The sequence below is a fragment of the Cupressus sempervirens genome, chromosome 1, assembly GCF_028749045.1.
Source record: "Cupressus sempervirens isolate cs-2001-9-10 chromosome 1, ASM2874904v1, whole genome shotgun sequence".
Classification (NCBI taxonomy): domain Eukaryota; kingdom Viridiplantae; phylum Streptophyta; class Pinopsida; order Cupressales; family Cupressaceae; genus Cupressus; species Cupressus sempervirens.
The window spans coordinates 852,058,737-852,130,825 of NC_143118.1; the positions used below are offsets into that span (position 1 = coordinate 852,058,737).

General features: G+C 36.7%; 1 protein-coding gene across 1 annotated transcript; it reads right to left on the bottom strand.

The window, feature by feature from the left end:
- Positions 1 to 9,074: 9,074 nt before the first annotated feature.
- LOC149580519 (period circadian protein) lies at positions 9,075 to 48,149 on the bottom strand. The gene is made up of 4 exons (XM_089791656.1): positions 48,028 to 48,149; positions 47,807 to 47,906; positions 9,859 to 10,272; positions 9,075 to 9,497 (listed from the first exon to the last, which is right to left on the bottom strand). The coding sequence occupies exons 1-4, from the start codon at positions 48,129 to 48,131 to the stop codon at positions 9,369 to 9,371; spliced, it is 747 nt and encodes a 248-aa protein (XP_089647782.1). The 5' UTR covers positions 48,132 to 48,149; the 3' UTR covers positions 9,075 to 9,368.
- Positions 48,150 to 72,089: the final 23,940 nt, after the last annotated feature.

Below are 72,089 nucleotides of genomic sequence, written 5' to 3' on the forward strand. Positions count from 1 at the left end.
CATGATTTGATTAAGAAAGAATGCTCCCTAGTCCCAAAGCTAGCCCACTGCCAAGTTCATATCCTTAGATGATGAAAAAGAAGTAATCAAAAAACCTTTACCCCTCAAGAAGATCTCTATCATGCTAGTCACAATGCACTTCCAAGAAGCCAAAACCCAACTGCAAAAGTTAGGAAGAGAGGGTCAAAAGTGAGAGAAACAACACACTAAGCCTCTATATTAGTAGAAATCCTTATATTCAACAACGTTCGAACCACAAACTACCACACGAGATGGTTTAGAAGAGGGGGTATCACTATCAATGAAATTCACGAAAGGCTCATTCGTTTGGTAAAATTGGGATGGAATTGTCATTATCAAATCCTAGAATTGAAATATTCTATGTTTGTTTTCAAAACACAAAAATGGAGTAGGATTTGTTAATTCTCATTTACCCCTAAAACTAGCATATTAATCTTCGATCTAAAAATGTGGAATTGGAAAATGAATTTCAACTCCACTTAAATGAGAATTGGGGGTATATCAAATTTGATAAAATTTGAAGTCCGTGTTGTGTTGAATTAAAAAGGAAAGTTATATGATTTGGGTTTTTAGGGCTTCAACTACTTAGCAAATTTTTAAGCTAATATCTTTGGCTTGGGTGTCATTTTATCTATTGGTAACACCTCTGAGCTCTTGTTTCTAGATAGGCACAAAGACATTCTGGACTTCATCAAGGATTACAATTTCAACCCTACTTTTGAACATACACTAAAATAACAATCATCACTTAGAATATGGTATATTGCATCAAGTTGGGCACAAGAATCTTGAAAACAAGAAGCTCTCCTATATATGGTACATGGTACATCCTTAACACCAAAACTACCGTTACAAGAAACTCCCAAAAAAATAGGAAAAAGGATATTAATAATTTCTCCACTTACTGCCACTACTTTCTAGAATTATTATTTATGTTATTGCCTATAAAAAATTCAAACTTCAATGGTCAAAGTAATTTGAGTAACTTCAGTTTGAAATATATAAATATTTCATATCATTTTTCCTGCTATGTGTAATTTTTTATAGAAGAATAACGAGTTGTGACACAAGCTCATTGACTTGGTGGCTACGAGTATTGACATGTCATATTCAAGTATCTTATATAGTGAAATATATATCAACCATCAATGGACTCATGCTCTACTAATGAAGTTGAAAGCTTGTAATTAATAAGCCTATCAAGGATTAAGTCGTGTTGAGTGCAAAGATCTAACATGTAAAAGTTATAAGACAAAGATAATGCCCTAGGCAGATTGGGTACCCCTTAGTCCTTAACTCTTAGCTAAAGAGGTTCAATCTAAATGCATATACCATAAAGTTAGTATTTAATCAAAGACTATACAACAAAAAAACACTTGATGGGTTAAAAAAGAGGCCAAAATTATTATTAATATTAGCTCAGCCTATGAAGTAACTGAGATCAAAACTTATTATCTCTTTTAAAGAGGGAAGTCACCATAAAATTATCTAAGATCGAATATTAGCTAAGTCTATGAAGTAACTAAAATCAAAATTTATCAAACAATAATCTAGCTACAATTAGGAATTTAACAAAACTAAAATTTATAAGCCGCCACTTGTAGATGAGTTGGTATGTTCCTTAAGGTCACAGGTTTGACTCCCCTTCGTAGTGGTGAAGGGTTGTAGGCCAGTTTCCCTTATGGGATTTTTGTGCCAAGTACCTGCTCCGCTGGCTTAGGGTATAGGAGTGGACTTTTCCCCCAAATTTTTAAAGAAATAATTAACTATTGAATGGCTCCTACTTCTACTCCCGTGAAGGTTCCCGCCCACCATGTTGTTCAAACTTCTACCTCTCCTGCCCATCGTCTACTCGAAGCTTTAGCGGAGGATCTTTGTTCCCTGGGTCCAGTTGTGGATGCTCCACCTGCTGCGGCTTGGTTTGATGATGCAAATCCTTCTCCTGTTGCCCCTGCATTTCTTGTTGCTCACTGTTTTTCTGTTGATCTTGCCCGGGTTGTCCAAGCTAGTTTTCAATCTTTGTCTTCTCTCACCCACTGTCCTCTGGTCGGTGCTAGGGGTGTTGTTCGTTCTCTAGTTGCAGTAATGGTAGCTCTTCACCCCCTACGGCGGCTCGGATTGCTATGGACGTTGTTCTTGTTGCTCTTGTTGTAGTGGCTATCCGTTCTCCTAACGCTAAGTCTCGAGCTACTGTGGAGCGATTTGCAATCTCTTATGTTGCTGTGGTTGCTTATGAGGCAGGGATTGGGGGTCAAGCTGTGAAATTGAGGCTCCATTCGACTGTGTTTGTCTCTTCAAGTAACCCACTAGTGCTTCACTTAGATTTAGAAATTGTTGATGAGATCTATACATATGAAGCGGATTTCTCTTCTACTGCTACTATTTTCCGTTTTAGGGGTTTCTGGCCCTCTCTTTCGAATCTGCATGCTTGAATTTCCAAATATTAGGAACCTATCATCTCGGATCTAGTTCAGATTTACCTTGTGGCAAGGTGCTTTTTTATTGTGAAATTTGCTAATGCTAAAGATAAAAATCTCATCATGTGTCATGATTTCTCTTGGGAGGAGAGGTTCCCCTTGATGGCCAAACCTTGGTATAAGGATTTTGACCCGACTACTAAATCCTTTAATAAGATTCCTCTTTAGGTAAGGCTGTTGAATCTTCCCCTTCACTTTTGGTTGGATTCAATCCTGGAGGCTGTGGGGAAGGCGCTTGGGGATTTCTTGTTGGTTGATTCGGGGTCTTCCAATGTGCTTAGGACGATGTATGCTCGCATTCTTGTGAAGATTGATGTCTCCAAGGGGCTTCCTGAAATGATTATGCTAGCCTCTCCAAATGGGTCTTGGCTTCGACTTCTTGATTATGAGGGAATTCCCTTCAGATCTAGGAAATGTCATAAGACTAGCCATCTCGTTGCGTGAAGCTCCTCTAAAAAGGTTAAATCGAAGAAATCACCTTCTTGGTGGTTGGGGGCTTCGGATAGTCACTACACAATTTAGAAAGTATCCCCAATTGTGGATGGGCTGGATAGTTCTCAGATTGATCCTTCTTTGGTGGAGGATTTTGTTGCTGGCCCTGTTGATTCAAACACTGTCCCTACAATGGTGACTCGGACTGGTATTGTTGTCCCTACCTCTGTTGTTGAAACTGTTGTTTCAAATGTTGTCCCTTTGGCAGCTCGGATTCAAATTGATGTTGTCCCTTTTTCTGCTATTGTTCAGAACATTTTTGCTAGTGTTGCTTTAGCAATTCTTTCTCCTAATGCAAGGGTGTTGGGGGGTGGTTGTGGGGATGTTTGTCCTAATTGGTAGAAGGCTGTTGGGAAGGTGGAGGATGGATGGACATTAGTAAAAAGAAAAAAGGTCAAATCTTCCATGCCTTCATTTGATATGTCTTTGCGTTCTCAAAAAATAGGACCAAAATGTAAATTTTGATGGTTTGTTTTTGAACGAGGTCTCAGGTCCTTTCTTAACCCGTTGCTCGCCTACTCTTTTAAAGGTTGTTTCATTTTGTCAGGCTCTCCTGGCCTTCTTTGGCTTATTATTTCTTGAATGGTAGTTTTGGTTCAAGGTTTAATGGTTGTATCTTTTGTAAACTGCTGAGTTTCAGGCACCCGTTAAAACTTGTTTTACTTAATAAAAAACAAAACTGAAATTTATTAAAAAGTGGAAACAATTTCAAAGTGATCCAAAAATTTTATTGTGATTGAGGCAAAGAGTGTTGTAGAAATGGTTCAATGTTTGAGAAAGCTTATCAAATCATATTCCTAAATAGCAATGCCTTTATTTCATAATGTCAATTTGTAAGTCTTTCATATGCTGTAGAATTCAACAAACAATATATGTGTTGTTAAAAGTAAAAGATTAGCAAGCAATTGGTTTTGACAACTACTACTTTAGGTGGTGATCAATGTTAATGATAAACTAAATATATCAATAATAATTTAAAAATCTCAATAAGTTACCTCGATGGGAGATCAAATATTAACTAAGTCTATGAAGTACTTGAGATCAAAATGAATTGTAGAAAATAGGCTTTTTCAGTTATATTCATGTCATTGATTACATTGACAAATTTTCGCTCAACTTTTAAAGAAATAAAACTCCAAATAGGTGTCAAATTTGAGATCATATATTAGCTAAGCTTGTCAAGTAGCTGAGATCAAAATTTATCATGCCTTTTAGAAAGGGTAGTCACCAAATAGTTGTTTATGTCTACTATGAAATATTAGCAAAGTCTATAAAGTAACGAGGATCAAAATTAATATTATAGACTAATTTTAAAATCATAACTATTATTCACTATTATAGATGGTCATTTAAGATGGGAAACAGTGATCCCTTATAGTTTACATTTAATAGCTTTCTAAATATTGAACTACCCCTAGAAAACTCCTTGGCCCAATCTCAATGAAAGTCTTGTGTCACTTCAAAATGGTTTCATATTGTTATTTTCTATCTTTCCCTTTCATCCTTGGCTCCATGTCTTTACTATCCTTTTCTCATTCTGATGATGGATTGCAGAATGCGATCCAAAACATTAATATTGAAAAGCATATACAATTGAATCCAAAAACAAAATTTGTTATTAAAAACGGATTTATCAAAATCTAATATTATTGGTTCAAAATGCTTTTCACTTTTAAAAACTGAACAACAGCTAGATTGCTATCTAATTAGTTTAGACTAATATTTGATTGCAATGTTGTATCAAATATCATATCATAGGACTAATATTTGATTGCAATGTTGTATCAAATATCATGGGACAAGGCATGCAAAAAGCATGGATCATATTACTATGATTTAAAGCAAATCAAATGCCCCCCGCAATTTAAGATGAGTGAGGCCCTTTCAAATTCAGTTGACTATCATTACTCCTCTCACTCCTCTAATTAGAATTTTCCAGAGATACGTAAGAAAACAAAAGAACAAAATAACAAATTGTTTCTATGCTTATTCTGCATTGACTTCGCTTGTCTTAAAATCAACTTTATTTTTGAGTGTTTGTTAATTTTGTCAATTTTTTGTTGGGTTGTATACGTTTCTTTTACATTCTTCTGTTGTTTTTTCAGTATTTTAATATAATTTTAATGCACTCAAAATGCAAAAGGTCATTGGATTTCAGGTCAACGATTGGCCGACGATTTTTTCATGAATCAAGAGTATTTTTAGGAGGGAAAATCAGCTCGCTCTAGGATTCGGAATTTTAATCAGATAATCGGAATATTAGTCAGATTATTACTTCTATGATTCAAACTACCAATAGCAAGTAAACTACAATTAAAAAAGAAAGCGTACAAATGAGCGCTTGCAAACAATAGTTTTGCATTAGCACTCTCCAAACCCTTTCGACCTAATTTACTTAGCAAGATATTACATTTTTTATATGCGTTTGATGGAAGTTTAGATCTTTGATAAAGAAGCAAACTCGAACCCATCATAGAAATGTTGTTTTTTTGTTAAAATTTGGATATATCGCCAACAACTGACATGTTTAATCTAATATTCATACATTGAACTTGACGTGCATATGGTGACTCAAACACCAAACGCGCATATCACTGAACACCGGTAGGCATTCTAAAACCATCCTATAAAAGAAGCATTCATACAGGGTATAGTGCAGAATATCACTGATCTTACCTACCTACCTACAGCCAATAAAAAGTAGAAAACCTTTAGTATATTTGTTGTAGTTTATTTATAATATTAGTTTTAAATTGTTTTCATTTACATTTGTTCGTTTTTTCTCGGTCTTGTTGTCGTTGTGCCTGTAAAAAGCTTTCTCAAACATTCACTAGTCAAAAGATTGGAATTTGGGTTTTTATTATATTTGCACTACGTTCCTTGTCTTCAAATGGAAGAGAACAAGCAAGAGTGACCAGAATTCTCAGATGGAACAAATTGCTCTATAACTGAAGCAAAAATGATGCTTAATGAGGCCAAGAAAATATATATGTGTGTGTGTATATATATATAATTGTATTTTGAAAGGTGTGTATAGCATCAAGCCTTGTGGTGGTTTGCAAAGTGTCGTGTTATTGCTTTCTTTGAGAAAGTGATCGATTTTCCCAATTAAAAATAATAGCATGAATAACCAAAGAAACATAAGCACAATAAAGATACACATGGCCACACAATTACCTCAAATGCATTGTCGATTTCATGTTACATAAACAAATAACATTTTTAGAATTAAAATTGTAATACAAGAGCTTGCCCACCTAACACTTGAATAGGTGGGATCACTATTTTAACCTGTTCGAACCTTATCATGAAATCTGTTTGTTTTAACAGGAGTAGCAATGTATTAGTTTGTGGAAAGAATTGTCCTGATTATCATTAAGATAGAGGCATTATGTTCAATACTTGTGTTTCTCAACTGTTCCAAACAGTACCTAGCAATGGAAACGGTGCTAGAAAAGTTGATCTGAATTTCATGGATGGAAATAATGTGATATAGTGAGGTAAATGCATTCTTTTGAAATAGGAAATCAATATTAGAAAAATTGATCTGAAGTTCAGCAATATTGGAACAATGTGAACTAATTATAGAGAGGTAAATGCATGCTCTTGAAATATTAACTTCATTTGTTTTTAGTTCAATAAGTATATGTCATGAGAGCATTTATGAAACAAGAAATTCGACAAATTTTGATATCTTTTTGAATGTGAGCTTAAAACCAAACATGCGATCCAAACGTTTTACATTCAAATGATGCTGGTGAATCTTACCCAACATATGACAAAACCATTGAACACAAAAAATACAATCTACGCTACTTTGCATAGGGATTATGCAATTGCCTATTATAATTCTTTTGTAGTTTTGTTTCTGACAAGTAAAATCTAGGCTTGTCCTGAAACTGCCCCTGAATCCAATTTATATATGTAACAAATCACTGCACAACTTATACCTCCATTCCAACATCCAAATACGTTTTGAAAGCCCTCATAACTATTTTATTTCTTCAAAGCTAAAGTAAAGAATGAATGAAATGACAAGACATGGAACAGAGAAGGAAAGCATAGCTTACAATAGATGATCCGTGACACATTGCAAGGCTTTGTGTTTCTGTTCCAACACCTGTCCTTGCCCATGTCATGTATATATATATATATATATATATATATATATATATATATATCCCATGTCATGTAATACAAGAGCTTGCCCACCTAACACTTGAATAGGTGGGATCACTATTTTTACCTGTTCGAACCTTATCATGAAATCTGCTTGTTTTAACAGGAGTAGCAATGTATTAGTTTGTGGAAAGAATTGTCCTGATTATCATTAAGATAGAAGCATTATGTTCAATACTTGTGTTTCCCAACTGTTCCAAACAGTACCTAGAAATGGAAACGGTGCTTGAAAAGTTGATCTGAATTTCATGTATGGAAATAATGTGATATAGTGAGGTAAATGCATACTTTTGAAATAGGAAATCAATATTAGAAAAATTGATCTGAATTTCAGCAATATTGGAACAATGTGAACTAATTATAGAGGTAAATGCATGCTATTGAAATATTAACTTCATTTGTTTTTAGTTCAATAAGTATATGTCATGAGAGCATTTATGAAACAAGAAATTCGACAAATTTTGATATCTTTTTGAATGTGAGTTTAAAAACAAACATGCAATCCAAACGTTTTACACTCAAATGATGCTGGTGAATCTTACCCAACATATGACAAAACCATTGAACACAAAAAAATACAATCTACGCCACTTTGCATAGGGATTATGAAATTACTTATAATAATTCTTTTGTAGTTTTGTTTCTGACAAGTAAAATCTAGGCTTGTCCTGAAACTGCCCCTGAATCCAATTTATATATGTAACAAATCACTGCACAACTTATACCTCCATTCCAACATCCAAATACGTTTTGAGAACCCTCATAACTATTTTATTTCTTCAAAGCTAAAGGAAAGAATGAATGAAATGACAAGACATGGAACAGAGAAGGAATGCATAGCTTACAATAGATGAACTGTGACACATTACAAGGCTTTGTGTTTCTCTTCCAACACCTGTCCTTGCCCATGTCATATATATATATATACATATCTATATATCTATTTGCGAAATACTGATATTCCCAAAAAGCAAGGAAAACTTACATTTATTGTAATCGTGTATTTTATCTTAGGCCGTAGTAAAAATAAAATGTTGAATGAAAGAACTTTTGCTTTGTTTTGCAATTCATCTCCTTTTCACTTTCCTTTGTTCTAGTATATGATTCACAATTTGCAATGATAACTGAGTTTATTAAAGAGATATTTATATTAGGTTGTAGCAAACACATAATAAGAACAGAAAAGGATAGATAAAATTGAAGTGCAAACTATGGAGATAATCGCCGCACCTTTTGAACATTGCAAGTGCAAGTTAATATAATTCTCAGCATTTGCACAAAATGTAACAATGAACTTGGTTATTTTGAGTTTTGCATTGCAGAAAACTATTCCATGATCATATGCATGGTTGAAGCTTCAAGGGAAAATAATAAAACACAAGAAGAGCAATCAGGTGAGAAAATTTACATTTTTTCAATTTAATTTTTTGAAAACTCAAATAATTGAAGCCCAAATCTTATTTAACAATAAAAGGATGTAAATAAAAGGATGTATGTCATTGAATGCACCCATTGGAGTGTCAGAATGCAAGAACACATAGTACAGATATTGAACCCATAGCTCTTTTGAGTTTCCAACCAATCAAACAATCTTACAGTAACCCTTCAAGGATCACTCAAATAGTAAGGTATACTCAGAATTTCCTTGCTAAGGTATAACATTTGTAGAAATTGTATAACTTTACAGCAGGCCAAAGCTAAAATATGTCTCTGTTCAGCTAGTGCAAAAGCAATTTGAATCTCTGGGTGTCTATAAAGTCAATTGGCGAATAATAGTTGTTGACGAAATATCAATAATTATCACAAATAGAAGCAATTCCCAACAAATTATTAAAATACTGGTAGGATGAACAAAAATGTTTAACTAAAGTTGCCACTAGAACCCCAAATCTGAGGACTAACCCCTAAAAGCAATGGTCAGCGGATTTAGTATTAAATCATGAGTCTTTTGTGTATATCTTCTTGTGAAAAAATTAATCTACACCAATAGCATGTCCTATTTTTTATAAACAGCTTTTCCCATCAATAGAGAGGTTGTTTAATACAACTAATTCTGCTTTGGTTCAAAATTTCAAGGAAAAACTATGTAACTTGCAATTAATTGTAAACCTGAATTTAAACATCAGTTAGCCTGAGCTTAACGAGGTAAAAACATTGATTATACTGTATTAAATTGAGAATGGGAACAAAGGTTATCTATCAACCATACAATCTACGCCAGTCATCTTCTGCATCCATCTCAATCTCAATAGCATTATTCTCCAACAAATCCTTTGAGAATGTAAGACCTGTCTGATTTGCCAACAGATCCCCAAGCTTGCAAAGCATCTAAACCAGAAGTGAATTTTCAGAATTAGTTATGCAATTATTTGATTATAGTTGATAAATAATTGGATATGTTTCAGTCAAGGATATCTTATGTAAACGTTTACTGTTACAATAAAAATTTACCTCTTGTCTAGAAAATATTCATACAATTAGATCAATTCATTTATAATGCAATAACTAAAATTGGATGATCAACTATGGTGGAATACACGAAAGGCTCCATTGCAACAGAAAACAAAATCTGCTATATCTAGAAGCAGACTCACAGACTAATGGGTTTAAATTTAAGTCAACAAATTTAAATCATAGCTTTTAATTTTTTTCATATATCTGTAAGCTGCCAAAAGCAGCTGAAGCTTACCTGTGTTTCATGTGCCTGTTGAATGTGAGCTCCCTTATCTGAACGGCTGATTCTGGTTGTTGGCACTAGCAGCAAAATTGCTGGCAGCAATAAAACACGTGCAAAATGCAACATGCAAGCCAAAAACTCATCACATATCCGTGCTGTTGGTGGCAGTGTTTTAAGACCCTTCACCATAGCCTTTGTGAAATCAGATGCTTCATTGATTTCAGCTGCATATAGAGATTGCTCCAAATCTTGTATGCTTAAACTTCCTAAATTTTGAGAGGAGTTTCGAACAATTGTAAGACAAGGAAATATGACTGTGGGAGATGATGAAAGCTTGGAAGTTTTTGATCTGATGAAACTGAGAACTTCATGGGCTACACAAGCACTGGTAGGAGATTTGTAGTTTTGGAGAATTATCAAAGACACCTGCATGTGAAGAACATATATTGCTTAGATACATGTCCTGAATATATTTGAATGAAACAAATGTCAATTTCAGATACATGGAACCATCCAACCTGCAGATAATTATCAACATCTACCTCTTACAGTGATGTGCTACAAAAGAAATTTCTTTCATTTTGAAATCAAACTCCAAAGGACGGCTTCAAAATGCAACAGAGTATAAATACACAAAGGCTGAAATATGAACTAATGAAATGATATGAGAAGCAAATTTCAATCTCCCCTATAGTCAGAAATTAAATTAATATTGTGCATCTTTAACTTTAACAGTCACCTAAGAACTTGTATTATTATGGAAAAGTTTACATCTCTCAATTATCAAATTATGAATATTTGCAACCTACCAGAAGAATTCTGCATTCTGATCCGCAACATAAAATTCTTAACCAGGCTACACAAGATAATATCTCAATATACAAAGGAACAAACTAAAGCCAAATTGGTACACGATAAAAAAGTACGTACTATTTAATACCAAAAATAGTTAAACAACTTCAAATTGGGAAACACACTACCATAATTCAGAAAAACTGAACAGCTTATAGATTAAATAGGATAGTTAGGTGATCAACATGTATATATCCCTAGTTAAATAAAATGTTTAACAAAATAATTCTCACTCTTGTTGTCTTGGCAAATGAGAATACTTGGCATTGAAAAGACTCTGTGACACCAGAGATAATTGGGATGTATTATAAGATTCCTATTGTCAAATGAAGCCATATATATTTGGCAGGTAATTATGTAAATATCATTAGGATAATAGGAGTAAATTGGATTCTGGCACCAGGACCATGCTGTTTTTTTAATGCTGACACTTACAGGAGCAATCTTACCAGACTCATACTTGAAATAGATTTGGTAGGATGATTTCTGGCTTGGACTCGAACAAAAATAAAACCTTGACAACAACTTGAGGCAAACTAAACAATTTGAAAAAGAAGCATAATCTATAAAGGTTTCAAATTATAAATAAACACATTTTTTATGCTGTATTCTGAAAATAAACTTGAACGGCATAGAGAACTAATCAATTACATACTACTTTTCTTGTATAAATGAACATACATAAACAAATGAGTATAATGAGGATTCGAGCAAGAAACAAGATGTAAATATAATAATATCTTTACATGTTTTTGGTCTACAAAATCATGGACTAGTGTATCCACGGCATCAAAAATAAAAGTTATAACATGGGCTGAGGTAGAGAGGAGCTTCTTTAATTGGTCCAGTATTACTAAACCTATGGCATCTCCAGTACTCACATCTCAAATAGGTCCTCAATGGAACAGAATCCGTGAGATCTGCTCATGCTCTCCTCGACCCTTGCTACTGCCTCTTCAACAAACTCAGCCTTTTCAACCCATGCATGGTCCCCCAGTTTAAACTGACATCCTCAACCTCCATGATCCAATCGAATAATGGATCAGCCTCCTCCAATAAAATGGGATATAATTCTGAACTCACAATGTCCTTGTGACAGAGAACAAGTTTGAACTTTGAAGTGAACATGGACAAGATTGGTTAACCTTTGCTCCATTAGTATATTGCACTTCTTGGAGTGTTCTCAAATACTTCAATTGCACTCACATCCTCAAGTCCTGGTGTCATTGAAAACACCTCATACATCAGTCCTCTCAACCTTTATGGGTAATAGTAAAGAGTCATCTTTAAATTACCAGAGTTTGCAAAAACAAACATGTTGATTTGCAGTCCTACAAACAGCAGTCAGATTAAGTTTGCACCTAAGAAGCAGCTCATGATGCTGTCATTCCATCTGTTGATAGAAGCAAGTAGGGGACTATTTCTATTTATTGTAAGAGTGGCGGTTGTCGTTGCACAAAAAGTTGAACCTATTAATGCCCAATATAACCACTAGATTTATAGAAGACACGGGAGGCTGTTAAACCATGTCACAAATCCCAAAGGGAAACATTGGCAATCAGTCCAATAATCCCCCCCACCAATGTCACCCGACAGCATTCGAACTTGTGACCAATCTCTCATACCACTTGTTAGAGTGGTAGTAGTTGTTGCACCAAAAGACCGATCTGTTAATAACCAATACAATCACTATACTTATAGAAGACACAGGAAGCTGCTAAACCATGTCACAAATCCCGAAGGAAATGTTGGCAATTAGTCCAACATTTATATCAAAAATAAATGAGCCATCTCACTCAACAGAGTTGGATAGAGAGCATCCATAATATTTCTGAGAATCATACGTATGAGCTGCTATTAATTTACAAGTTTTTGTCACTTTCGACAATTTTCACATGTTCATTGTGATATGAAAATTGTGTATTGTACTTGTCACTTCTTGTCAAGAGAAGATTGGCAAAGACATCATTGCTGTAGTGTGCATATAACAATTTCAACGATTGCAGTATGAAAACAACATGCCTGTGTAAACTCACATTGCGTTATCCACATAAAAGGATGAAAATTTTTGTAATGCGGTACTCACATTGTGGTATCCACATAATGAGAATGGAAATTTTTGTAATGTGCATTTTTTATTGATTTTTCCAAACTGGTATTTGCAGGAAACGGACATATCAAGTATATTAAGCAGCAGCTACAAGCCTGCTCAAAACTCAAACAGTTTCTACTATGTGGTTAAAAAAGTAGCATGGCAATCAATTGTCGGTAGAAAAGTAAGCAAAGTACTCATAATTCGTACAACACTACATATGGATTACAAAGTTAATGGATATATAGTTAGCACACTCATCACCTCTATTGAATGCATTTCAGTGCATGTAGAACAACATTTGTTATTAATGCAAGTTTCAAATTAGAAACCCAAAGATAGTACAGCTGTGGAGAAGAGGTTGTGATTTCAAATATTCACAATCAAAATATGATTTTATCACTTGTTGTCAGCATGTAAACAGTGAGAATTGTAATGTACAAAGCATCTCCAAACAGAGAATATGACACACATTTGCATTGTAGCAAAAGGACTAAGAGGACTAACCAAGAAGACACAACAACATCAAAGCATGCAAGAGAAAAATCAAGAAGCCAAAGAGTGCAGAAGGGACAGTTACCAAACATGCTAAAAGCCTGTAGACTCCAAGACCTATCTATTTCTTTCAGAAACACAGGTTAGAACATTTAATTTAAACCAAGCAGACTTTCTACACCACAAGAAACGTATCTCATTTGAGAAGGTAGATGAAAATTCTTATCTTTTCATTAAATAGTTTTTGCAGGCCAAATATCTCTGGATTGGGAGATGTGATCCAAATTGGATAATGGAAATCATCATTTTCGATTGATTGAGTTGACCAGCTGCACATATTAATGAGACTTTAAAAAAGCTCAATAAATACTTTCAAGTTTCCAACCTGTCAAGGGGAAAAAGTAATCAAGGCAGCACACTGCAGCACAAGAAACGTGAATAGATTATAAACAAGTTAATAACTAGGTTGCTAATCATAGACTACATTGTTGCCAGAGATACCCTACAAGTTACTTCCAAGTACCTACTAAGGGTCCATTTGGATCACGGATTTCAGTGAGAATTAGAATTCGGGAATTCTCAAAAATTCCTAATCCACTGTTTGGGTCTGCAAAATAGGAATTGGAATTTGAGGAAATGTGTATTCGGTATCCCCATTTGACCCCCAAAACAAGAATTTTGTCTCCCCTCAAAATATTTGTCATTTGGAAATTCTCGTTTTAATTCCCATTTTAAATCTCATTTTTTGAAAATGAGAATTAATTTAATTGGGGTTGACACCCAAATGCCCATTTGGGAGCACCTATTTTTGCACATATTTTTAAAATTTAATTGAGTTGTAACCAAGCGAGTGAGGTGTTTCAGTAAACGATACACTTTGTATCTACTTCGGGCACTTTTGAACGCCATTTTTTAATAAGAAGCAGGTGCGGCTTGAAGAAATTAGAAAGGTTATTGTAGAAATTTGTATGAATAAAAATTTTATAAATTGGAGGAAAATTTTCAGCTATTGTTGCACTTGCTAATATATTTGGATTAAATAAAATAACCAGTACCGCACATACCTAGTTTCTTTCGTCTTTCTTTTAATTTTTTCTTGAAATTTTATTTTGCAATGAACATCAACATTTTTGGCATGTGTGGAGTTCAAAGCACCATGAACAAGTCCTTGAAAAAATCGGAGATATGAATCTCCTTTCTCACTGTAACTTTTATATTCGTATTTTGAACCAAACAGGCTTGGAATAACAAATTCCGAATATCAAATATTTTTGGTTTTGAACCAAAACTGTCCCTAAATAAATTCCAAAAAATCCTAATATGGATTTCATGTTCCAGGATCTCAAATCAAGGATTTTAGATTTCAATTCCTAAATCATATTCCAGCAACCAAACGGACCCTAATGGAACATAGTCAATGGACTACACACACAATAACTCGCTGGGAAGTTCAGAGCAAATACTCACGCTAATACTCATGAGACACACATGGAAATTTATATACCCATGCTCAAACACAGTCTGCTGTAAAAAAATTTAAAACGACTTTTTCCTCACCTTTTTAAGATTCACCTTAGTTCTTTTGACTTCTTGACTCTACTGCAATGCTTTTTAGTCCATCTGGACTAGGTCCAAATCACTTTTGACTGATTTGGCAGATTTAAGTACCAGATTTAGAAAGAAATGTAGCTTTTTTAGTTTAGATTTAGACTTTTGTTATTTGTTCTTTCATTTTTATTGTGTCTAGCACCTCTTGAGTTTCAATCTTCCACATTGCTTCTTTTTACCCTTTTCATTTTCCTTCCGAAGCCAAATTAAAAAAATTAAGTTGAAGCTTTGATTTTTTTCATTTTGCCAAGGTTTTTAACTTTTCAAATAAAGTTGGTATTCCCAAGTAACTATAGTGGTGGCCTAGTCATTATTCCACTTTGAAGCTGTTAACTTCTTAGATCTCTGCAAATGTACTAACAGTTGCCATTGTAATTGACCATTTTCCAAATGCATATTGAATGACTTATAAATATGCGAGGAAGTGACATGTCTCATGAAGAGACATGTTTCTTGTGGTTAATCATCAATAGATATAAATAACATATATATATATATATATATATATGATACATATATATATAATATAATAAGTATATATATAATATATAACTAAATGATGATTTACCAATAACAATGAATCTCATGATCGAATCAATCTGACTGTAACTACAAACTTAACACTCCCTCTTTGTTAGGGAGGATTGATATATAACCATTATGCTCTTGAGTATATGAAGAGAAATCTCTAGAATGACATATTACGGCTATCAACATGAATGCATCAACACACACATATATATTAACATATTTAACATATGGAGTTTACTTCAATTCACTATGAGGCAAAATTCCTCAAGAGGTAATTGAAGCAAATATAATACACGATTAAACGCCACCTTAAGTGTGGTCTATGATAGATTTAAGTTATGGTGTTTGGCAAGATCTAGCCTAAAGAACCATAACAAATGATTTTCATGGTGTCCAACAAAATCCGGCCTAATAACAATGACACCAATAATTTTCATGGTGTCCAGCAAGATCCAACCTAATAACCATGATAACACTTGCTCCAACACATTTTGGTGTTAGGAGATAGGTCTACTATTGATAAGATCGTCACCTTACAATAGTTACCTTTTGTTCATTATCATAACTTCTGGCACACCAAACAAATACTTAATGTAGTTTGTTATGATAACAGGTCCAATTATTGATAAGATCATCACCTTTCAATAACTCCCCTCTATATATATATATATATATATATATATATATATATATATATATATATCAATGAAAGATCGTCAACTTTCATGACATAATTATAACAACATCATGTAGTATCTCACATGATATCCACCATAAACCAAGTCAGAGGGTGGACCCACCATAGCTGCTACTAGAGGGTGGAACAAAGGGCTTTCACCTCATACTTCTCTCTCATAGAAGAGAGTGCATTATGAAGAATTTCTCTTAGAACTTCTCCTCATAGAGAAGATATTATCCACAAAGTATTGTATCTCAAAATTTCTCCCTCTAAACATCAATCCTGGGAAGTCAGGTCCTCTAGTTACTTCCTCAGAAACTCTCTTTAACCAAAGATGATTGTCGAACTCACTTTGAATTTGATATCAATTTTCTGATTTCCTGGTGATAAGTCATCACTTCCTCATGATATACGTAGTAGGCCCATCAACATCATCCAATCACCCACATGTATTTCTAGACTCCCTCTGAGTATCAATCTTCTAAGCTCCTGCATTTCTTTAGAAGAAGTGTCATACTCCCTTGTTTACCATATGGGGTAAATAGTTTAATGCATACAGACAATAGACAAGGACAGTAGTACTCCTTTTATTATTCGCATATATGCCGAAGAGATTACATAGTGCTTCCGATGATGATTACAATGATGATACAAAGTCCATTTCGGACGATGTACATATATCTTCCCAAAGGGGCCCGTCGGCTGTTTTATAATTTTACCGACAACATCATCCCCCCTAAAAAGAAAAGTCATCTCCGGACGACAATTACAAAATATCCGAGACAGATTAACAAAATAGGATACATTAACTGACTAACCATAACAAGATAGATATGTTTCTGTCACACCATTTTCACATTTGTTCCGTGCTTGCATCGAACTAGTCTCCAAAATACGTTGCATTTGCAGCCTTTACTAACACAATATTGTTTGCTTAGCTGACCTTGATAGCCACCTGTACCGCTTTCTCTGCTTCCAACTCCTGGGTACACTGAGGCAAGTGTCGCAGTACTGCCTTCAACTAGATGATCAGCTCCTCTCGAGCTCTCTATGCATCCACCAAGACAGCCTCACGTCCAACACCTACTCTGAGTGCCTCAAAACGTATCACCCCTCTCGAAAGGCTTGCTCTGGTACTCTCTCTACCTCTGGTACACAGCAGCTCCAGGTCTCATCAACTGGTCACACTTCCCACAACTGATAACTGCACCAACTGGGGATGCCCCCCGCGGGGTCGAGGGCCAAGACCAAATTAGCACTCTCAAACCCACACAAAACTCCATGGAACACACCTTTTTTGTGATTTTTTTCCGATCCCATACTCTTTCAGCAGCCACTTGCGTTTTCTACCTGTTTATGTCTTTCCCTTCCCTTGGGCATCATGTGTTATTCATTCTGAACATTTTCGATCTGTCATCGATTTTTTTTTTGTTTTTTTTTTGGTCCCTCTTCTGACTACTTCCTTCTGCCTTCTCTTCTGACTGCTTCCTTCTGCTAATTTGTGAGCTTCTATTGTATGGTTAAACAATTCCTCAATTGTACAGCTGAATGATATAGACTTCTGTTGTAATTTGTGTAGGTTATTTCATCTCCCTGGCCATACGTCCTTTACTTTTGTACTCTTTCTCCCCGAACGGCCATACTAGCTTTTGTTTGACCGCAATGGGGTTTCCTCTTCCTTTGGTTCTCTTCAAATCACGCCATACGGCCTGTGCTTTATCTTTCACTCGCCGTGCTTTTCCCTAGTTTCCTTCTGTTTCTTCTTCACCGTATGGACTTTGTTATTTACTTGCCCTCTTTTTTCCTACCATACGGTGTCTACCAATGCCTCGGATGTACAGTCTTCTTCATTCACTTCAGGCTAATCTTCCTGATGCAAAGACAAGCCGTACGGTACCATTACTGTGCAGGGGCCATACGGTGTTCATAACACATTCACCTGAGCAATTGCCATAATTGGAAATCCGTACAGTGGAATTCTTTGTTGACTCCTCCTGCTATCCATACCGTACAAGTTTCACTATGCTCCTCCTCACCGTACGGTAGCCTTCAGCCTGACGCCGTATGGTGCTAGCAACTTCACCGTATGGTAATGGCAGTCCAAGTACCATATGGTGACTTTCACCTTCCCGAAGGGCCGTACGATGATTATAACTTTTATTTTCCAATTTTTTCTTTTTTTCTTTTTTTTTTTGCTTTTTTTTTTTTTTTTTTTAAAATTTAACTTGCTCCTCATAGTTTGTCGACAGGGGAATATTTCTGGCATGATATATTTTTAACTTGGAACCGTTCACCGTTTCTAGAATTTTCTGCCCATCCAATGTCCATAGCTTTATTGCTCCACTATCGCCCACTTCCTGTATTTGGTACGGTCCAACCCATTTGACTCTGAACTTTCCAGGTTTGATTTCATTCCGCTCGTTATACTTCAACACTAACTGGCCCAATTGAAACTTATTTAATTTTAGGTGTTTATCATGCCATGCTTTGCACCTATTCTGTGTCACCTCCGTGGCTCATTGTGCCTGCAGTCATCGCTCATCTAGTTTATTTAAATTATAACATCCCTCACTTAGACTTTCCATATCTCCAAGCTTGTTCTCGAAACTCGGTACCATGAATTCCGTCGGCTGCCACTCCTTGCCGTCAATAGCTGTATCCTTGATTTTAGAACGTTCACTTCGTACTACTGAAGTTTTTATTAAGCCCTTCCTATTTGTTTCCTGTGCAGACCATATGATGTGTTTTCCTTGCTGCCAACACCTTTCTACTATAACTGTGGTTTGACGTAACATTTTCTTTCTGCGCAGTCCGTTTATTGTGTACCATACGATGGAATCTTTCTTTTTTCTGAGTTCGTACTATATGTTCTTCCCTTTAGCTTTTTTCGTAACCACCTTTCCTTCTTCCACTTCTCTGTATTCCTTGGGACATTCATTCCCCTCTTCTTTTTCACCTTCATTGACCCTTAACATATTACAACTCGAAAAGAGCTCGTAATCCTCCATCTGCCAGTGGAAAAAGCCGTTCATCGAATCCAAATCATCGTCTGTCGATCCACCTTCCAACCGTAGGACTCCTTCCTCATTGGGTTCCAATCGCTACTTTCCTTCATCCTCTTCTTCGGAATCAGATGATACGGCTTCTTCGCCCACCATTTGTGCATGTAAATCAATAATGAATTTTCGTCCTTTGCTTTCCATTGATAGTGTATTCTTCTTCCAGTCATGCTTAACCTTTGCTTGTACTAGCCATCCTTGGCCCAAAATGGCGTCATATCCTCTTCTCTTCAACGGGATGATGACAAAGTCGAGTAGGAACGGTTGTGTTCCAATAGTCACTGGCTGTGCCATCAAGATTCCCAACGGTTTGATCCCGTGCTAGTCTACCGTGAGCAACTGGAATGTAGGTGGACACAACATCGGCTGTCCCAACTTCTTCCAGGTATACTGGCTGTGCCATCAGGATTCCCAACGGTTTGATCTCGTGTTGGTCTACCGTGAGCAACTAGAATGTAGGTGGCCACAACATCGGCTGTCCCAACTTCTTCCAAGTATCTTCTAGTAGGACGTTTACTCCTGAACCTCTGTCCACAATTGTGTCTGAAAGGACCGTTCCTAATATACCCACTCCCTCCTGACGTGGAAGCCTCCTGTGTCAGGAGCACTTGTTGATGTCCTCTTTGTTTTCATATTGAAGGGGCATTCTTTTGTGGAATGTCCCATAATTTGGCAGATCTCACAAAACTGGTTCTTCGGACAAGATCCCTTCGTGTGACCTTCTGTCTTGCATTTTGTGCACCATAGCTCGTTTCCATTCGTCTCTTTCTGCATATTCTTAAATTCTTTCATCATTCTGATCATATCCTTCTAAAGAGCTCAGACCTTCTTGCTGCCCTTTTCGTCACAACTGCTATCTTCTTCCAAAGACGCATCATCTGAGTCAAATGAGCTACTTTTCTTCTTCTTTTTCATTTTCTATTCACTTTCTGAGTCCAGTGCCCGATTGTATGTTTCGGTGTATGATGATGGCGGCACAATCTTCATTTTCTTCCTTAACTCCAGGCGTAGTCCTTCAATGCACCATCTCTTTTTCAGCCCATCTGTCGGCTTACTTTCCATTTTATTTATTAATTCTTTAGTTTCCTAGCATATACACGGACTATTTCATTTTTCCCCTACTTTGTGGTGTAGATTTCTACTACAATCTCATTGTCATCTCGCAACAATTAAAACTCGATGACAAACTCTTTTTTAACTTCCGCCCATGTAGTTAATTTTTGGGGATCAGCGTCGGCAAACCAGTCAACTGCTGCAACCCTCAGGGTTGCTGGAAATTGTCAGACCCATTCATTTGTGTCAATTACGCCATTCGCCGTCCAAATTGTTTCGCATGTCTTACAATGTTAGATCGGATCGGTCGTTCCATCACCATCAAACTTTGGCAATTTTTCCTTTGGTCCAGCCATTACTATCCGAGTTGGAGGTACTTGTTGTGTACCCACGCTGTTTTGCACACCTGCGATGTTCTGAACACTCACGTTGTTCTACACACCCGTGCTATTCAGGACAATCATCTTATTTCCAACAGCTGTGTTACTTGGTGAAAAAGGGTTTTCCTCAAATGAAGTTGTTCCTTCCGAAAGTGTATCGCGCACGAAGAGTTCACTCCACGCTCGTGCTCCCTCGGCACTCCGAGCTATGCAAGTTGATTCCCTTTCGTTTGGATTCTCTTCCCTCGGCATATACAGGTTCAGAAATCCCTCCCTTGTTTTTTCAACCAAATTCAACCGCTGTCGAGTCTCTTCCAACAATTCCTCGGTGCTGCACTGTCCATCAGCAATCTGCTGAAACCTTCGTCTGCGCTGGGCTTATTGTGCCGAAATTAAAATTTCTTGTGCGGTGCGTATTCCATCTTTTCCCTTTATCTTATTTCTATCCTTGTTAAGCTGATTCGGCATTAGTCTTCACTCCTCTGCCTTCATTCCAGGTCCATTGGGCAACAGCACCAAATGTTTATCGTATGGGGTAAATAGTTTAATGCATACAGATAATAGACAAGGACAGCAGTACTTTTATTATTCGCATATATGCCGAAGAGATTACATAGTGCTTCCGATGATGATTACAATGATGATCCAAAGTCCATTCTGGACGGTGTACATATACCTTCCCAAAGGGGCCCTTCGGCTACATAACAATTACCGACTACATGCTAATCTACCCACTGGCTGTTTTTTAGTTTTACTGACATCTCTCTTAACGTAGAAGAATCTCATAATCTCAATCATCAAAGATGTTTGCTTCAAGAGCCTTTTTTATCCATCTTGATCATCAGGGTCTTTGGAGCTACTATCATTAGATTGAGTTTGCACAATATTAGGTAGTAAAGTACCAACTTTCTTTTCTTGTAAGAATATACTCAAACATAAAGGAAAAAAAATCAAGGCAAATAACCTTTATATTATGTATAGAAATTACAAATAAGAAAGATAAATGTCAAAAATAAGAATACTTATTTACTATCAACTTCCTTTTCTTGCAAGAACATCCTCAAACATAAAGGAAAAAAAATCCAAGGCAAATAACCTTTATAGTATGTATAGAAATTACAAATATGAGAGAGATAAATGTCAAAAATAAGAATACTCATCTATACATGAAGATTCAGAAATAGTCTTTTTAGATTGTTTGAAAATGGAACATCTCTCCACTAAATAAGGTTCAAGTAGGAATGACATTGACTTGTATTCCCCACAATGTAAAATTTCCACTCATTCTTAATTGTTGAACAATTTTGTATGAAATATGACAACTCCTTCCTACGTTCCGACTTGCTCTTTTCATCCATTTTAGCTTAATAGTATAAGCGGACACAAACTTGTCCACAATACGCCAATATCTTGATTGAGTACGATTGAGCCACTTGAATGACTCTACAACTCATACGTCAAGTTTTCATTTATCATTTATCATAGATGGTTCGATTGAAGTCACCACTTTCTTATTATGTACGCAAGGGGTAGGCCCATTAAGATCACATAGTTGCATGAATTGCAGTCCTCTTGACTGTTACAATTTATCGATCACTAAAGATTCCACCACAACATGGTTCACTCCCTCTGAATCAATATGATCGAGATCACTAAAGGCTGACGAAACCATATTCTCTATTTTCTCCTTTTGTTTCAAGGTTGCCTTTGATGAAAAGTAAGTCTCCCTTTGAATTTCAATCTTCCTCTTTTTCTTACAAGAACATTCTCGAAAAAAATCAAGGCAAATAGCTCTTATATTACATATAGAAATACAAAAGAATGTTAATTTGGATGTTAGTAATCTAACTCATTACTAACAACAACATTATTACAGAAGTAATTGGTAAATACTTGCTTGTTATTAACAGAGACCAAGAGGCCTATATATACAAAAGAATGAGACGATGTTTCCTTAGAAAACGATCGTAAAGAATAGAAACATTCTATTCTAGAGAAAGCAAAAAACGAAAGCAAACTAAAGCTTATTAGATATTTACAATAGATAACCATTAACTAATAATAGACTACTTATCTATTATTGTAATACCCTCCCTTAATGGTTAATCTATCTAGAACACCAAGTTGTCCTCTGAATTTGACAAACTTATCAGGACCAAGAGGCTTGGTGAGAATGTCTGTAGTCTGATCTATGGTAGGAACATATTGCAAATCTATAGTCTCGTCTTCAACCAGATGTCGTATGTAATGACAATGAACATTCACATGCTTGGCTCATTCATGGAAGACTGGATTTTGTGCTAACTTGATAATGCCTTCATTATCAACAAACAGAGTAGTCGGTCCTACCGGTGACATCTGCATATCCCCAAGCATCCAACAAAGCCAAATAGCTTCACATCCTACCTTAATAGTCCCTCTGTATTCAGCCTCTATAGATGAGAGAGTAATTGCCTACTGCTTCCTACCGGTCCATGTGACTGCACCGGATCCCAAACTGAACATATCCAGATGTTGACTTTTTATCATCAACCAAGCCTGCCAAATCTGAATTTGTGAACCCACTGAGTTTAGGATTAGAACTTCAAGAGTACAGAAGTCCATAATATGAAGTGCCCTTCACATAATGAAGCACACACTTTGCTACCATCCAATGATTAGCCTTAGGAGCTGTCATAAAGCATGAAATATAACTGACTGCGAAGCTGATATCAGGCCTAGTAGCAGTGAGGTAGATGAGGCTACCTACTAGTTGCTTGTATGTAGTATCATCAATGGAAGGAGAATCAGACTTTGTTGATAAATTGAGACCTTTCTCCATAGGTGTCGATGCAAGTTTGCAATCCTGCATACAGAATTTGTCTAACAAGGCCCTAGCATATTTGGACTGAGAGATGAATATACCAGAAGACTATTGCCAAACTTCAACACCTAGGCAATAATGCATGAGCCCAAAGTCAGTCATATCAAAACACTAGCATAAATTCTATTTGATTCCCTGAATCAAAGATGTCGAACTGCCAATGATGATCAAATCATCCACATAAATAACCAGAAGGATGATGTCACTTCAGTAGTCTTAATGTACAGATTTGAGTCTGAAGAACTCTTTTTGAAGCCTTGATCACTGAGGTTTTTATCAATCTTTATGTACCATGCTCAAGGGTCCTGCTTCAAGCCATAGAGAGCTTTTATCAATTTGAGAACCTGATGGTCTTTACCAGGAACCTTGAAACCAGGAGGTTGCGTCATGTAGACCTCTTCGTGGAGATCACCATTCAGGAAAGCAATTTGATGGACCTTCCAGCCAAACTATGTTGCCATGGCTAGGACTAATCTGATGGTGCTCATCTTTGCAGTAGGAGCAAAGGTCTCCTCATAATCAATGCCCTGACACTGAGAAAAGCCTTTCGCCACTAAACGAGCTTTGTATTTATCCAAAGTACCATCCAATTTGTATTTGATTTTGTAGACCCATTTGCAGCCAATGGGTTTCTTCCTTGGGGGAAGATCGGAAAGGACCCAAGTGTTGTTCTTCAACAAGCTCTGGTGTTCAGATGTCATGGCCTGTTCCCACTCTGGAATTCCTTTAGCCTCGGAATATGTTTGAGGTTCAAACACATTGTGAATGTTCGCCATGAGAGAAAAGTTAACAGAATCTATAGTTTTGTTCTTTTTCTGAGCAGTTCACCCATCAATGAGCTCATCATCATGAAGATCAACAAGTGTCTTAGCCCACCACTTAGGCCCGATAGGAGAATGACCAACATTAGTACTAGGAGATGCTTGATCAATTGAATCCTCATCAAAAGAATCTGGATCAAACTCAGGTGAAGCATCTACAAATCGAGGTGATCCTGCAGAAGAAGCCGGAGGTGTCTGTACAGGTAATACTAGTATAACTGGAGCTGCAGGAGCTACTGGAGCCCTCCCATCAGGTGGACCTAACGGAAGCCGAACTCCCAAATCATGAGCCTGCATAGGCTGGTCTGCTAGATCAGGAACAGGAGAAACAGGCATGAAGGGTCATCGCTGCTCATCAAAGACTACATCTCAACTGTAGATGAGACGAGATGTCTCAACATCGATCAGGCAGTAGGCTTTGTGAAGACTGCTATATCCAGCAAGCATGAGAATCTGACTCTTGGCATCCAACTTGGTGCGCGATGCATCAGGGATCCAAAAAAAAGCAAGGGAGTCAAAAACCTTCAAGTGACTGATTCTGGGATTGCGACCTGACCAAGTCTCTTCCGGAGTTTTACCTTTGACCGCCACTGTGGGTGACCGATTCAACAGATAAACTGCAGTGTTAACTTCTTCTACCCAAAACTACTTCGAAACATGTCTGTGTTCGAGCATGGAACAAGCCATCTCGGTGATTGTCCTGTTCCGACGTTCAACTACACTGTTTTGTTGTGGCATGTGGGGTGTGGTTAAGTGGTATTTGATGCCATGTGTATCCAAGAAGCTGGAGAAAACATTAGAACAAAATTCCTCCCCATTGTTTGATCTAAGAGTAATAATAGATTTCCCAGACTCTTTTTCAACTAAAGTTTAAACTTCTAAAATACAGGAAATGCATCTAATTTCTTTTTAAGGAAATACAGCCACAATTTTCTACTGAAATCATCAACAAACAATAGAAAATACCTGGACCCAAGAACAAAAGAAGTGGCCATAGGGCCACAGATATCGACATGAACAAGCTGAAGTACCTGAGAAGCTCACCATGAATCGCCACTGGTGAAAGGTGTGTGATGTTGCTTCTCAGCCTGGCATGTGCCACAAACTCCAAGCTATTGAGTCTAAATCTCTGACAATCCAAGAACAAACTCATCCTGAGCAAGCTGTGAGAGATAATGCACATTTAAGTGCCCATATCGCTGATGCCAAAGTGTGCTGACAGAAGATCGCCGAGCAGCCATAGCTAAGTCCTAAGAATCACCAAAATCGATAAGTCTGAAAAGACCATGATCCTCAAGACCCACTGCAACAGCAAACTTAGTCGCCCGATCACTGATGGTGCACTAATGTGAACTGAAGGTGACTGCCAAGTGTGGAGAATGTCGCAGCAACTGACTAACTGAGAGTAGATTGAATTCTATCCCTAGAATGTAGTACACATCAAAGAATATGAGATTCCTCCCAATAGACTAAAGCTAAATGTTGTCTTTACCGACAACTGTGTACTCTTCTCCGCCACCAAAAATAACAAAATCTGAATAAGGCTGGTAGTCAGTAAACTAGTCTCTGCGGTGAGTGGAATGATGAGAGGCACCTGAATCAATGTACCAAGCAAACAACTTCACATGATCTGCAGGTCTTTTAGCCATGAAAACGTAAAATGCAAATTCCGCCCGCTCAGTGTGCTCTGCACTGTTCGCTTTGCGCTGCGAACCTGATTGCTTAGACTATGCAGCTAAGCGTTTTCGACATTCAACCTTCATGTGTCCAAACTTGTGGCAGTAGTTGCATTGAATGTTCTTCTTTTTGGAACCATCAAATGCTGGAGTAGAAGACTTCTGCTGAGATGGCTGCTGAAACTTGCCTTTATCCTTCTGAAAGGATTTCGCAGCAAAGGCTTGCTCTGTGGAGGTGAAACTGGAGCTGCTACCAAACTGTTGTTTCCACCAATCTTGCTGAAGCAGCAATGTGCAGATATTAGTGAACTTCAAATCAACACCAGAAGATGTGATGTTGAGAGTCTCGATAAAATGCTCATAGGATTTTGGTAAACTTTGAAGAGTGATAACCACAATATCCTCTTCCTCTATCTTGCAACCGATAGCAAATAACTGATCATAGATTTCCTCAATCCGATTCAGGTGTGCCTGGGGCGAGGTGCGCTCATCCATGACAATAGAAAACAGAGTGTTTTTCAAAAAGAAGGCTTTGCTTTTGTCCAAAGTCTCATGAAGACCTTTAAGATGTGTCCAGATCTCAAGAGCTATCTTGTCGGATGAAATCGGAGAAAGTTGATCATCAGCCACGGATAATTTGAGAAGCATCACTGCCTCTCAATTATTTAGATCCCATGTATCTTGATCAGGACCCGAAGAAGTCGGACGCTGCATAACACCCAAAACAAGTTGATTAGTATTCCGATATTCAAAAATTGTAATGATCCGCTGCTTCCAGGTGCCATAATTTCGACCATTGAATTTGGAATTTTGCTCAAGCATAATGTTTGTCAGAGATGCCATGGCACATTTTTCAATGAAAAACTGTGAAAATTTGTGTGAAGGCACATTCTTCGAGACAAAAATTTGGAAGACCTAGAAGAATTGGAGTGACCCAAAAGAGAGCTAAAACAACCCAGAAGGAATACGCTGTCGATTTTTGGATCTGTTGGCTTGAAAATTGAGGCACGAAAAACCCACCAAGAATTGAACTCAAAATATTTTTGCAACCCCAAAAATTAGGGTTTCGAGCAAAAATTCAATCAGCAGTCATGGAGTTCAAATCTGCAAAAAAAAAATGGCGATTTCATGGATAAAATGGTCAATTTGGCAGTGGCAAGTGTTTGTTTGGAAAACAACATAGAGCCATCAAACAAGAATAACTGTTTTGGACCTCCAAAAAAGAGCGGATTTGGCAGTTGCAAGGGTTTGTAAAAAAATGCAAAGCCGCGAGTCGAAAAGCCGTGAATTTTGGTCTAGTCGCAAGTGGAAACAACAACCAGAGCCAAGAGCCAAGAAAAACAACGGACACCACCAAAGCCAAGAAAAATGACTAGTTCACCAGTAGTTATCAGTCGCACGACTAGGAGAAAAAACGCGATTTGCAAAAAACGTGAAACGAGTTTGAAACACGTAAAACTTGTGCTGCTAGAAACCCAATCTCAAAAACCCTAGCCCGAGATTGTGATATGATTCGAAGTTTGCAAGGCAAAAAACCCTAGACGGGTTTTAGAGAATTTAACTGAAAAAATTTTGAAAAATTTTAAACAAATAATTCAAGAAGAAATTATAATTTTTTCAAAAAAATTTAAGTATTAGCTCTAATACCATATTACGAAAGTAATTGGTAAATACTTGTTTCTTATTAACAAAGACCAAAAGGTCTATATCTACAAAAGAATGAGACGATGTTTCCTTAGGAAACGATCGTAAAGAATAGAAACATTCTATTCTAGAGAAAGCAAACTAAAGCTTATTAAATATTTACAATAGATAACCATTAACTAATAATAGACGACTTATCTATTATTGTAATAAACATAACATAATTCTTCAATTATATTTTCAATAATAAAATTAAGATAACATAATACTTAATTTTATATATAAATGATGTATTACCATTTATATTCCTATAATCATTTTTCAATCAATATTCACTTAAATGCATATTCAAGATGAAAAAAATAGATACTTACCTTATATAATAAAACATTGATTTGAATATCACATACCTCTTGTAGTTGAATGGTTATGATTGGATTTACTTCTCCCTTTTATCTTAAAAATTATTATTTTTATACATTTGTTATAATCTCCTTTTCTTGGATTTCTTTGTTTATCTTAAAATGGTTGTTGGATTAGTATCATGTGAACATTTCTCTCTCATCTACTTTCTTACTTGGATGATGGGTCCCCCTTCCCACGTGCTCACCAAGTGATGGAAGTTTTTTATTTCCTTAATGAATTTTATTCAAAAATATTATATATTATTTGCTAAGGTTATAAGACTCACTCTTCAATGTAAGTCCCACGTGTGTATGTCAACCTTTTGCTTATCTCCTATTTATCCTTAGCAATTAATAATAATGGGTTAAAGCACTAACGTGTCAACTTCCCCTGTTATATGTTTGTAACTATCCATGTGGGTAGTGTCTTGCCTAGATGGCAGTATTTACGTGCCATAGTGGTCGAGTAGGATCTTATCTTCTTTCTTATATCCTTCAGAGTTTCCAATATAATGTGCAGTAGCGTGCACCATCTATGACTTCCTTGATTAATTTCATTGACTTCTTAGGAATAATTATGTTATCCTCTGCAAATTGATGCCATTTCTTATTGTTTGTACTTGCTCTTTTAATCCTCCACGTCAGATTTGTGGGTTACCTTAGTTTAAATGTTTTGTTCCATATATGGTTGCATAACTTTCTAGTTCCCCTCAATATTCCAACTGCCACAATTTGATTTCCTAAGTCAGTTACAATCATCACTTTGGAAGGTCCAAGCAAGGACCAAAAGGATTTGGTATCCCATGTCTCCGCTAACAATCTAACATATCAAAGGAATGACAAGATTTATAGCAGCGTGAAAGTTATTATTTTGAGAACTTCCACAGATTTTCACAAGGCATTTCGAGGATAAATGAATGCATCTGGCAGTAGATGAGAGATTTTGGAGTAGTATTACTATTTTCAATGACAATGTCAAGGCATTAAACCTCCCTCATCATTCTCGCAGTTGTATTCACTGATTGTGCAAGATCGGGCAAAATATTTTGATCCGCTATAATCTGTTTGTATCAACCTTCCTACCTTTACTTGGTTGCCAACAATTCCTTGACACCAATGGTGAGACAAATAAACCTGCACCCATGAATGTTCGTAGGACTGTTGAATCCAACATATTGAAAGCTCGGTTGGTACACATGCAACAACCATTTCGTGCAGATACATCTTTATACATCTTCTCTACGGTCTCTCTAGGACTCTTTACACAATATTGTCCATCTCATCATCATCTAAAATTATTTATTAAGTAGTACAGGCCTGATTAGAGAGAACTCAATTCAACACCATGTTTGTACTATAGAATCCATCGTTTCTTTAATTTTCTTAGTTACATTTGCAGTTGGCTCTGATACCATGTTAACTTTTTAGATCTCTGCAAATGTACTAATGATTGCCATTGTAATTGATCATTTTCTAAATGCATATTGAATGAGTTATAAATATGAGAGGAAGTGACATGTCTCATGAAGAGACATGTTTCTTGTGGTTAATCATCATTAGATTTAAATAACATATTAACAATAATATATATATATAATATGATATTTAACCATATATATAAAAGTATTAGTATATAACTAAATGATGATTTACCAATAACTATGAATCTCACGATCGAATCAATCTGACTGTAACTACAAACTTAACAGATGCATGGCATGTCAAAGAAGCGCCATAGTAGTTTGTTGAAACCCTTGTACCACATCGCATTGATATTTTATTTGAGTATATACAAAATCTTGGATATGTGAAAACCATGGTTGAAGAGACGAGAAACATCACCAAATACATCTGCAACTACCCTTAAGTGTTTAACATGATAACAGAGAAAACCAAGAGAAATGAACTAATGCAACCAGGAGTTGCACAATTCACCATCAACTTCATCACATTGAGAGAACTGTAGCAGTACTAATGTCTCTTAACCAGGTGTATACAACCACTAGATGGTAGAATCGGCATTTTAAATGAACAAAAAAGAGAACAGGATCAGAAAGACTTCTTTTGATGATGTGATTTGCCAAGAGCACAGGTTAGATTGCCCAGGTAAATTTTAGCTTAAATTTCATAAACTTACAAAGTAACCAATCCTACTGATTTGTAAAACTTATAAATTATTTGTTGTCTTTCAATTTTTTTAAATCTTATTAAAATTCATACTATTTTAGTTTAGGTGATAGAGTTTTGTGCTTTCTGTGTGGAAGAAAAAAAGGATTATCATACAATCTTCAACACGGTAAAGGTCATCCAATATTACTATAGAAGATACCAATCCATTTGGTGTATAATTCATCAGAAATGTAATTAGCAACCCAATCTTCAAGTACATGCAGCTGCCTATTCCTTGAAAAGTTGAATATCAAGTTTTTCTTCTTTAATTCCTTAAGGTCAGTGAGGATGTTATGGATGCTATCTACACATGCATAAAGTGGATAAGATCTCAAAAAAGTAAAAACACATAGAAACAATTTTTGATGAGCTGTCGAGCTCTTGCAAATTAAAAGCATCTACCAAGGGGGCTGACCCTTACATAAACAAGGCCCGAAGGTTGAAGGCCACTCACAGCACATAGACAACATTAGGTGCTGACCAGAAAGACAAAACACATAGCACAAAGGCTAGAAGCCTTTCAAAGAAAATGCCACACTCACACTGCAAGAGAAGATGAGCGAGAATTTGACAAAAAATTATTCTTATGCTGTCGGACAACTGTTTAGGCAATGCTATCCTTGTTGAAGATGGTAGCTGTGTAATAGATCTTCCGGCCTCTGTTGTTTGTCATGTGTTTCTCTATTGGTGATGTCTTCATTCAGCTGAGAATTATTTTGGCAATTGGTTCAATATGATGTTTGACTTCTTCATTTCTATTGTCTGCTGGAAGAGTTATGTTTTTGGCTCCACTTTCATATGACTTAGCATTGTTACCTTGTGTTGCTGATTCACTTCCAACTTGGCATCCAGCTGGGCATCATGTGTATAATTATATTACTGACAGTGATTATCAGCAAGCTGTGTCTTTAAGCATGATGGCAGTTAATATTCTGCAGTTGACAGTTTCCATGTACACATCAACAGTACTCTTAATGGCCTCGGTTCTTTTTTATGTTGCGGTAAACATTACTGGTAGTGCTAGCTGATTCACTTTTGTATCTGTTGGCATCTACCATTAGTGGGAAGAAAACAAAAGTGCAGGACTTCAATCATTCTTCGTATGGTCAGATTTTTGGTTTCTATTGCTAAATGAACTACCTATCTGTGTGCATATTGGGAGCTGAGTGCTTATGTACTTGTCAGGAGCTACCTGATTGTTTGTCTCTCATAAGCAGACTGAATGTATTCTCATATTGTTAGTATTGCAAAGATATCCTTGGATCAATATATATTCAATCTGTATATAGATTGTGATGTGTTTTGAGCATTATTTTTGTAACTTTGTTATTCTTCAAGACAGATATTTGACGAAAACTCAAATAATGCTTATTGATTGACTGAGATATTATTCAATCATAAGCAAGGGGTGTTGTTTCTGTGTTTGAAGACTCGAATAAAGGAATCATCTTTTGCGGGATAGGTTGCTTCCCTCAAGAGGAGGGTTTTTCCCAGTATAAAGTTATTTTGTGCTCCTATGTTTTTGTGTTATAGTTTCAGTTCATTAATGCATTCTTATACTCTGGCTAATAAATTTAACATGGTATCAGAGTGGGTCTAAGGAAACGATCCAGAGTCAGGAGTATGTTATACTGTTTTTCCATTTTCTCTACTTTCAATTGATTATTTGTAGCTATCAACATCCTGAACGGTTTGAAAGTTGAAGATAGATTAGATGGTTCTTCAAACTTCTCTTCATGGAAGTTTAGAATTCTGACATCACTTAAAGAGAATGAACTTCTTGACTATGTGAATTCTCATCCAGATGAACCGCCAGAAGATGCTGACAATGTTCAACGAAAAAAGAACAAGATCGTGGCTAAGAAAATTCTTATTGATTTGGTTAAGGATCATCTAGTTTAAAGTTGAGTTCAGCAAGAGAGATGTTTCAAACTCTGAAGGACCTGTATGAATTCAATAACACCAGCAGATCTCTAGCCCTGAGACGTCAACTTCATGTTAAAATGGCTAGACGGGAATCAATAGTTTCATACTTTATGAAGCTTTCTGAATTAAAAGATCAGCTAACTGCAATTGAAGAATCATTTGCAGATAAAGATTTGGTCATGCTTGCCCTGAATAAACTTCCTCACCCTTGGGAATCATTCAAGTTGTCAATGGAAGAGATGATCTTCCAAAATTTGATAGACTGAGAGCTGACTGCAATCAGGAAGAATGCATACTCGAAGTTATGGCAAATGGATGTAGAAATCATCATGAAAATGATCAAGTACTTGAAGCCTGTTCTTCAAAAGGAAAAGGGAAGAAAGGAAATTTCAAAGATTCAAAGATAAGAACTTTGAGCCAGCTGCTGACTCCAAGAAAAAAAAAGGGATCTTTCTAGGATCCAATGCTTGAGATGTGACAAATATGGATACTTTGCTAGAGATTGCACCAGTAGACCAAAGCCTCAAATAGCTACTGCAAATGTAGAAAATTCTTCTCCTCAAAGAGAGTCGAGTAAAAAACTTTGAAGGATTCTTATTTATTTCTGCACTCTCTGGTAAAGTTCCTACGAACAGTGATATATGGTTCACTGATAGAGGAGCATCCCATCATATTACTGGTTATAGAAAGTGTCGCTTTAATTTGAGAATAAAGGATTATCATCTTCAAGTCATTATTGGAGATGATGTATAAGTCATATTACGATAATAGATAATCGTCTATTATTAATTAATGGTAATCTATTTGTAACTGTTGGCAATATGAACAATCAATCAAATAAGGTGAGATATGTGGTTGTCATTTATGGCAACATTTGTTTTGCAGTATAGTCATGATTATTTGTGAAGGAAAATTGTCTAGGTATTGGACAATGTTATAGTAGCATGACAAGATTTGTTGATAGCAAAATATTCCTTTGGAATATTCTCTTGCGCAATTAACCCTAGATGCATGACGTCATCCTGATGATGCATACCAATGCGCATGTCCGTACGATCAACCTAGTTCAAGTTATGGAGGAAATACTGATGCAGATACCTCACAGTGCAGAACAGAGCATGTCAGCAAATTGACTTGTACGACTTGCAGAATTGTTTTGTTTACTAAATCTTGATGAGCCAACTCTAAGGATGATATGTGAGCCGGCTAAGGAAGAATTTATTGATATGTTTGATATAAGTAAAGAACTTCAATTGTGAAGTTAATATGGAATGCGATATGATGATATGTGATGCAAAGCAATGTTATGCTAAATATGATGCAAATTGATATGTGTGCAGTCACTCTTTGTATGAAGAACTGACAATCAGAAGAATTGCAAAGTACAGCAAGTGATCCAACATTGTATATATATCTATTCTCTTGAAGAATTTATTGTATAGTTGCATGTTAGGGCAGTGGGCTCTTCTTGCACACATTTGTATGTGATCCACCAGCTCCTAACAGGGTTGAAGCAACTCCTAACAGGGTCGAGGCTTCTAACAAGGCCTAGTCTCCTAACAGGGACTCGAGACACTATACATTCTTCATAGACTCCAAACAGGGTCAATATCCTTAACCGGATTCTTTTATATAGTGAATCATCTAGTGAGTTTCATCCCCACCGGAGTTTTCCCTTGGCCAAGGTTTCCCTAGTTAACAACATATGGTGTTATGAACTCTCTTTGTGCATGGTTGTTTATATTGTTTAGCATTGTTGGTTTACTTCTTTATGCATGTATTAAAGTAGTTAATAATATCTAGTTGTGGGCAAAAAGATTGAAAATACTGATTCACCCCCCACTCTCAGTATTATCTATTTCTAACAATTGGTATCAAAGCCTAATTATGCAAAAAAGGCTTACCAGCTTGAATAAGATCCCTATGGATATGGAACAATTGAAGAAGAATCTCCACGAAGCTCTTGAACAAATTGATCTCCTTACTGATGAAAGAGATGACCTAAAAGACAGATATAAAGATGCAAAAGCTTACATTGGTGAACTAAAGGACAAGATAGATAACTTGAAGCAAAAAGGACCTAGAGAGCAAACCAGTGATGATGATATTGAAGATCTAAAGAAAGAAAATGAGATCTTGAAACATGAGTTAAAAATAGTTGAACTCAAGCTAAGTCTTAAGAAAAATGGAGGAAAAAATGACTGAAATAAAAGCTGAAAATGCAAATCTAAGATCACAGTTAAGCAAGGTAACATCTGAATTGGAATCTATCAAGTTAAGAGCATGCAGAATTAGAGAAATACAACACTATTGTGAAAGGTGAGTTGGTGCAAACCAAACGACAACTTGAGAAATTATATACCAGCAGTGAAAAGATTGAAAAACAAATATCTGTATAGAGGCCTAGTTATGACAAGACTGGACTTGGATTCTTCCTTGGACAATCCACTAAGAAATCTATTGAGAGAAAAGAACTTGATACTCCTGAAGTCAAAAAGGATCTAAGCATAAGCAAAACAGATGATACATCTAAAGACAAGGAGAATGTTACTCACTCTGAGAAATCTAAAGAATTTGATCAAGATGAGGATAATAGAAGAAAGGAATCTCATGCCTGGTGTAATGAACTTGAACATATTGGAGATGACTACAAAGGTAAGTCTTTTAAACCTATTTCAAATTTTTATTGTCATAATTGTCATGGATATGGACATCATGCAATAGATTGTAAAAAACCTAAATTTGATAGTGATAATGCAAATAGTAGAATGTTTAGGAACACTAACCATATAGGCAACAAAAGAAGATCTCACAACAATGAAAGTGGAGAAAGAAGACAAATTGTTTGTTACAGATGCAACAATCTTGGATACACAGCAAGGAATTGTAGAACACTTGACAACCAAAATAATGAACAAAGAAGGAATGTACCTCTATGCCAATTATGTAATAACTTTGGACACAGAGCAAAGTTTTGCAAAATGGATAGAAGAAACCTTAATAGGAATCAGAATTACAAAAGGAACAACAAAAGAAATGATGACGGTATGAAGGAAGAAATGAAGGAGCTGATAGAAGATTTTAAGGAAATATTTGTAAAGGCAAGAGAAGCTGGAAGTTCTCATACAGTTCAAGAAGAAGCTCATCCTAATATACCTAACAAGATAGTAAAGTCACTTATTGTCTATGACCCATCGTACCTGCATTAAGCATTCTCAGTAAAATAGTGCGTCAGTTAATCATAACTAATGTTAGAAAGAGTATCACAAGTTGCGCAGTTAACAGTATATACTAGACATTGAGAGGAGTCTACAGTTAAGTGTGCATTGCTTAATATGATCAGTATAAGGATATATAAGAAGAATAACCTCTTTGTTATATAGAGACAGTATTCTGGACTAGTGGCAGATACACATTTAATGCGAAGTACAGATTGCAAAAGATTTGAAGGACACAAATTGATTTACCAACATCATTTGCTTGTGCAAAATCTTAAGTGCAAGATTGAGAAGAGATTTGAAGTGTTGAAGAAGTTTGGAGATACGTGAGATCGCTAAAAACCCTTAAACGCGAAATTAAGGTATTTTTCGAACTCGTTGAACATATTTTCAGAAATGGCAAGACAAGAAGTGTTTAATGTCAGTAATAGACCGAGATATAACTTCAAGAAACACCCATTTGTTTCTCTACTTGATGACCCTATTGGAGCATTTTCGCAAGTATTGGAAAATGTTCTTCACGTCAAGGACATAAGAGGTTATATTCACTGTAAAATAGAAAGCATAGGAGATATTGAGATTCATAAGGAATTGGAGAAAATGTGCAACAATGAGTTGTCATTGAAATCAAAATATGCATCCCTAGAATAATTTAACCTAGTTAAGCATATGTTCTACACGGACTTTGGTAACCACAAATGGACAAAAGTCATTTTGAGCAGAATTCATGATGACCTTCTATAGTTGGGAGATTCTATCATATGCATTGATAATGACCTAATCCACAAGGTCACAGGTTTGAGTAACAAAGGATGCAATCCAGTGAACATAAAGAATGTGCACAAGTTAGTTGAAACAAATCTCAACACAAGTTTTGATGGCAAAAATATGAAGATCAACTCTATTCAAGATGATAGAGTAAGACTTGTCAGTAAAATTTTGGGATATAAGTTCAACCATGGATCTAGGATAGATTCAGTCCCTGCTGGATTTCTTCATGCAGCTTATGTGATGGCAGTAAAGGGAGAAAAGGTTAATCTATGTGATATTATCCGAACTCAGTTGTTGGATAACATATCAAAAATCAAGAAATCTAGGAGCGCACTCTTTAGGTTTGAATCTCTATTGACTAATATATTCTTCTACGCAACAAAGAAGTTTCCTGGTATCTCAAATTGGGATGGAACTGAGTGCGCAATGCAGACTATCACTCGTGCATACAGAACTAAATCAGAAACAATCAGAGATAATGATATTGACAGAATGATGAAATCATTCCAAGCTGAAATGAAGCTAAGGTATAGGATACCTCCTATGCTAGTGGAAAAATATAAGGATGAACTATGTTTTATGGTAGAAACAAATTACACATGCATGGAAGCAATTGTCCCTCAAGTAAAGTTCATTGAACCTATGGGTTATGAAATGAGTAATGAACCGAGGAATCCAAAGAAAATAGAGGAAGATTCAACACATAGGAAGTCCACAAGGCTTGAGAAAACCAAACCTGAGAAGAGAGTCAAGCAAACTACAAGTGGACCTAGTAAGAGGAGAAGAACCTTGCAAATCAGTTCCTCTGAACTTGAAGAAGAAACTGGTGACAGACCAATAGAACCAGCAAATCAGGAAGCAAAGACTTCAGCAAGAAGAAAAGCATGGAAACCAAAGGTAGAAAATCTTAACATGCAAATTATTAATGACAATAATTTTGTGCAATTGAATAAGTATTATGACTTGTATAATAATATGGATAGAAGACAACTAGAGAATGTTGTAGTTAGAAATATGATCCTAAAAGATAAAAGGTTTGATAGCATAAGAGGTCAAATACCTAAAGATTTGTACAATAGACTAAAAAACAAGAAAAGCAAAGCAATTGAGGAAGATAAGAAAATAAGGATGAATATGGTGAAAAAGTTATGTATAGTAAATAATGAGGGAGAGATAAAGGAAATTCTGAAAGGAATAGCACCATTGTTGAGAAATAAGAAGAGATCTGTTCTTCTTATGGGAGAAAATTATGAAGAAGTGAATGAGGAAACTAAAAGGGCTATAGTCACATACATGTCGACTATGCCTAAGAAGACTGAGGAGAGTGCGCAGCCAGAGAAGGCAAGCCCTATGCCTAAGGAGACTGAGAAGAGTGCGCAGACAAAGGAGACAAGTCCTACTGTGGTAACAGTCAGTCCACCCCATATTTAGCAACCAAGTGATTCACCACACATTACCATTGACAGTAAATCTATGCAAGTAGATAACACCAATGTGACAGTGGATAGAACTAAAGACCCATTTAAAGATTTTGGCCCTAGCATTGTTGGCAATATTGTTGATTACGGCAGCTCATCTGATGAGGAAAAAGAACAGGAGCAAAAGGAAGATGTACCTTCTGCAAGGAAATTTGAATCTAGCACTGAAGCAACTACTTCAAGTGCGCCTTTAGCAACAACAGCAGTAAAACCTTCTATACCACCTTCACAAGCAACAGTAGTCACTACAGCAGCAGTACAGTCAGATGAAGAAGATGAGGCACAAAACCTTATATCTTCTTTAAGTAAACTCCTTGAAAAGAAAAAATTAGTCAAGTCTATTGAGAAGACTTTAACCTCAATTTTGGACAGATTGGACAAGACAATAAGTTTTGTTGATACACCTGCAAACGTCTAACAAAGAACAGCAATTTTGTGCAAAACCTTTGATAATGAGTTTACAACACTTACCGATGTGGCTACAATTCAAGCACAGACTGAGCATGATGGTAAACTTCTTAATATCATGTGTACAAATATAAGAAATGATATAGAAACACTAAATGAATGCATTAAGGCATTAAGGCAAAGTATGGAGGAAGGGAAGCAAATATATGCTAAGTGCAACATGGCATACCTTCCCCTTCACAGTTTTGATGAGCAAGTCAAAGATAAGGTAACTGAGCTTCAGATGCTCACTGATAACTTTCTAAAACAAAATCAGAAATTAGAAACCTTTGAGCATACAATGCAAGCAATTCATGATAGCATTCAGGATACACAAGCAGAAAAGGAGAAAGTTATAAAAAGATTTACTCTTTTTAGGGACCATTTATCCCCACAAATTACATTATTACAAAATCAGTTGGAGGAATGTTTCACCACCAAGACATCATATGACAAATTTATGGCTACAGATTTGAATGCAGCAGAGTTAGCCGTATATGCTCTATGTGCGCTTATCAATGTGTCTAATGCACTAAAAGATAGTTGGAAGAGACACCTTGCGCAGTTGAAAACCAACTTCAGTGATTGTTTTTCCAAGTTTTGATGCAGCTTTAAGTTTTTGACAGGATTTTCTTTTTGTTAACACCTTTGTCATTGATGTCAAAGGGGGAGAAATAAGGAAAATTGTAATTGTAAGTTATACAGTTGTATTTTGAAGTATAGTAGTAAGCTTTGCTTTAAGCAAGCTTTGAAATCGGAGTTATAAGGGATGTAATCTTTTCAAAACATGAATACAATGTTTTCACTGTGTTATGGTTATTTACTTTGATTGGTATGGCAGCATGTTTGGGACTTAGGCCAATTTTCCCAAAATGTTGCCATCAATGCCAAAGGGGGAGATTGTTGGCAATATGACCAATTAATCAAATAAGGTGAGATATGTGGTTGTCATTTATGGCAACATTTGTTTTGCAGTTTAGTCATGATTATTTGTGAAGGAAAATTGTCCAAGTATTGGACAATGTTATAGCAGCATGACAAGATTTGTTAATAGCAGAATATTCCCTTGGAATATTCTCTTGTGCAGTTAACCCTAGATGCATGACGTCATTGTGATGATGCATACCAGTGCGCATGTCCGTGCGATCAAACTAGTGCAAATTATGGAGGAAATACTGATGCAGATACCTTACAATGCAGAACAGAGCATATCAGCAAATTGACTTGTACGACTTGCAGAATTGTTTTGTAGTGCCTCTCCCATTTGACTTTTGTAAGTCATCCTGATGGATGCACCCTTGTTGATCTTTTGTTGTGATGGATCATGATTGGGACCCTGAGTCGTCTACACTGTTGAGGTGTTTAGATTTATGTTTCTGTATCAGTTGCCTTGATTATGCTTTTGACTAATCTTTGAGATTATGATGTGATTTTTGGTTCACTGAGGTTTGTGCCAGTGGTTACTAGGATCGATGTGGTATCATGAGGTTGTTCCGTGATTACCCTAAGATGTGTGCAGAGATTGCACTGTGTACTATTACCATGCTACACAAGACTAGGTTCCTGTAGCAGTGGTTAGTCATGTTTATGACTATGGTTGTTTATATGTTTTAAATGCCTTTTTAATGCAAAGTAATCAATCATTATTAAATACTTAAGTAATTAGAATGGATTGTTCTTGTTGCATTATTTGGTTATGTGTTGCGGACATTTACCTTGTTTTATTTTGATTAGAGAGATATTTGTTACTCATGTTATGTTTATATTTGAGAGGACCTGAGGGTCAGATGTTACTCTTTGATTTCAGTATCATAGATATTAGACTACTATGCTGTTCAGTTAATCATATTGCATGATGATGCCATTTTGAGATGACAGTGCGTTTTATGTTGATATCTGGTTATCTGGTATTTGGACATACCTCTGATTTTGTTATGTGATGGATTTAATGCTATGGTTATTTATTTCATTCCTGTGTTGCTATGCCTTTTGCGAACGTGAGTGATGTAAATAGATTATTTTAATATAATTAAATAAATAGTTAAATTAGGTGATTTAACGCATTATTGCTTCGGCTATGTTATTATATGCAATTGCACTTGATCGTGTTGTTTAGTGTGCAGGATTTATATCCTTGGCAGTGGCACATGGAGTTAGTGATTCAACCGTTCATATTTTACCAATGTCGCCCTTGTATGGTCGACGTATCCTTAATTAAATGTTTAATTTAAACCTTTCGGTGATTATTAAATCCGAACTCATTGCATTATGTGATTAGACCAGAAAGCGTGTCTGTGCATTTAGAGTTTCGCTTTGTCGCGAAAGTTGTTTAGGAGATTTATGTGTTTTTGGGTTTTCGAGCTTTTTAATTGATTTATTTTAATTTCTGGCAGCTTTGCCATAGATGAATTCCTATTTATAGGAATAGCCTATTTTCGTTTGGGTCGATTCGGGGTTTAACTAGATTGGCCGGTTAAATGCCCTAATCGATTATTCACCCGAAAAGTGAATAAATATCCAAAGAGGAATTTAATTCCTCACATCTCACTTTTGAATTGGAAAGTTGAAGAGTAAAACCCAAAATCCTCTTCATGAGGATTTACTGTTTTGTTCGTTGTGGGAGCTACGGACGTGGGATCGTCGCGAGGTTGGGCTCGTTGGATCCAGCTCGGGGAAACCTTGGATTGCCGTGATTTTCAGCTACTTCTGCAGGATATTTATTTTATGGTTCAGATTCCTGTTTTGCCCTTTTGGCTGTGAAGTAGAGCTTTCCTGTTTTATTGTTTCTGCTCCATTTCTGCTTATGTTTTTGGTAGCCGTTTGTTTGGAGGCTGAGAACTAGTGTTCCCCTCCGTTTCTGTATGTTAGTTCTACCCGGTTGGGCGGGTATGAACATTTCCCTATTTTTCGGGATGAGGGTTTGGAGTTTTGCACCGTTATGCTGGCCGTTTTTGCATACGGTGTCCGATTCCATTTATTTTTGGATTTTTGGGGTTTTTGAACCCAAAGGCCAAATGGGTTTTAATTTTGTAGTTTTCCAAAATTTGGGATTTTTACCTCGTTTTGCATGCCGCCTTGTTTTCTCGGATTTTCTTGGCACATTGTGGGTCGTGGACTTGGATGATCTGTTTGGGTATCAGTCAGACCACTTATGCACTTTTATGTTGCATTGGGATGCGTGTCGCACCCGTACTCCCGACGTTGTGTTCGATTGAGTGATTTTATACTTGTTATGGTTTTTGTTGGACCTTTGCTTTTGTTTCGTGAACGCTAGGATTCGTGTAGAATCCATACTCTCAGATTGAGGCCGGTTGAGTGAGTTCACGATGTTTGGTCTTGTTACATCATTGGGATTCGTGTAGAATCCATACTCTCGGATTGAGGCCGGTTGAGTGATTTCATGATGTATGATTTTATTGGCTTTGGGATTCGTGTAGAATCCGTCCTTCTCGTGTTGCTTTCAGTTGAGTGTTTTCTTTGCATTGTGTTCTCATTCCTGTCCTTATGTTATGATCTTCGTGATGGTTGTGCGCCACACACGAGTACGTGCGCGTACATTTGTTGGGTGACTTGTGAGGCCCAATCTTCCGTGGATTTGCTGGAAGTTATGATCATTGGGGTGGGGATGGGAGTATGCATGTCCACGGGCACTTGTTGTAGGATGAGCATGGGTAGGGTAGGGTAGCATATGGAGGGGGCTTCTATCTCGCAGCCTGACGATCATGGCGTCATGGGTTGGCAGAGGAAGCTTTAAATAAGTGATAATTAAATAAAATGTGTGACTGGTAATAAAACTTAAGATAATAAAATGGTACTTTTGTGTATTGGCCTTCCGTTGAGGGAGTTGAGCTACACGATGTATTGGCCTTCCGTTGAGGGAGTTGAGCTACACAGATCCGAGCTTGGGCTTTTCGATGCCAAGCGACTCTCCATGATGTTAGTCCCTACTTAGTAGCCTTTTGAGTGTCTGACCAGGACCTGTACTCCTTGCATTGTCTTAGGTTCTTGGTTGCAGCCATCATACTGTCTGGCGTGAGTGTTAGCCATGGATGTTGTTTTGTGTGTTTGTGGTTGGATCATTATCTCCATCAGCACGGCGGGTGTGGACCTACGGGTGCCACGTGGTTGGGAGGCGTAGCTACCTTGCGACCATTGTTGGATGTCTTCATTTGGTACTTCAGGTTTCGGAGTATGCTTTCTTGTGATTTATGCTTTCATTGGGATGCTTGTATATCATGTTTAGATGATGTTATTTTATTTGGCGCATTCCCTTATTATGATGTTTAGCATATGATTAGATGATGTGATTTTCTTTAGTAGTATATCTGTTGCTTACTGCTGTTTAGCATGTGATAGGTGATGTTACCTAATGTAGGATTATCTTATGCGTTATCACTAGCATGTTAGATTTTTTTATGCTGTTATTGTTGCATGTTTTTGGTAGTGACGTCCCTATTACGACAGTACTGACGATCTGGTCGGTGGCTTGGGATGTTACGCGCAGGGGATGGCTAGGACCCACAATGGTCTTATGATGCTATTGACGGTTGGGAGGAACCGCGTACTTAGTTTGATTGTTCAGCTCTCTGCAATGTTTATTTCAGTGTGTTCTTTGTTGCTGTAGTTTAGATGGATAGATGTTTTCCTTTCTGTGTTGTTCTTGCACTCGAGTGTTCATTCTTCGAGCCTTTGTGGATCCGGTACTCCCTGGTGTGGAGGCTCTTTGCTCCATTTTGGTCCTTTTTGCTTCTGGGAGTGTTTTCGTGTTTCTATGAGCGACATTTGTTCAGCATGGTGCGACACTTTAAAAAGTATCGCATGCCCATGCAAACTATGTCGTACGACACTGTAAAGTATCGCACGCCTTCTTGAGAAATGTCGTACGACACTGGAAGAGTGTCGCACGCCTTTTTGAGAAATGTCGTACGATGCTGAAAAGTGTCGCATGCCTTCTTGAGATATGTCGTACGACACTGGAAGAGTGTCGCACGCCTTAAGGAGAAGTATCGCCCTCCCTTAGTAAAAAGTGTCGCACAGTTTTTGTGGAAAACCTGCGCGTGCCATCAGCGAGCACTTTTTTTCGTGATCCGATCTTTTTGAGAGTGGTTTTGGATACCCTTTTGGGCGTTCTTCGACCCTATGCTGTTGCATTTTGAATTCTGTCGGTTTCTGTTGAAATCAAGTTTTCGTGTTTCTGTTTTAGTCTCGTGGGTTTAAAATATATCGTTTAAGTATAAGTTGAATACTTAAGATATATTTTAATATATGCGACAAATCGTTTGAGATAGGTTTCAGACCTCTCAGAGATAAGTTATGGATTCTAGGAAATTTCAGGGCTTCAGAAATCCAGACTTAGCCAATTTTCAGGGCTTCAGGATTTCAGGCTTCGCTAAATTTCGGGATTCTGCATTTTACCCCAGCTTGGTGTTTTGTTGATGAGTGGTCATTTCTTGTGCCCTCATCTTGTTGTGGTGGTTGTTGGCTTTTGTTTGGGTGTGTCAGTTGAGTAGTGGCGTTCGGAGATTCGTTGGTTGCCGGGATTGTATTGAAGTCTTTCATTGCAATCTTTGTCATTCCTATATGATGTTGTCTTGTGCATTCATACTTGTAAAAAAAAAAAATATCTTGGCTTGATTTGAATCCTTGTTTCCAAGGATCTCTGGGCGGGGCATTACATGTTTTGTTTACTAAATCTTGATGAGCTGACTCTAAGGATGATATGTGAGCCAACTAAGGAAGAATTTATTGATATGTTTGACATAAGTAAAGAACTTCAATTGTGAAGTTAATATGGAATGTGATATGATGATATGTGATGCAAAGCAATGTGCGCAGTTACTCTTTGTATAAGAACTAACAATCAGAAGAATTGCGAAATACAGCAAGTGATCCAGCATTGTATGTATATCTATTCTCTTGAAGAATTGATTGTATAGTTGCATGTTAGGGCAATGGTCTCTTCTTGCACTCATTTGTATGTGATCCACCAACTCCTAACAGAGTTGAGGTTTCTAACAAGGCCTAGTCTCCTAACAGGGACTCAAGACACTATACATTCTTCATAAACTCCTAATAGGGTCAATATCCTTAACCGGATTCCTTTATATAGTAAATCATCTAGTGGGTTTCATCCCCACCGGGGTTTTCCCTTGGCCAGGGTTTCCCTAGTTAACAAAATATGGTGTTATGAACTCTCTTTGTGCATAGTTGTTTATACTGTTCAGCATTATTGGTTTACTTCTTTATGCATGTATTAAAGTAGTTAATAATATCCAATTGTGGGCAAAGAGATTGAAAATACTGATTCACCCCCCCCTCAGTATTATCTATTTCTAACAGTAATCTAGTGTAAATATTAGAATGTTTCTAATATTTAGTTAGTTTTAGTTAGCTGGAGCTTTTTTAGCTTTCTTTCAGCTAGAATAGAATGTTTCTATTCTTTAGGATCGTTTCCTAAGGAAACATCATTCCATTCTTTTGTATATATAGACCTCTTGGTCTCTGTTAATAACAAGCAAATATTTTACCAATTACTTCGTAATATGGTATCAGAGCATGGTTAAAAAAATTCGAAAATAATAATTTCTTAATTGAAATTCAAAGATCATTATTTTCGAAATAATTTTTTTCCTCATAGACTTGCTTCACAATTCCATTTATTTTTTGGCTGAGTTTTTTTGGAAGAACAAAATCTAAAAATCGTGAGCTAGGGTTTGAAGAGAAATTCCTCTATGAAAATTGCATCTGGTCTAGTCGTGCGGCTGTCTGAATACCACCATCTCTAGTCGCATTTTTTTTCTTGCCGACTGGTGACGTTTTTAGACCATCTGTATAACCATTGGTCTTGCAAACAAATCACACCTGCCCGCGTCAATCTCTGGTCATCACAGCATGATCACTGAGCTCACGTCCAAGTAGAGCTCTCTGTCCTGGTTTTTGGCCGTTGTTTGATCCATTAAGCACACTTCAAACACCATCTTTGGTGTAGTATTTGCTCTCCAAAGCCAAAAACGACTAGAGATCATCTACTTTCTACTAAAAATTGACATTTGTTTTGCTTCCAAACTCCATTTTTCTACATCTTCGACCATTCATGGCTGTCGACTAGGGTTTTCTTCGAAACTCTAATTTTTGAGCTTGGAATTTTTTCTTGATACCAATTTCTTGGTAGGTTTTTCAAGAGCTCAACTGAGTTTTTTGATATCTTACATTATAGACTTTTTTCATAATTACAATTTTTGTTCATTTAATTTATACTTTTTCTCTTTGTACATTTGTGGTAGGAAAAGTATGGTTCAAAAACATAGATCTTCAAATCCAATCCATCCAAATTTTGTGCCAACCTAGGTTTCAGGTAATTTGCATGAAGAAGCACAAGTTGACCCATTGCACCTCAATGACCTTGTTTTTGTATAGTAGAACCTTCATCTGTGCGGCAAATAATTTGGAGATGAGATTCATGATGCAATTGACTTGCATGATACAGATCTATATTCAGATTAGATTACCAAGGATGTTCATTGTTTACTCTGAAGATCATTCAGGCCCCTACCGTTCTACCTATATAGTTGTGCCCTACCGGCCCCTACCTCAAACTATAGAAAGGGTGGGGAGGGACGGGCTGCGCTCCTCAATCTACCCTACCTTCGTATTACATACGGATTCAAGGCCCTGTCGGAGTGAAGCATCCTTCCAAACTGCATCAACTAAACTAGACCCCTGGCAAATAGTAGGGTGGAGAATACAGCACTTGCCCACCCATTAAAACAGTAGGGTCTGCAGGGTTGTAGATTACTCTAAGAAGGGAAGGGAGCATGTTGACTAGTTCACTGCCATTAACACGCACGGTGCAGAAGGAAGGGACTAACTCAGGCCCTAAACCTATAGGCCCTAAGATTTGAGAAGGAAACAAAGAAAGCAAACGCCCAATTGCACATACAAGCATCAAGAGAGATATCATTGGATGATGATAGTATATACTTGGGGATGATATTAATAAAAAGAAATAATTTCCAACTAGCTAGAGGGCACCACCACTAAAGAACCTTTTTTGAAGCAAAAATTTGTAAAAAATTTAATGGATTTGTATTTTTTTTATTATGATGAAGGATGATTGATCATCATATCATATATGCCACTCTAATGTTTTTTGGTAAAAAAAAATATTAAAACAACCTTTGATTCTCCAAATAGTACAGTCAATGGTTTTCATTTTATCAAACTTTATAATGTTGGTTTTTTTCTATTTTTGGAGTCCAAATCAAAATTTTGGCCTGTGGCATTTTCTTGAGTTTCAGTTTTTAAACACTATTATGGTGGTTGTACATAAGTTGTGAAAGTTGAGCATGTGTCACGGTAGATGTATATAGATTGTGGCAATTTTCAAATTTGTCATGGTTTTTATGGCAGTTTCACTTTCACCCATAGTTACAACTACAAGGTTAAAGAATTTCAATTCATTTAGGCAGTCAAAAAACTTCCAAATTTGGTCAAACAAAAAAATCAGTACGATTTCTAGAACAATCTAAAAATATAAAATCAAAGAAATCTGGCTGGTCCAAAAATCCTGGAACAAAATGGATTTAGCAAGCATGGTTTCATCCAAGTCAACAAAAAAAGAAGGGTAGCAAAAGAAAGAATGTGTCCTCAAGTTCCTTGACATTAAAACTCCTCACTCCTCAGCATAAATCATTTGCTCATCCATTAGAATAAATATTACACTCATGAACATGTGCAGGGCCGCTGGTTAATTCAAAGGGTTGACTACTGAAGTTGAGACTTGAAAGGGCCCTAGAGGACCTCCAGAAGTTTGGTGACAATTTATCGAGGTTGAAGATATCTGCAGCAGCAGAGAGCAAAATTGAAAAATGTTGGATAAGCAAGTAATCCATGGCAAAGCAAAGCTACAGATCTCTTTAGAGGTACTAATAAAGGCTATAATGCATTTTTAGGCTCAAATTTGAACAATTCGCTTCTCAAATTTGCAAGATTGTAGCAGAGATGAGGAGGCAGTAGCTTCACTCTTATAAAGTACTCTCAAATTAAATTTCTTCGATGGGTTTCATGTGATATCAGTCTTTCCACATGGTTTTATTTTCTTACTTGGTTAAACTCAACAATGCATCATTAAACAATTAGCGTATTATTTGTTCGGCTAATGATCTTGTAAAATGGAGAAAAGAAACATGTTAGTAGTAACACAAAACAGGTACGAAAATTGATAAATAGCCAATATAGGCACATACGTGAATATGTGCAGAATAACACAGTGGACATGTGTTATGGATAAAAGCAATTGAGCTGTATTAGACACAAATTCGCAGACTAGAATCAGTATTTCAATGACATAATGCTTTTGCTAAGTGCTTCTGGATCTGATCATGTATTATGTTTATCCGAGTTTGGGACTCTCTGCTAGACACATCCTCAAAGCACTGTGTGGCCAACAAGCAACATAAAACCATGTAACGGGCATTACAAAAGGACTGAGCCTGTGTCTATGAATCATGCATTATAATATACAGCCTGCAAAAGAACTAGTTTGTCGATCAGATAGAATTCGCCCCAAGAAGGCTTCTCTACCCTCAGCATAACTGATAAGATTAAGTTTTTTTCGTTAAATTAAAGGAAGAGTTTCAAGATAGAAGCATCTGTAACACAAAATCTAGCATGGAAATGACGATTTGTTTTCCTGTAGCGGGAATTGATTAAGGTTAGGGTTTAAGACGTATGTATGCATCACATGTCAGACTAGTTCGTAAGCACAAAATTTATAAGACGGTATTCAAAAATACCTGCGGATAATCATGAGAATCAACAAAATTTAGTATTTGACCGGATACAACAATATCTGTGATACCATAGGTTTCCAACGGTATTTCCAGGGGCATTTCTCTGCACAAATAGTTCATATGAGTTTTAAAACAGGGGAAATTTTGAAAAAAACGATTGCCCCTAAACGACAGGAAATTATGTGATCTAATGAATTTAAATCATTGAAGGAATCTTAACATACATTTTTTTCAACGATGAAGGGCCGTAACGAAGGGCATTTGCAAGCCCGGTGCCTGCTGCATGACCATCTTGGTGTAAAACTATCACCTTGTCTGATAATTCCATTGTAATCCCACCTCAAATGAATCTGCAAAGATATGCAGAAGCTGTTGATATAATAAAAAGTTTGATGACACCGAAGTGTATACGAATTGGATTGGAGAGTAGTTCAGAGTAGGGGAGAGGACTTGGTACTTGACACCCTAACTCATTAAAATCTTACATGGAGAGTAGTGGAGAGTGGGGGAGAGGACTTGGCACTTAACACCTCGACTTTATGCTTATTAAAATCTTACATGGAAATTTCAAATCACTTCCAAATATTTGCAGCAGATTATTTGGGAGTCGTCTACTTATAATGAAGGTTTCAACTCTACATCACCCATTATGATGCCACATCAACATGCTTTTTGTCAAGTTGTCCAAAACGGCCCAAATAAAAAGTGAGACCAATGGTCGTGCATAAAGGGTACCCATACTTGCACGGTTGATGTAGCATCACATCATTGGTTAAAATTTTTATAGCTAAGGGTACATTTTATTCAGTTTTGGGTAGTCATCATTGTACTAACAACTTTATAGTCACAAGTATTGGTACAATGTTGTCAAAAAAATTGAGCATTAAGTCAATTAGTGTAGGTATTAAGTCAACAACTCCTATCACAACTATTGGAACACATTCAAGTACCAGGTCCCCTCCCTTATTTACGAAACGGTGGGCTTCAACTTTTAATTTTAAATGATGTTGAGCATACCACAACGTCTCAACATACTATGATGTCATTCAATAAAGAATGCAAGTTGGCTAAGAGAAAGTTGAGAAAGAGCATGAAGAAAGAGAACAAAAAGGAATGCGTGGATCTATTAAAATGTCAAAAAGAGGCTTATGTGAGAATGAGAAGATTGGAGCTGACCACCTTAGGCCAGCAAAACCCCGAGAAATTTTGGAAGCAACTACAACAAAAGAGAAAACAAATAGTTAACAATATCACAAGACTAGTGGCTTGAATATGCAAGGATGTTATATAAGCGCAAAAAAGGCAAGCATAAGCCTCTGATAATAAAGGCTACAAAGGAGTTTTTTTACTATTTAGGACATCTTCCAACACATAAAGAAGCTGGGGGGGGGAGGGGAGGGGTCGGTGTCCAAGACATTGACAAGTTGCAAGTTGAACATCTAAAATGGGGCAACGATATCTTGGTTCCTCATATTTACCACATCTTTAATGATGTCATTAAGAAGGGATTTCCTAAAAATTGGACTACTAGAATGGTTATCCCTCTCCATAAAAGTGAGGACATAACTAATCTGACAAACTATAGAACTTATGATTAACCCCCTCTTAGGCAAGCTATTTGGTAGCATGGTAGAATGCAAGATCAGTGAGTGGGTTGAATCAGAAGGTAAAAGAGCTAAGGGGCGGGCAAGTTTCAGACCAAAACACTCCACTATTGATCATGGGGTAATGCTAAGATTCTTGGTTGAAAAGATTTCAAACACACCAGGCAAAGAGGCATTTTGCTACTTTGTTGACTTTAAAAAGGCTTTTGACATGGTGTCACATGACAAACTTTGGCTTAGAATGGAAGAGCTGAAAATTCCAACTAAACTTAGGGTTGCAACACATAAATTATATGAGTAGGTCATTGCTAAAATTAGAACTATGGAAGGGATGTCAGATAGCTTTGGCAGTGATATATGGGTCAAACAAGGGTACTCCCTTTCACCTACCTTGTTTGGGTTATATATTGACAAGTTAGAAGAATGTCTTGACGAGAACAATGGTGATGGGGTCCAGTTGGCTAAGTAAGTGATTAAGTTGCTTCTTTATGCAAATGACATCATTTTGATTGCTAAAACTATGGATGGTCTAAGAGAACACTTGAGGTCTTTTGTCAGGTGGTCGAGATGCAGGTGAACACTAGCGAAACCAAGGTGATGGTTTTCTCTTTGAAAAGAAACAAGAGGCAACAAAATACATTGCATTTTTAAATGGCAACCCATCAAAGATGGTGGATGAGTACAAGTACCTTGGGGTCGATTTCAACAAGAAGTTTAGATGGGAAACTTGTAGAGCAAAAATAATACGAGGATGGAGAGCACTATACTCCTTATAGAATAGATGCAGGAATGTGGAAGTATGGGATTGGAAAACCAAAAAAATGCTCTTTGGTTTATTAGTTACCCCGGTGATCCTCTATGGATGTGAGATTTGGGGCAGTGGCATGTCGGATTAGAAATGGAGACAGGTAGAAAGAATCCAAAAGCATTTAATCATCAAAAGTCTTAAAATTAAAACCATGGTTCCCTATGAGATCCTATTGGCTGAAACAAACATTTTCCCACGAGAGGCATCAATAGTGACTCGATTATTATGCTATTTACAGAAAGCTCAAAATATGGAAAGCCATCGTCGGCCTAAGTTGATCATGGAAGAGAGGTTGGATAGAAGAAAGAACACGTTGATGAAACAAAATGTTAAATGGATGGGAAAATGGAATATCAGTATACATGAATGTCTAAATAACAACGCTAAGATAAATAAATTTGTGAAGTAAAAATTCAAGAGCTACATATGGTCAAAACAAAATGGGCACAAAAAAGACTATTGTATTAAAGAATTTAACCCAACAAGAGCCCATGAGGTGAAAACATACATAAGAGCAAATATCAACTGGAGAGCTAAGATGCTCATTGCACAAGTTAGGATGGGTTCCCATCATTTGAGATGTGAAACAGGCAAATGGACGATACCCAAGGAAGAATGGGAGGAGAGAATATGCCGATTTTGTAACACGAGGGAGGATGAGACCAAACATCACTATCTCATGGAATGTCCAACATACAATGACATTCGCTATAGCTATCGGGATATTCTAGCAAATGACAAGTTAGATTCTCTTTTTGAGGAAGAGCAGTTGGCCAAGACAACAAATTTACTAGTAAATATTCATTGTCAAAGGGCAGAATTAGAGAAACAACTCCAAAAGGCCTAATGTTTCTTTTTTTTAATAAAAAATTGGCATGCTTGTGAGTCCCATAGGTTACTTTGGCCTTGCGAACATTATTAAAATTGTTCATTCATTCAACAATCAAACTGTTGGATTTTTCATTAAGATACATAGTAGAAGATTGAAAATAGAAATTCCTTAGTATTTTGTTTCTTTTGTCCCTTAGACTCCTTGGTCTGGAGGATGTCATTAACAACATTTATTCATTCATTACACTAAAAAATCTAGACAATTGAATAAAATAAAAAAATTACTAAACTAACATTTACACCTAAAAGAGGTGCAATGGTTACATCAATAGTAAGCTATATCTTGTTTAATATATTGTGAAGTTGAAGAGAGGGTACACAGAGTGTATTCCCCTTTTCCTTTTACTTCAATTTTTTTTGTCTTCTTCTTTGTCTCCTTCGTCTACTTCAACTCGTCATTATTCTCCTTCTCCTTGTCCTTGCTCTTTTTTTCTTGCCTTTTTTTTTGAGTCATCTTCATCCTCTCCTTAAATCTCTCTCTTTCTCCTCCTCTTATTTTGTTCTTTTCATTATGCTTATTCTTCTCATTCTTCTCCTTTGTTACTTTTTCCTTCCCTATCTTCTCTTTCTTTGTTGTGTTCTCCTCCCCTTCATTTTCTCCTCCCCCTCCTCCTTGCATCCTCCTCCTCCTTCTCCTTGTTCCTTTTTTAGCTTCTTGTTTTGTGTCTTCTAGTCCTCATCCCCATCCTCCTTTTTCTTCTCCTGCTGCTTCATGTTATTCTTCTTCTTCTTCAACTTCATCTTCCCTTTCTCCTCCTTAAATAGCCATTCCAAATATTTTATTGGAGAGTAAAGTTGGAGGAATTCTACTCTTGTAAGAAAATGTAATATTTTTTGTGTGTAAATGAGGATCAATAAGATCTTCTTTAGTTGTGTAATTCACCTTCAATATCAGAGTTTTTCCTAGGTATTTTTCTATTCCTTTGTGTGATTCCAATAAGTGGGTGGAGTTTTGTTTGTTTGAGTTGTTACCATACAAACCTTTTCTTAATGTTGAGAGGGATATTGGTCATGATGATGATAATATAGTAGCAAATTGGGATTTTCTCAACTATAATCCTTGACATGTCCAAAGACAAGCACATGCAGAAAATGATGAACCTTCAAGTGATTCAGAGACAAAGGATAATGGAGGCATCTAGGAGAATACAATAGAACATGAGTGGGAAAAAATAAAATCCAAGTTACATAGTGGTCAACATATGCCATTTTGTGAAATTGACAAATTGGGAAGAAGATATTATTTTGATAGAAATATAAATTGGTGTAGTAAATGCCAGAGTGAAGAGCAGACAAACGAAGCAATAAATTTCATACCTGAAATGAAAAAAAAAAAGGATGTCTTATGTATGATGAGATTCCACAGTGTATCAACTTTATAACTCTTACTCAAAAGCAACAAAAGGTAATTGACATTATTATGACACACTATCATAACAATCAAGTGGGAAATCCTTTTTTTATGATAATGCAAGGAACAACAAGGAGGAGAAAAGCTTATTTGATTGGTGTCATCAGTCAATTTCTTCAAATGGAAGCAATGACAAATCCTTCTCCACTTTTAATGCATGGACCAATTAGAGTGGTTACTTTCAATATAGGAGCTTCTACCACTCATTCATAGTTGTGAATTCCAATTACTGATTTTGTGTAACTAGAAGGCACAAGACTTACAAGTTCTCAACAAGAGATGGTGAATATGAAATATATTTTGATTGATGAAATAAGCTTCATCGGCCAGAACATGTTGGAAAATATAGATTGCTGACTTAGACAAGCCCTCCCATAAAGTGTGGACATAAGCTTTGGAGGTATATCGTTCCTTACATCATATGGTGATATTAATGTGTTCTAATGCTTATTAACATAGGTGATATAGAATGCATATGTTATGATTTTACTATACGGTCCTAACTTAAAATTTTCTATCTTTTAGGTGTATCTTTTATTTGAGTTTGTGATTTGGGAAATTACCTCTTGTTAATGATAGATTTTTTAGCATGAATGTTGATGGTATTCCTTTGGGGGAGTATTCTAAGCATTGGAGAGTATTGACATGTTGCATCCATGATTGTGTTTGTCATTGATGTCAACACAATAGTAAGTATGTGGATACTGGAAGAGTAGTAGACAGAGATTGTACTTGTACAGATAGAGTTTTGATGTAAAGATGAAGCACGTTTAAGGTCATGTTTTACCTTGTATCCTGATGACAACATTAAATGTGCAAAGTCTAAGTCAAAAATGTACAAAAGCTATAAGTGATTTGTAGAGAGTAGTGCTGAGACATAGCGCATGTAAAGCAGTTTCTAATGATCCTATTATTTCTTCTGGTAGAGATATAATTTGGTCATGTGCGGTTAGATAGTGATCAAGGACAACCTAATGGTGATGTCAGCGAGTGTGCAAGTCTGAAAGTCGTACATGTGAATTTTTGTATAGACTGTGAGCTGACAATGCTATTATAATTGCGAATTAATTAATTATCTTATTATAATTAATTAGGAAATCCTTAAGGCTGACTCAAGGATTTATTTTTAAGATAGGGTATAAAGGAAAGATGTTTTCCTTGTTTGTTAGAGATGATGAAGTGTGAGTATCAAGTGTGAATGCAAAGTGCAAAAATGAGTAGAGTGTTTGGTGAATACGAGTAAGTGTAATGTCCCCATCTTTTTAGCAACTCAGTGGAGTTCTTAGCCTTTACATTCTCTGAAGGCTAAGTGAAGAAATAAGGAGAAATTGATTAAATTAATTTTTTATAAAGTCATTAAAAAAGAAATTTAAAAAGTGACTTTACATTTAATTAATTTAATTTTCTAGAAGCACAATTAATTATTGTATTGCAAGGGAGAAGCTTCTAGAGAGTGCATTTTCTAGAAATACAATTAGTTATTGTATTGGAAAGGGGGAAGCTTCTACAGAATGCAATTAAATAGTATTTTATTTCCTTCTAAAAGGGTGAAGAAAAATAATAAATAGAGGTGAGAGCTTCATTGTTAATCATCAGATTATTGTGAATTGCATTTGATATAAAATTGGGAGAAGAAACTAAGGTTTTCGATTTCAGTTAGCCATTGGAGAATGTCAACTCTTCAGTGTTGCAACCATTTGAGGTGGTGAAATATCCACTGAATTCAGTATTTAGGAGAGCTTCAATTCTGGAGTTCTATTTGTGCTTGAATTGGAGCTTACATTTATTATTGGTTGCTATAGTATGCAAGAATGATGCCATGCTATAGTACTTATACTTGATTCATCTCCATCCTTGGACATCACTATTATTAGGTTCCTCTTGCAACTATTAGTAGTTAGCACTATAATTTTCAGGCATATGATTTTGCTGTGATAATTCAGAATCAAATTTTGGTATTATTGTAGTCATTATTATAAGCCCATTTGTCTTGGCAAACTCATAGCAACATTGTACATGAGAATGAATTCAATCAAGGAGATACATGTTACATACCATTTGTCTAGTTTGAAATGTCCATCTAATAGCATCTATGATCAGCAAAATAGTTGTATGTTAATTATTTGTCAAAATGTCAGTTGGTTATAGGTATGCATTCCATATCTAGTTTCCATGTATAAGCATTGAAAGTACCAAAAGAACTGCACTTGCATATTAGTTCATTGTAAGAGGCATTGTAATATCATTTGCGAACATTCTAAATTTCTTAGCATTAAAAGTCATCATACAAGTGTTTGAAAATATTCCTTGAACTAAAATTAGTTAGTTTAGGCAAGGGATATTACATTGGTATTAGAGCTAAATCTTGCCATCCTGAGGGTTTAGCAATCACAAGCCACCTGGGGTTGGCTCTCACAGATTTTTCATTATCAGGCAAGCTTTGTTTGACAGGGAACAAGATTTTATCAGGCAACCAGACACCATGGGTGACAGGCAAGAACATAGCCCACCAAGAGACGGTAGGAATGAGGATTAGGAAACAAGGAAATTTTTCAGAGCAATGGTTATAGGACAAGAGTGAATGGCTCAGGCTTTGCAGGCACTCACCACCATGGTTGAACGCATGAACCCATAGGACACATGGAATTTGGAACAAGGGGATAATAGGAGTACAGTGGGATCACCTAGAACTCATAGAACTATTTCTAGAATGGCAGATAGGCCCACATGTCCTACTTTTGTTAGAGAAGAAGTAGTACAGGAACCAACAGAGGAAGTTGAGGATGAGACATGTGCAAATATCCCTATGGCTACAAATGATGGATGGGAATTATTGGCACCGTAGGTTTGAGAGAGGATGATCTTTGAATGCTTTGTAAATTATAGGAGAGAACATTATAGGTCACTCAGATAGGATAGAAGGCCTAGGGGTCAAAATAGTGACCTAAAGAGGGCTATAGGCAAGCTTACTATGCCTACATTTGATGGGAGTGGTAAGATGACAACTCAAGCTTGGATTCATAAGCTTGACACATTCTTGGCATTGAGGCCAATGGCAGAGATTGAAGCTATCAAATATGCCACTTTGCATTTGGAGGGAGTAGCACATGATTAGTGGTACCATGGTATGGTAACACTTCAACATAATCAGGTGACAAAGTACTAGGACCTCATGGATAAGTTAGTTGAAAGATTTGACAAGAAAGATCTAGATGTTTACTTCTGGGAATTAGCACAGCTGAAACAAATAGGCAACTTGGAGTATTTCATTGGTGAATTTCAGCGGTTGGCAGTCATGGTGCCAAATATTTCAGAGCGTAGATTGATAGTTCTTTTCATTGAGGGCCTATCTGAACCACTGAGAGGTTGGATAAAGGCAGTCGATCCCATTTCCTTATAGGAAGCTATGAAAAAAGTAAGAAGTATGGAACATGTAGTCCCAAAAAACAAATTTTAGTCTAAAGGAGCATCTTCTAGTAAGGATAACAAGCCATTTTATAAAAAACCAAAAATGACTAAATTTAAAAACTATTCTATAGATAAAACTCTAGCACCTTTCGACAAGGAAACATTAAATGATTTGAGGAAGAAAAAATTATGTTCCTATTGTAAAGGACCCTATGATGCAAACAATGACTGTCCTTTTAGACCAAAGGGCAAAGTTAACAGAGTTATGTGGGCATACTATGAGGAATCAGAATTAGATAATTCAGACCAATAGTTTGATATAGAGGAAATAGATGGTGAAAAATAGGAAGACAAGGCTAAAACTAGTCTAAAATGGAGTCCAAGGATGGGGAAGGAGATAGGCAACTTAGGGAAGCTCATTTCACTAGTATTAAGTAGGAAAGATCATTTCAAATGAGAGGAGTACTTGCTAGACAACGAGTTATAACTTTGGTTGATACCAGTGCCACTCATAATTTCATTGATGCTAGGTTGGTGGAGAAGTGTGGCATACAAACAAAGGAGTTTGGGGGAATTAGAGTGAGGGTAGATGATGGCTATGTCTTCAATTATGATCATAAGATCATTGGACTCCCATTGGAAGTTAATAATCATGCCTTTAAGTCATATTTCTATGTTGTGCCTATGGGAGATATAGATATAGTCCTTGGGATGAGTTGGTTACATGATATTGGTGAGTTCACTCTTAACCTCAAGGAGATGGAGATGAGGTTTAAAGTGAATGGGAAGACACATATTCTTAAGGCAATTAGGGATAGTGATTTCAGAATGGTCTCTTTCTGGAGGATGACTAGATTGATTTGACATGATCAAGTAGAGTGGGCAGCAGAGTGCATGTTAATGCCATCACAGGAGGAACAATAGAAGATTGAATATCCTCATAATATTTAGGAGCTTAGAGTTAAACACTCTAAGGTGTTCAGTGACATTCCACCAGGTAGACCACTAGACAGGGGTATTGAGCACATCATTGAGTTAGAGGAGGGGGCTAAGCCTGTCATGATTACACCTTACAAGCATCCAAAGAGGTTGAAGGATGAAATTGAAAAAACCATAAAGGAGTTACTTGCTATGGACCACATTAGACCAAGTAAGTGGGTATGTGCACCAAGTTGTGGTGCCAAAAAGGTGACAACCTTTTTTTTTTTTTTTTCAATTTTCAATAGCGTGAACACACTTTAAAAAAAGAAAATGTTATAAATGGATCGCATACCTGCAACCCATTCATTTTAACTTTGTTTTTTAACCTCTCCTCATAGTACCAAGTACGTGAATTGGAGAAAATCAAACTTTTCACCACTTGCCTTGCCGATATGCCTCTTCACTGGTGAAATTTGAGATCACGAGCACACCATATGTGATCTAAATTTTATTTTGCATTGTTTGATATGTTTTTTATATTGTTTTATAGGTTTTTTATATTGTTTTGTAGGGTTTTTACAATTTTTCTTTACATTTGTTTATTTATTTAGATTTCAATTGATTTTTTATCAGGAAATGTGAATAATTGTTGGTGTAAATACGTACTTTACTATTTACACTTACTTAAGTTTACTTAGGTTAATGCATTATTTAATTATTTTGCATTATTTTATTATTTTTATTTGTGAGACACTTAGGAGTTTGCACACCTTTTGAGTTTTCATGTTGACAAAACAGGAGTACGCAACTCTATTTAAGCACATGGTGTCTATAACACTATTTTGCATGTCACACCCTTGTAGGCTTATCCTCTCATCACCACACTTACTTCCGTGCTTAATGGAGGATAATCCATATCTGGTGGACATGTGCTTGGTTGTATGACACATCATGATGCTAACTTCTAGGCATTCTAGAAGCTCTCCTGAGGCCTTTATATTCAGGCACTCCTAGTGTACTCTTATGATGAACCAGTTATTGAATACATTGTTATTCTGATCATACTCTCTCTCTCTTTGGTCTACTGTGTGCTTGTGTTTGAGTTCTTAGTTCCTTGGTGAATTTTTCCCTTAGGCAAATTCTTACATGGTATTAGAGCAACTTGGAGATTTTCTCATCACAAGCCGTTCGAGACCTTTTGCTTGCTTCATCACCTTAGCCCAAATCTAGAGTGTTGTAGAAATTGGGAGTGTCCAGCACCAGATCTGACTTCTCCATTGCGTCCAGAACATTGAACCGTTGAAAATCAACTATAAACTCGGCTACCTTGGCCCAAAGTTGACCGTGAGGCAATTTTTTTTTGCAAATCAAAACCCGGAGGCCCCGATTTGTGGTATGGGTATGGTCATTTTTCATAGATCTGTAATTTAATTTTCGGATCTTTTATATTCTTTGTTATATTTTCATCATCATTTTCAAAAATTTATTTTTCCCTCGGGCACCAGACAGAGAAATTTTTTTTGCAGACCCGGGCAATGACACCCTGGATCTGCTATTTTTTGGAAGTATATATTATTTCACAGGGTTCTGTAAGCTGTTATTACCCCACCCATGAGTCGTACTTGTGAATTAATTATAGTGACAATTGCAAACCCTCTGTCTTAGCTGTTCCAAGGTCTGGCCCACATATCCGGCCGCTGTCAACGCCGGTAGCCTTGAATTTTGGCGAAGCCCTGCAACCAGCGACCCCAACCACTCATCGACTTTTTGTTTTCAAAGTGCGATGACTATCATTTAAATAGCCCGTAGACCGTTGCACCCACAGTGTGGGATCATTCTGCCTGCGCGTTTTTGACGACGATCTGATGATTTCGACCTCGACTCCTATCTCTGGCAGTCGCAGATTTGCAGCTTTGACGATGTCAACGAATCTCCTCGCACTCACTGCATTGAGGAATTCAGCGACGATTTCAATAATATTTTGGAAGATCTTTGAACATCCCGATGTGCTCAGAATTCTGACAATTGTTGGAATTTCGACCCCTACGACATATTTTTGTGATTCCGGCTGTGCCTATTTTTCGGCACCCACATACTTCGACATCCTGAGTTCCATTTTCAGCGTAGTACAGTTCCCTCCCGCCGTGAATGATCTTCCTGCCCAGCTCTAGACAGGGTTGTTTCCTCAAATCGCCAAGTGGAGCAACAACAGTGATTATAGGCCCCACACATCAGCTGACTTAGCATTAGAAGACGATCATTAACACATCATCTCGAACTGCCACATCACGCATGGAACCGAGAGTAGTGCCACATCATCCGTACAAATTTTTCTTCGTACATTCTCTATAGTATGAAAGGTCCAATCAGCTTGCCACATCACCCCTGGGCGTGATTTTTTGCTGATGTCAGCAGAATACTGGGTTAAAATTGACACTTGTATGGACGTCATTCCTTGTCATTTTTAATCTATAGTGACAGCCGTTTGAATGTCAAATTTAGCATCACAGTTTCTCCTCCAGATCCCTCCCTAGATTGCTTTTCAGTTTGGTAGCCTAACTTTGCGAGCTCATATCTCAGACATTCGAACTCCAATTCAGGTGCAATTTTTTTTGAAATCAGGTAGAATTTCTTGAATTTTCTAGTAGTGTGTTATTTTCTCGTTTAGGTGTACTAATTTTGCAAAAATTGCATTTTTTGGCGACTATACCTGCATAATCCTGCATTTTGCAACTTCAGAAGCTCCGTACGAGCACATCTGGTCACTTTTTTAGGTTTTATTTTTTTTGAAAGTGCGTCATTTTTTGTCTACTTTCTAGATTTGAAGTCAGATTTTAGGGTTGTGTGGACAAATTACTCACTTTCAAAATTAGGCCTTCTTTGACATTGTAAAGCTTTGATTCTTTTTTAGAATTGTTGAATAACTAAGCTACAGTGCTTAAGTGATAGATTTAAGCCTCATAAGGCAGTTGTAAAAGCAAAATCAGAAAGTCCACTTTGTTCATTTTGACAAGTGGCCCATTGTAAATGCACTACTTATAAAGTGCCAAAAGCATCTTTTTTGGGGGGGTCTTTTGATTGAGTGAAAGGGGGGGGGGGTGGTGTGTATAGTGTTTTTTGTGTCTCTCTTATGCTCTTTCATTTCTGCATCATGGGTTTTAAATGTCCTCCTTTAACTTCATGCAACTATTCTACATGGAAAGATATTGCATGGAGTAGATTAATGGAAAAAGGATATAGTTTGTATGTTGATGGTACAATCACTAAACCTATTGATGCTAAAGAACTCATTGATTGGACAAATCAAGACCGACAGGCTTTAGGTGTTATCAGGAGTTGTGTACATAGGGATCTTCTCTTTCACATTAAAAATTGTTCAGAATCTAAAGAAGCTTGGGATAAACTTGAACAATTGTATGGTAAATTTGATGAAGAAAAGGAATTTCAGATTGAAGATGATCTACTTCTCTTGGATCCTAAGAATTATGACACAATTCAGGATTATATTATTAAAGTCAATGAGTATAGGGCACTTCTTAAAGATTGTGGAAATCCCATGAAGGATGATAGGTTAATTTATCACATCCTGAAGAAGCTACCTTCTGAGTACGCCAACTTTGTTTCAAGTTTTAATACTCACAAGTTAACCATGGGATCTGCTTACCAAAAGCCTTCCTTTGATGGATTTGTAGACATGTTGATTATTGAACAATCTCACTTAGTGGATTTTGGACTTCTCAAGTCATCTAAGACCAAAGCCTTGGTGGCTAGTGATGCTCAGAAATCTAATCAAGGGGGAAAAAGCAACAAGAAGAAGAAGCAATGGAAGCAGAAAACACAATCTGAGACACAACATGACTCCTCTCAACAAGGCGATTCTTCTTCAAACAAGAAAGGAAGTAATGAAAAGAAGGACAAAATCTTTTGTGCATATTACAAAAAGCCAAATCATGATGAGCATCATTGCAAAACAAAAAGAATCGATGAGTTAGAAAATCTACTCAAGAAGAACAATATTCAAGTGCTAGGTGCTTCCAAGGATTCTACTCCTACCTCTTCAAAAGGTAAAGGTCAAGCACTTATGGAAAACTCAAATTCTTCTTCAGAATGGATACTTGACTTAGGTGCCTCTTACCACATGGGTTCTTCAAAGGAAGACTTTTCTTCATTGAAGCAGTCAAAGGTGACACACATCTTCGTGGGAGATGATACTTAAATGGAAGTTGAAGGGAAAGGACATGTAGAAATGGAAGATGGGGAATTCAAAGATGTTCTCTATGTTCCAAATCTAAGCTCTAATCTCCTATCAGTTTACCAAATCACTCACCTTGGAGATGGTCATAAGGTTGAGTTCCTTCCAGATTCAGTGATGGTGCAAAGTCTTAGAGATGATTCATTGGTAGCAGTGGGGAAAGTCAATGATGACAAGAGGCTTTATTCCTTCTCCCACTTTGTGCCTAAGAGTCCTTCTCAAGCCTTGTTAACTCACTCTACTTCAAAACAACTTATGGCATGAGCGGTTTGGTCACCTTGACTTCCGCTCTCTTTAGCAACTTTGCTCAAAACGCATGGTCAAAGGTCTACCTAATATTAGCTTTTCTAAGGGAGAATGTTCATCTTGTTTAGTGGATATGAATCTCAAGGAGAAGTATGATAAAGGGAAGTCTTCTCGAGCTCCAGTTTTTCTTCAACTAGTTCACATGGTATTAGCAGGACCCTTTGCAGTGACTTCAATCAGCCAAGGCCGCTACATACTCACATTTGTTGATGACTTTTCAAGATTCACTTGGGTCTTCTTCCTTCATCATAAGAATGAAGTGGTTCAGAAGCTTCAAGACTTCAAGACTCATGTTGAACACAAGTCAAGGAAAGCCATCAAAGTATTAAGGGTGGACAATGAGAACAGATATATTGACAAAAGACTTAAGAACTTTTGCAGAATTGAGGGGATTGATCTTTAGAACTCACCAGCATTCAGTTTGCACAAGAAAGATGTTGCAGCTATGAGGATTAGGACTCTCAAGACCATGCAAGTTGCATGATAAAGGCCAAGTATCTCGATCCTACACTTGAAGTTGAAGCCATTAGTAGTGCTACTCACATACTTAATAGGTCTCCTCATCCAGCCTTAGATGGCAAGACTCCTTTTGAGGCATGGTGCGACAGAAAACCAGTTGTGAGTCACCTTAGAGTCTTTGGTTGTCTAGCATGGGCAAACCTATCTTCTAGGAGTTGCAAGGCACTGATACTTAGGCCTTATACCTTTATCGGTTATGAAGACAATGTGAAGGCTTACAGACTGATGGATCCAGAGACACATGCAATTTTTGTGGAGAAGGATGTTCATTTTGAGGAAAGTTCTCCTAGCTTGTCCTCTACTCCTCTTTGTACATCATACACAGTGGAAACTGGTAGTGACTCCAGTGATAGTGCTTCACCAAGTTCAGACATGTGGGGTTCTATCGACAGTTGCAGTGAGAGGTCACATCAGTTCAGTCCATGTGCTTATATTGCCATAGTGAAAGGTCCATCTCAGCATGGTACATCTCATCTTCCAGCTCTAGCTTCACTTGACTTGGGAGATGAACTTGAGGACTTACATCTTCTCATTGATGATGATTCTTCTACAGTTGTTGGGAGGGCTCACTCTGACCCTCATGTCCATTCTCTACATGATCAATCTTCACAGGTTGGCGTGATTGTGGATCCTTATGAACAAAAATTAGTGGAGGTCTCTTTGTCAGTAGAGGAGATAGATGGTTCAACGGAACAGGTTCAACAGACATCCTTGTCAAATCTGCATTCATTCTTTTCAACACAGTTTGAAGGGGTGAACTTCAGCATCAACACAAGGATACTTGAGTAGGTTTTAGGGCCAACACACATCTTCAGGAGTGTACCTTTGCCACTATTTCTTCCTAAGGGGAGGAACACCTTTCTGCATTCATGGACCAGCTTACCTTAGAGTCTTTGGTTGTCTAGCATGGGCAAACCTATCTTCTAGGAGTTGCAAGGCACTGATACTTAGGCCTTATACCTTTATCGGTTATGAAGACAATGTGAAGGCTTACAGACTGATGGATCCAGAGACACATGCAATTTTTGTGGAGAAGGATGTTCATTTTGAGGAAAGTTCTCCTAGCTTGTCCTCTACTCCTCTCCGTACATCATACACAGTGGAAACTGGTAGTGACTCCAGTGATAGTGCTTCACCAAGTTCAGACATGTGGGGTTCTATCGACAGTTGCAGTGAGAGGTCACATCAGTTCAGTCCACGTGCTTATATTGCCATAGTGAAAGGTCCATCTTAGCATGGTACATCTCATCTTCCAGCTCTAGCTTCACTTGACTTGGGAGACAAACTTGAGGACTTACATCTTCTCATTGATGATGATTCTTCTACAGTTGTTGGGAGGGCTCACTCTGACCCTCATGTCCATTCTCTACATGATCAATCTTCACAGGTTGGCGTGATTGTGGATCCTTATGAACAGAAATTAGTGGAGGTCTCTTTGTCAGTAGAGGAGATAGATGGTTCAACGGAACAGGTTCAACAGACATCCTTGTCAAATCTGCATTCATTCTTTTCAACACAGTTTGAAGGGGTGAACTTCAGCATCAACACAAGGATACTTGAGTAGGTTTTAGGGCCAACACACATCTTCAGGAGTGTACCTTTGCCACTATTTCTTCCTAAGGGGAGGAACACCTTTCTGCATTCATGGACCAGCTTCTTCATCGAAGCGATATTCACTTGTTGGCATTCTTTTTTTTTTTTTGGGGGGGGAGCCTATTCTATCTCTCTTCCTTCTTTCATTCTCTTATGTATATACTGGATGTATGTCATGATGGGGGGGTCTTGATTACTCCATCCATCGATGCATCCTTATTTATCTCTCTTTTTGGGGGAGGGTTTTTCCCATGAGGTTTTCCCTCTTTCCCCGCTTTATGGGAGATTGTATTTCATTATGTACATAGGTACCTAACATGGCCTAGTAGTTGGGACCCATTATGCATCTTCATCCTAGTTTGTAAGCTTAAGGGCATTCCCCTAGGTTGCACTTAAGGGGGGTGTTGGTTTAAATACGTACTTTACTATTTACACTTACTTAAGTTTACTTAGGTTAATGCATTATTTAATTATTTTGCATTATTTAATTATTTTTATTTGTGAGACACTTAGGAGTTTGCACACTTTTTGAGTTGTCATGTTGACAACACAGGAGTATGCAACTCTATTTAAGCACATGGTGTCTACAACACTGTTTTGCGTGTCACACCCTTATAGGCTTATTCTCTCATCACCGCACTTACTTCCGTGCTTAATGGAGGATAACCCATATCTGGTGGACATGTGCTTGGTTGTATGACACATCATGATGCTAACTTTTAGGCATTCTAGAAGCTCTCCTGAGGCCTTTATATTCAGGCACTCCTAGTGTACTCTTATGATGAACCAGTTATTGAATACATTGTTATTTTGATCATACTCTCTCTCTCTCTCTTTGGTCTACTGTATGCTTGCGTTTGAGTTCTTAGTTCCTGGGTGAATTTTTCCCTTAGACAAATTCTTACAATAATCAACTAGAAAATCTCCAAGAAGTTCAAAACCCTCAAGAAAATAAAAACTAGAACCCTCCCCAAGAAGAACAACAAATTCTGCAGCCTGAACCAATTGCAAGACCTCCGCCTGGCACACAAGAAAATATAATAAATGAAATAGAAAGAGACAAAACTGAATTAGAAGGACTCATTGGTCGGTTGAAATAATTTGGACAAACCAATCCAATGAGAGCTCAATTGGCATCATCCCTTGAATCCATTAAGACCCAGATAGCTTCAGTTAGTGGTTAGTTAGATGTTTGGTGGGTTAAGAGGGATGAACAAAAAAGATTTTATGCAAGTAAATTGTCATATCAAGATGTTAAAAAAAAAGATATACCAAAAGGTAGAATATGTGCATTATTTAGAAAATTTGGTGAACAAAATACTATTAGAGAGGGTACTAAATGGTTCCCCATCCATTGGTGCATACACAATGCTATTAGAAATAATTTTTGGGATAGATGGTGGATAGTTTTTGATGCCCCTCCTTGCAACAATCACAAGGTGCCCATGTATTTTTTAAAGAAATTGTATTGTGAGTTTGTCCTTGGGGAGATTCTCAATTATTTTGATATATTAGACTCCTAGGGTAGAGGTGGGGGTCATCATTTGAGAGGTCGGGGGCACGTTGTGACCCTAATGTAGTTAGGGCACCTGTGGTCAAGCCACAGGGTGAGCATGTGACTATTCCTTCAGTTGTGAAGGAACATGTAGAGGCCAAAACTCTAAGAACCATTAATGCTTTGACACAGACCCTCATCCATTACATGAGTCCATTAGTTGAGGGGGAGCCTTTAGTACACCATGGTCACATGTGCACATCATGCAGATCCGTATGCACATTTGGCACTCATGCTGGAGATGGTGCGGATGATGGACTTGTGACTAATCAGTTCCTGAATGACACATTTGGCATTGACACACATGTAAATTACAATTATAATTTACTAATTTGATCACATTTCATATGTATAGTGAATGATTAATTAATTAGCATCTATTGACATTGTTCAAAATTCAGGGTTAGAGTGTTGGTAGGCCTAGTAGTGATCCCCCAGCCCCATTTTTTGCCCCATCCACGAGTCCAGAGGTATGCATTGATTTAATCATTTAAATTAATACATATATTTATTAAGTAATCATATTAAGGATTGAAAAAAAAAATTATGCATGTGCATCAGTTCTCTATAGGACTGTCAACATTTACTACAGACTCAGAGCATAGGCATCATACGAGCTTCGTAGAGGTACATTTGTTTCATGTTAATTTAATTCATTTGATTATATTTGTTTAATGTTTAATGTTACATGTAATGTGTATTGTATGACATGCAACTCATGACATCAGACACTCCTCCTCATCTCCGACAATCCGTCAATCATGGAGTGGCTGAAGCTATGGCTAGTTCATAACCATTGACTGAGGTATGAAATAATTTTCTTAGTTTTAGTTTTAGTTTATAATAGTTAGTATTGAAATTTCTAATGTTATTTATAAGTGATTATATTGATTCAATTGTTGTAGGGTCTTGTCACACTTGATTGTCCACGAGCATTCGAGGTGGACTTGCAGAGCAACTATGTGATGGTGGTAAGAAAATAATTAATTTTGTGTATACATATATTTTATTTCAATGTATAATAATTATTTATTCATTTCTACTTTTTTTGTATTAGCTCGAGTTAGAGAAGAGTCTCAACAAGAGGACAAGCGAGCGTGTGAGGAGGAACCCATCATCACGACCGTCTCCCTCCACATGACGATCGAAGGCCTCTAGAGATTTTTTTCCTTCCCCTCATGGGAAGGATAAGATATAGTTGATAGACATGTACATGTATAGGCATCAGTGGACATATATGTTGGATTCTATGTTAGTGGACATATTTGATATACATTTGATGTATATATGACATTTTATATTTGATGTATGACATTTATTTGATGCATGACATTATTAGACTTATGACATTATTGGTTAATATATGATATGTTTGTTCATGTACGACATTATTGGTTATCATAATATATTATGTGTTTGTTAATGTACATGATATTATTGGTTATCATTTTGTATTATATGTTTGTTCATGTATGACATTAAGTTAGATATGTTCGTGTATGACATTAAATTAGATATGTTCGTGTATGACATTAAATTAGATATGTTCATGTATGATATTAAATTCAGTACCTAATTAGTTTTAAACTTTGATAGAATATTGATTAACAATAAACTTTATCATTGTTTAAGCATAAGTTTATCATTTCCAATATGTCATCATCATATGATTTATGATCTTGTTCATGTTTAAATTTTTCCTTCTCTGTCATTTTTTTATCAAGTTTAATTCAATACCTAATTAGTTTGAATTTTTGATACAATATTGATCAGCAATAAACTTTATCAATGTTAAAATAGCTATTTTATCCCCTTGCTTATGTTTGAACTTGGTGTGGGGCCTTGTCTTATTTTCTAGCCTAGGGGAGTGGGGCAGTAAGGTTCCATGGTTGGGTGGAAAGTCTTTTATCCATTGAGTATTTTTCTAGAGTTTTTCAAGAGCCTTGGATGATCTTTCTTTACACATTCCAATTTTTCATCTTTTTTTGTGTGTGACTAGATGTTGCAACATCATATTTTTGTATCATGACTATGATATAATACTTATATATCCATTTTGTATAGAGATCATGGTGGAGGAGAAAAATGTTAGAAGTCTATGAAAATATGATATATAATGATTACTTGCTCCTTGTAATATGTATATGTACACATGCTTAGTTGCTAAAGAAGAATGGGTATATCAAGATGATTGTCCTTGGTATGCTTATGTGATTTTTATGCTATCTAATAGTAATAATGGATTCAATTATTTATAATAAAATCTTGTTCATATATTTATGATGGTTTTTACTTATGGGAACTTATGTATGCATTTCTAGTAGTGATGCTTGGGAACCTATAAGAACTTGGTTGTTGAGTTAATATAGAATATTCATATATTTAATCAATGAGATATATCAAAATATTTATTTTTAGAAGAACTGAAAATGAAATGTATGTGCTTCAATTTTGTGTTAAAAATAGAATAAAATTTATTCCACTTTTACCCTTATTAGTTATGTGATCTCTTAGGTTCCCTGTTAGGGGGATACAAGGAAGATCCTTTGTACTCTTGGAATCTACCCAAGGAATCTAACTCTAATAGGGTTCAAGAGGAGGTCTTTGACTTGGTAATATCTTTCCACAACCATATCTAAGAGGTTATAACTCAATTCTTCAGTTTGTCTTGAAAACACCCATGTTGATACCTATGCACCTAGTGTACCCTGGTGCCTCCAACATACCAAAACCCATCCTAGGCTTCACACCATGACCCCAAAAACTTGGGTCATCTCAACTCATCCCATCTAACATGTTCCAACTCCTTGCAACCTCTTAGCAAATTATCTCTTACACTTTCCTAATTTTGCCTATTCTAGGCTTGACTCAACTAGCCCTTGCCAGACAATAATTCTCAGTTTTCTCCAAAATTTTACATTGACCTTCCCAAAAAATTTGGTGTTCCAAATAACCTTTATCCCCTTCTAAAACATAACAAAATTTCAACTATATTTGTTTTGGAAAGTATCTCTCAAATCTTGCTATCTTAGTTACACAACTAGGCCTAATTAGTGGCCATTTACAATGCAACTCATATCCCCTTATTTGCTAGAACCTTAACAACCTCAAACATTCTTGTAATATGACTCCAATGAAAGGATTTCAAAGTTTTTTTTTTGTTTCTCTAGAATTTCTACATCCCCTTTCACCAAACCCTCACTTCTAGGCCCTTTACCCTAGGGCTTTCCCAAAAACTCATCTCCCAATATTTCTAGATCTTTTAAATGGATAAAACATACTTAAAATCATCCCAATAGATGATATCAAACATAAAACTTATCCTTTTTTTTGAGAAAACTCTTACTTCTCTACTTGGGGCAGTCACCCATGCCCATGCTCTTTACTACCCAGCCAGTCTTTGGTTCTTTCTCTCTGTCAAATCTCTTACCTTGCACACAAAACCATCATATATACATTCATTAAAATTTTAACACCCTCCCCCACAAGTTACATCTACATCACAGATAGTGGGAGGGGTAAATCCATTAATCTAGCCTCAAAATAGTCAAGGACTATCACGTGACAAAGATAGACAATGATGTATTCTGCACTATTACAAAGAACTCTGCAAGCTGACTTGTCTGTAATGGAAAATAGATCTTAGGAGAATATAACAAAGACCTTCTAAATGATTAAGATTTAAATAAAAAAGCTTAAGGGGAAAAGTTGTTGAGATAATGGGTGTTGCACACATTGCATAATATTGTTATTTTATTATTTTATTTTTATTATGTAATGTTGTGCCTAGATGGACGTGCAACATGTAAAGATTCCCATAGAATATTCTTGATGAGTTGTATTGTGATAATATTTCATGTAATTATTTAATATTGGGAGAAAAGAATTAAATGCCAATATTAAATGTGGGGTTAGTGGGTTAGGTAGCACATGGTTTTAGCACATGGTTTATGTAATACCACTTAGTGGTTTTGTGGGACTTGCTACTATATAAGCAGCCACAAGGGTAGTTGTTGTAGAGAGAAAGAGAGAGACAAGAAAGAGTGAGAAAGACAAGAGTCGAGCGGGACAAGGCTTGACAGGTTAGCCAAGGGAGCATTTGTGAGGGTTGGAAGCATGGCATGAGATGTGTGGATTCATGCTTGTTCACATAGTTTGCTTGGTTGTGGCTATGGCCATGAAGGCTTCTATGGTTGTATGACAATGGTTATTTTGTTAAATAATACATGGTGATGGATGCTTTTGGAGGCTGGGTTTTTCCCTCAATGAGGGTTTTCCAGGGTATATCTTGTGTCACATTTTATGGGTATGTCATCTATTCTCTTGCATGTGGATTTTAATTCTGTGTTTATTTTAGATCTATTATGGGTTATGTGGAAACGGTTATATTATTTATTGCCAAGTTTCCTTACAAGTGGTATCAGAGCTATGGTTTTATTATTGTAACCCTAGATTGAATCCATGGGAATGCATGAGAGGATAAAAGAAAGGGCAAGATATATGAATGATTTATTGCAGGTTTGAGGGTTTTGGATTTGCTGTTATGATGGGATGTTAAAAGATTTGGGCATGGGAAATTGTTGGACAAAAGAGTTTTTCGGATGTTTCATTTAAAATGAGGGTTTTGGGGGGTAGCTTGCAGAAATGACCTCCTGGGTAAAAACAGACCTCACCATTGGATCCGGGTCGACATTTCCATAAAATTGTATATATAATATGCCCTAGTTTGGCCATGTTCAGAGGAAATGAAAAAGTTTTTTAGTTTCAACCCATGATGGCCGTCAAATTTAATCCCGTCAGAATTTTCGTCACTGAAAAAAATTAAAAATGAAAAATCGTACTGAAAATGGTAAAAAGACTGTCTTAGTAAAACGGCCATAACTTTCTCTCAGAATATCAAATTTCAGAGTTCTTATAGGCGTTGGAAAGCTAATTCAGAGCACTACAAGATGGTGTAGATTTGGTTCTATGATTTTGAGATTTTTTAAGGTTTTAAGAGCCCTAAAGTCAGATGTTTTTATTTTGAGCACGGATTAGGGCATAATTTGGGCATACAGAGTCATATTTTAGACTTCAAGTAGTCAACGGAAAGCTCTACACATTGGTTCAGATTTGGTGCAGGTTTGGCATGATTTATTTATTGATATATTGATCTAAACAATTTATAGGTATATTTTTTACTATGGTAACATTGTGAGTTTATGGCATTGGAAAATTTAAGATTTGATGTCATTGTATACTCAGTTCATATTTCAGATTGGTCTCATGATGATATGGTTATCAGTGTTTGGATTTGGATATGCATGATGACTTGTTGGGTCTACAAGTTGTGCAATGTTGTAAGCGGTCTATACTTACAGGTTGCATTTATAGCTTGGTTATGGGTTGTCTTTGCCCATTGATCTTTGATTATTGATGCATATTCAGATTGGTGGCTTGGATTTGGGTTGTCTATGCCCTAAGTCACATGATTTTATGATTTTATCTTCATGTAGAAGGGATGAGATGTTGTTACCAGGTACAGTCATGGTGGAGGATTGTGGTTGACTATTTTATGCTGACAGGTTGGACACTTTGAGAGCCAGATGCTCGGTTCATGGATGTGATCATGGTGCCATGAATTTTTTTTGGCATGACATGATTGGTTATATAGGTACATCCTTGATGTTCATTAGCTTGGATTTTTGATTTGGTTATGGTGGTATATCTTCTTGGTTGAGGATCATGGTTATTTGGTTTCTTTTGAGGAGCTCATGATGTGCACTTTGAGTTCTTTGATGGTTTAATGCCTTGGTTGATTCTCATGATTAGAGGATGGATTTTTTTTTCATCATTATGTCATGGATAGCTTGGATACACGATTTAGTGGGAGCTTGTGACAGTGATGGGGTGACAGTGCAGGATTAGTTCCTGGTTTGGTTTATATCTTCTTGGTTTAGAGAGGATGGATTTTATGATGCCATAGGTGACTTGGTACCACAGTTGAGTGGGAGTTGTTGGCATTGATATATTTATTGAGTGTTTGCAGATGTTGGAGGTTTGTCTTAGATCCTGTTGCTGCAGAAGCATCTTTGACATTTGCATGGTGCACTTGTTATCTTCATTGTGTATGAAGATGGTTAGATCTTGAGGACTCATGGAGTTCTTGGTTATCTTCATGGTATGTGGAGATGGTTTTCTTCATGGTGTGTGGAGATGGTTGCATCTTGAGGACTCATAGGGTTCTTGGCAAAGGTGTGGTTTATACTTTTATTTGGCATGTTATCCTTGGTATGAGGATGGTTTCATTATTATGTCATGGTATACTCTTGATACGCATTTAGAGTTGTGACATGTTATGGTATGTTCATGTGGAGCATGTTATCTCTTTAGTTGAGATGGTAAGATCATGTTGTCATGTTTATGTTCCTGAGGCCATGGTTGGAACTTTGACATTGATCTTGGTTTAGTTTCTTGGTATTGAGTACACTGATCATAAGCTGGATACTTCATGATATTGCTATGTTGCATTTGGAGTTGGCATGGATTGATTGGTTATAGGTGCTCATGGATACTTAGAGACGGTGGTGATGCTGATTTCTCTTGGATTAGAGAAGTATTTGTTGGGACGGTTGATGGTTTCAGCAGGAAGTCCGAGGGGCAATCACCTGATATGGACTTGAGAGGAGATTGTTCTTAGATGAGTCTTGGTTGGAGACTTGGGTATCTTGATGAGCATTCTCATTCCCCACTCTTGGTCTACTCGGCGGTTTGCTACTTGAGAGGTATAGCCCATTGTTTCTCTTAGTTGGATTATATTTATGCTTGTCTTTCATGGATATGGATCTTGAGCTATGGTACATGAGTTAGTTCTGGAGGGTTCATTTGAGAGATGGTTTAACATTGTTTATCTCCATGTGCATATGTTGTTATGCTGGTTGAGTTTGGGAGATGGTTTTATATTGGGCATTTTCCTTGGATTAGGAATGGTTATTCCTTGGTTTAGGAATGGTTTTTATGAGTTTGATCTTCTTGTGAG

Excerpts from the sequence above, each read along its gene's own strand:
- LOC149580519 (XM_089791656.1), bottom strand. The coding sequence starts at position 48,131 with ATGGAATTATCAGACAAGGTGATAGTTTTACACCAAGATGGTCATGCA. Across the intron at positions 47,907-48,027 it reads CCTTCATCGTTGAAAAAAAT|AGAAATGCCCCTGGAAATAC; the intron begins GTATGTTAAGAT and ends CTATTTGTGCAG. Across the intron at positions 10,273-47,806 it reads ATTCTCATGATTATCCGCAG|GTGTCTTTGATAATTCTCCA; the intron begins GTATTTTTGAAT and ends CTTCACATGCAG.